A 72,089-nucleotide genomic window follows, 5' to 3' on the forward strand; every position below is an offset into this window, starting at 1 on the left:
ACTGTTTAATACTAATTATATGTTATTTATTATCTTAAATGTCCCTATTGATATAAGGTATTGCTTTTAATTAATATGTATATATATGCAATACAATATAATGTGTATAGATAACATTATTACTTTAACATGCAATACCTAGTTTTAAATACAAATTTTTATAGTAATTATTTTTTATTTTGAGAAGAGCTATGAATATATTGGTTTTACATTTTTAAATAGTTTGTGTATGAAGACACTTTTTATATCGTAGAAGCAAAAATGTTCTGATCTTCGATTTTATTGGAAGGTTTTGGTAACAAATTCGAATTTAAATTAGAATAAACTTTAAATTTATGGAAATCAAAAGTAAAAAATTTTCAGTATCTAATTTATAAAAAAATCAGGGAAAACTGAAAAAATAAAATACGAAATGGTAATATTTACACAACACCAAATTTCAACAAAATAATTTTGTTTATTTGTAGTAATTCAAAAGTTAATATCCATAAAAACTTGACTATTGCAAACAATATTTATATTAGCGTTTTCTAAACATTATGAAATCAAAAATATTTTAATACTTTTTGAATTATTTGTAGACATTTTAAATTATTGACGTTTTGTTCGATTTATACATTTCTTCTGTGAATAAATTAACTAAACAATTTAATATGATTTTATCACAAGTTTTTTCTTACACCAATTAAAACGCTAACATCACGTAAAATAATATTAATCCTGGAAAGTTAATAATCAATAGACAAATTACAGTACTAAGAATAGTATATAATATTATAACCAGTAATTATATAATACTATACAGTACATAATTTTAATGGGAAGTTTTAATACTTCATTTAAAAAAATGAAAATATCAACAAAATAAACAAAATATCAACCACAATATCAATATTAACACCAAGCAGTCAAACCAATCAAGTTTTAATAATAAAGTAATAATCCACTTAAAACAATATCCATATTATTTCAATATTCAAACTATCAAGTAAAAACCTGCGGTACGTTACAGGTTCTCAAAAAATAACAATTCAAATAGGCGGCCTATCGGAGCTCGATTATTCACTATTTTAACTATATTATACTAAAATATATGCACATATTTATGCATAACCAATTACCAATCTGAGCATAGATTTAGTGATTTCTATTAAATTTTATTAGTTAAAAATATCGAGTGACGTTCAGTTATCAGCTGTAAGTTTGCAGGTGACAACGCACTACACGGTTCAATAGTCTGTGATATCTGTCACATTGAATTGAACTCGATGCGTCACTATTTAAGTGAACCCACTCAACCTATTCATTCACATACGTCTTCAAATCTTTAACAAAAATATCGTACTATTAATTCACTATTATGAGGTAAAATTCATCAATATTCCATATAAGCCAACCATAAATATATGATATATAAAAATCTTAGAAGAAAATTTCGAAATCGTATAAAATATATTTTATAATTTAGTTCTATCTACCTTCACTTATGTACAATTTACAGTTTTTTTTTGCCATAATTACTGTCATGTTATACCTACAATATTTCTTTTTTATAGTTTTTTTAAATAAAATAATTGACATAAACACTTTTTTTAAATTATCTTTACTCAGAATGTTATTTCGAACGTGATAATAATTTTATATAAAATATTTTATGTTGTTATATTACATATTATAATTGCAGGTACAAGAATAATAATATAAAGTTCTTAGTACACTATAATATTATAAGGTTATATTAGATAAATCTATTATTATTATTAATAATAATAATATTAAATTAAAATTATTTAAATTTTAATATAATTCGATTTAACATGAAGACATGATGAAAGAAGCCAATACTCCTGGATTAAAGTTAGATGGGTTTTTATATATTTTTTTAAAGGTTAGATTAGATTAACAGATCGTGACAATATTCTCTATTAAATTTTTTGAGTAGGTTACCAGAAGTATTTTTGGTTAGATTATTTAGTATGGAAAACTTCATAAAGTTGGTTTAATACCGTTAAATTAACACGTTTTTAATTAAAGGTATTATTTTTTTTTTTTTTTTTTTGTTAATCCACGAGTCAACAATATTAATATAATGACATTCACACATTATTTATCGATGTACAGCAACAGACGTTCGGTATGAATTATAATTTACTATAACAATATACAAAATATAAATTTAAAGTGCGAATATTATAGGTTTTAAAAGTTTAAAAAGTAATATTATTATCATGAAATAACACGACATAACGAATGTTTTGATTGTTACTGAGGAGATGAAAAATAAATTAATCAATCGTGTATTTTATAATCCACTATGATATTATTAATAAAACGAAAGGGTAGTCGATCGTAGTACTATATACACTGCGTGGGACGACGATACCAAAACCCTGTTAGTTCTGCGCTTCACTAAACTAAATTAATAAACAAAATATAGGCATAACTACCTATAAAACGGAAAACAAGCACAACGAGAGAGGCTTAATCGGATTATTGGATGGCAATAAATTAAACGCTGATTTCAAAAAGTAATATATATAATATACGCACACGCATTTTTCGAGCATTTGTTTATTATTTAGGAAGTAGTTCTATCTATGCAATTTTATAATTAACAACAAATTACATTACAATAATAATTTTATTTATGCTTTTCATAATTGTTTCCAATTGGTTCCTACAAGGTTTAAAACCCCTTGCAGATTTTTGTAAATATGTTTTATTATATTAAATGATCGCATATAGGTATTTTGTTATTTTTGCATTTAACGTCATGTCCCTGCTTGAGTTAAACATTAAATTAAATCTCGAGAATAATGTACATGATATAAGTACCTCATGTATATTATGCACAATATTATTTATATTCTGGTGCACCTGTGTATTGCATCTTGTACACATATATTTATAGATACGAATTTTTCTACGCGCTACTGCATAAAATCGTGAACTATGAAAAATGTTCGAAATTAAGCTACCGCCTGTGCATTTTGGATTTATTTCGCCTGTAAATACAAAGTGTGCACTATACAATCTTGGAAAACGACCAAGAAATAAAGGGTAAAATAGGAACACTGCCATGAAGAAAATTACAATATGTTACTATGTTAGTATCTAAGCAGCATATTGACAAAAAGTGAAAATTTAAAGATTACTATGGGTAATAATCATTTTATGACAGTTATAACTTTAATTATAATTTATAGTATAATTTAAACCATTTATTCAATACAATAAAATATTTATATTATTTTTGAACATGAATAAATATTTGATAGATTTATCACTATATGTCGTAAATGTGGTGTAAATATGTCATAGATTTGTTTATCATTATATGAGCAGTTTTCTCATTTTAAATTTTTATACGACGTAAAAATTATTATTTTTTCAATTAACTAGACATATAATATTGATAAACTCAAAATATGTTATTATATTTTAATAACCAATTAACAATATGAAAAGTTTTCAAAACAATTATCAGTGAAAGCTGCAGCTGCGTTTTACCATCTTAAAAGATTAAAAACTTTTTTAAGAATTTTGCTGAACCTGACTCTTTAAATATTAATAACAATAATTATTTATATTTTACAATCAAAAACTGACTAGATAATTGACGTTTTATACAAACTTGAAATAACACTAATTGTTTATATTATACAGTTTATTAGACACAATATTGTCTATTCGATTAATATTTATGAGTTATATTACTCGCATATTTATCCATTTTAGAAAATATAAATTGATTTCCATTCGAAACGTTTATTATTATTTTTTTTAAAGTCTTTACTCTTTTATACATGATAATATGCGTTATAAAGCTAAAAAATACGCAGTTAAATTTTTAAAATTTACAGTAAATTATATCACATTTTATTTTATAATTATATTACATATAACATCATAATACGTGGTTATAAAGTGTTACATACCATTGTTATAATAATATTAATAATAATCTAATTGTTTTTCTTGACGTTCCTGATTGTTAGAGTACATACGCATACAAAACCAGGGAATGTGTGCAATAATAACCTTATAACATGTATTAATAATATATTATGTTACATATTTTCGCATTCTGCGACGAATAATAATTACTGTAATTTCGGGAATTATAAATCACAAGAACTCTTCCACTGCTCGCATTTAGAATTTGTTTACTGACCTAAATATTTAAAAGTTTAAATTTAATTTTTGTTTATGTATTTTTTTCAAATTTTGGTTCTCAACTTATAATAGTATACGTATAATAATTTTTATATATTTATCTTATCATACGTGTTTTATTATTATAATTTTTTATAATTTTTTTTTTTTTTTTTGTACACTTTAAATAATGTATAACATTAATTGTCTTTACAATTTTTTAAGTCTTTAACAATTTTTTAAAACTATAATTACCTATATTATAATTAATATTTGTGAATATTCAATAAATTCTTAATAGTGAATATTAATAATTCAATAACTTATAATTATATTTCATAAATTTGTTAATTTGAAAACAATAACTCAATTACTGCGTCGACCGAAATAACGTATTCATCACTATAAACATTGTGCCAGACCTCAGTAATTCGTGTTAGCTTTAGTTTATACGATCTAGCTTTTAAAAAATAGTTTTTTGTGATGATGGTTAGTCCACATAACAAAGATTTATTTATATTGTTTATATAAAACGTAATGATGATAATAATTTATGTTGAAAAAACACAGTGAAATCTATAAAATAAAATATATTCATAATATTGTATTATTATAGCTTTATAGTGTAATTGTATAAACTTAAAAATTAGTTTATAAATTAAAATACACTTTAATTAGTAATTGCGTGTATAAGGTTTAATTTAGTAAATTTTCTTGACTCTTAAATATGTAAAATATTAACATTTTGGGTATTTATGCTTTTTACTGGTAATGATGAAAAATCTGAGCGATAACCTATTTAACAGATTCCAAGACCATTTACAAGGAATCATATTAGTTTTATTTTAATATTTAAATAATAGGTAGGTACATAAAGACCACGCATTTTACTATGTATCGTTTGATAAAAAGGTAATAGAACATTTCCTACTTTAATAAACAGTTTAATGGTTCTATTGAATTGTTATAAGGCTCAGAAACAACGTTTGCATTGACTTAAAATAATAGGTAATAAAAATGATGACGCTATAATATTATACGTATATTGTATTATTATAAATGAATATTATACACGTTTTAGAAAATAATTCAATTGAATTAATTTAAGTAGGGCAAAATTAAACGATTAAAGTCATTATGATATATTAATTTATTTATTCTCTATACTTTATGAAATGGATGTTTCACAATTTCATATAATTTTTATGTACAGGTCGTACGATAGATCATATATGTATATATTTTTTTTTTCATTTAATTCTTAACTATTTAATTAATTTCTGTATCTTATTGTAACATAGTTGCAGAGATGAAAAATGTCATAGAATTTACACTATAATAGTGCAAATGCCAAATATACCGATATTTTGAGGCAGATTAGATTCTATTTCCTTTAACCCATTGCCCGTCATAATATTGCGCAATCGAACGACCTCGTCAAGAACAGCTACTGTAACTGCACAGTCTCCTGTGTATAAGTAATGATTTAGTTAGGTAATAATATTATTGAAACTACAATCGTCCTCGCGCACTTATACGGTTAACGTATTCGACTTGGAACAATTTTCATTTTTTTTTTTTTTTTGTAATCTGGTTTATAGCTATGTAAATTACAAAATTATACGACTCACCACTATATGCCTATACACAGAATGGTTCAGGAAGTATACTCATTTTTTTTCTTCAATAATGCAATTATTCAAAATTTCATTTCTAAGATTTTTAAATATACTTAAAGATCATAATATTTTCCAATTTTTGAAAATTGTTGTACTATTTAAAAATTTTTTTATAGGTACAAACTTTTGTCTTTTAAATGAAAACTTTCATTTTTACTATAAAATATTTAATAGATTATTTTCTAAAAGTTTTTTTTTATTAAAATTAAAATTCAGACAAGCAGATTTTAAGTTCAGACTTTATGTAATAAGGATAATATGTTCACAATAATGGATTTGGAAAATATGGGATTTATGATGCTGTGAACACTTTAATAATTAATACAAATTTTATAATATTTATGATTCATAAAAACGGTCCAAGTATTATAATAATACTTAATGAATGTTAAATATATTTTATACTTGTGTAAAAATGTTTTTAAAGACTGTGATCCTTAATATAAACCTTTTGATAACTATAAGTACATATTCGAATTTAAATTAAGTGAATTTAATATATTAAAATTTTCTAAAAAAATTATACTCTCAATAATTTATAGTAAAAAAAAAAAAAGAAGAATTTTAATTTAAAAAATAAAAGTTTATATTATCACAAAACGCTTCTAATTAGTACAAAAAAATTCAAAAATTTGAAAATATGATCTAAGTAAACTTCAAAAATTAGATAAATGAATCAAAGTTTGACATGATTAAATGAAAAATAAGGATGAACATACTTAGAGAATCCCACCATATAATATTTAAAAATATTTTATAAATAGGATGACGTAGTGTAATATTTAATAATTTTGTGTGAACCAAAAACGTTTCAGCTTAATCGCGGTAAACACGATTACGCGTACACCATACCATTATATTATATATAGGCGATGAAATCTAAACGGAAAATCTCTATCTAACCCGAACTTGTGTAATTCTCGGTATACTGTAATATGTACGCCCTACATACATACGCGTATACTATATGTATGTATATATATATAATACTCGTACACACGCGAAAATTACGTAGCTTGGTAAAGTACAAACGAAGTATTTCGAGTGTGTAGGCGTCTATGCGTATATATATATATATATTATATATTATATACCAAGGGATATATGTGTGAAATATATACGTGTTCAAGAACGGTCATGTATGAGAACACTTGTCAGACTAGATTTACAGCACTCACACGTGAAGTAAGGGTGAGCTTGAAAATGCGATGATGACGATTCTGCGGTGGCTGAATACATATACACAATATATACTCGTTCCTATATATATGTTGTATAGTCTTTCGGCTCAGTCACGGAAGTCCGCGTATCAAACCCTCGACCCCTTCCTCCTCTCATCCATCGTCACCCGTAAATCCAAACTCGCGTTAAGTCTATAATAACGCCAGTTACGCAACCCATTTGAGCGTCGTCCTCGCTGCATTTACATTATTCAAATTCGACCCTGCTATGCATTTGTATAGGTACGTATACGTATTCGCATTTACAACGACCGCTCGCGACACTGTACGTATATTATATAATAATACGATAAACGTACATGATGTGAGTGTGTGTATAGTGAAACAATAGGGATGAGACGGTTTTGGCTCGGTGGCGGGCGGGTAGGACGATTAGTCGGTCGACGGAAAAAGGTGCCGGAATGTCGTCGTGTTTTCTTCTAAAAAATATTACGTGTCGTTTTTCGCAAACGCTCGCGTTTATTATTATAGTATGATATGATGTAGTTTAATATATATTGTATTGCCGTGTATAAATGTATAATAATATGTAGAACGACCGACCTTGAAAATTCTCTTTGGCCGATGCATGATTTTTTTTTTATTTTGGTTTTTATAATTACCTCATGAATTTACAGGGACGGTCGACTGGTTTTAGGCGAAATAATTAACATAATATATAATTTTTCTCCCAAAATCCCAGAAATCTCGTGCGTTGAGCAAAACGGTTCGAAACCACCTTTATTGATGCACTGCTGCAGGCAAGGAGGATCCGAACATTAAAAACGTTCACTACTATAATATTCTTTATCTGTTTTGACCCGAAAAGAGAAACCCGCTTTATCTGCTGCACAAATAAGAAACGAAAAAGGTAAATTTGCTGGCCGAAACGCCCGAAAACGATTACGATTACCGTAAAGTTTCCATCCGCTACATTATATTGTAGGTAATGCAATAACATGTATTATTACATGTAAATATAATGTATATCATTATACATTATCACATGGAGCTGATAACGCTTTTAATGAATGTTATATTTAAAAACTGACTATAATATTGTCAATTTAATCGTAAGTATTACGTGACAGTAAAATCCGAGTGACCAATTAAAATTAATTACACGCCGTCATCGTATAATATTATATCACATAGACGCACAGTCATAGTATACTGAGCTACTGTATTACCAATCTAGTTGTCCGTAAATTTTTATACGTAATACACACTGCTTTGTCATATTCGTTGGGTTTGCCCTCCCTCCTCTCCATTCAATACGTCATAAAACTACAAAAACGTTACTTTGTCTTGTAAATTTAATAAAAATAAATAATTATTGATAAATTGCCAAATGCAATAAAATACTTTATCATTCAACCTATTAATAGGAATATTAAAAAATATATGTAAAACTATGCATTTTAATTTTCGTTATTAACCTTTTTTTTAAAAAAAAAACTTAATTTATTTTTGCAGAACTATAGAACTATGAGTAAATATGATAAGCTCTCCCCTATGTCCCTATAGTTAACCAGAAGCATCCAGCGACGCTTATAATATACGAGTAGATGACGTGGAACAAATAATGATATAATATAATATTATAGTATTATATATTATTATATACCTAAATATAAGAATCGATTTTTCGCCCCATTTTTTTTGTAATAAATCTTGTTCGCCAATCACATTCTTATAAACTTATCGATGTGTTTATTATAACGCACGTGACAATCGATATTACACACATATAAAATTATGAAATGTGATATGATTACAGAAAACTTTTGCTCGCGATATTTTTTTCTATTTTTGCACTATATATGGATGGACGATGGATCTACCGGTTAACCTGCAACTTTACTTGTAATTACTTAAACTATATGTCTATATCCAAATACTATCGAAAACCTTACTCGACTATAAAATCAATTCTGTAATACATTTTTTTCGTCTTAAAATGAATACTTACATCATGTGCACACACACTTCAAGTAAAATGTACCTAAATAATGACCAAGTATTATCCTATGCCATACGTAAAAAGTAAAACAATACATAATTATTGTGAAATTTTAAGTGGGTACCTACGTTTATTTTGATTTCATTTTTGCAGGAACTCTCGACAACCCCACAGGCTTTGATTAAACGACTCACTAGTTCGTGTATTTGTTAAGCGGATCGCGAATGTAATAATAATATATAAGTACACGCTGCAGCAGAATTTGCGAGGAAATATGAAATCAAACAGACCGTAAAACTAGACGTATATTAAAATTATAATTTGTTCGTCACAGGGTGTTGCGTTCATGAATTTTACATGATACAATAATATATAGTACATATATATAGGTATTCTACGATTAGTTGCTCTAATCACGCTGTTTACTTTATGTTGATTATATGTATAAGTACACATTATACATAATGTCATATTATTACTCTGAATTATAATATATATATATTCAGGGTCAAACAACAAACACGCTCATCCCCATTTTTTCCTCAAATAGTAAATAAATATTCAAATTATAATTTTTAATATTTTTATACTATTTAAAGGAATATCCTGTAATAGTAAAAGCTTCATTTTTCAAATCTTTGTAACTTTTTCTAAAGTGAATTATTATACAATCATTTTATTATTAAGAAGTAAGGATAAATATTGTAAGCATTCATAGTGAATCATCTTGTAAAAATCCATCAGGTAAATTAATAATTTATCAAATGTTTACGTATTTAATGTTTAGAATTTATTTCGAATAATATTTCATAATTGTACGAGTAATAACGCATAATAAGTAATTACTAATTACCATTTTCATGTATCAATATCTATTATATGTTTTGTGTGTATTATTTTATAGATTTGCAGTATTTTCATCGCATATATACAGTATACACGTTAGTGAAAAGTTATGCCAGAGGCAATTATACTTCTTCGTATTTCAACGATTTTTTAGATAAAAAAATTGTTTTTATCTTATTACAATGGATCATAACTGACTATAATATTATGACGTTTATTAATCAAATGTTACTCTTCGAATTGAAGAATAAATTTGATAGGTACATTTATGTCGGTATAGTGTTTTTTTACACAGATGTGTATATATTGTAGAATAACGTTATCATATTATTATACAATGCAATAAATAATAATAATACAATGTTTAAACAGGAGTATTACGCATGTTTTTGTTCCGTAGCCAAATATTCAAAACTAGAACGTATTTCAATATACATTCTATGCGCGCGCCTACACTTTGTCGTATCCTATAGCTGATATATAGTTATAATATAGTCTATACTTAATCGTCTTAAGTGTATTTTAATCCCGCGAACCTAACCTTATAGATTTATCGTTCATGTCTCCAATTTTATTATAAACATTTATGTACAATATATAATGTACGTATGTCGTATATACTATGTACACATATCACATGCGCCTGTATGGTTTCGATTTCGTATATTATCCATTAATAGTGAATATAACCAAAGTCGTTAAAGTCACGTAAGTCCATAAAACCACCATATATTATATCATAGTTATTGATGTGATCAAATGTTGAGCCCTATATATTGAACTTTAATTATTTTTGCGTTTGCACGTTTTTATTTTTATTTTTTTTATTCGATTTACCATTATATTATTATTTATTACCTATAAATTAGTTTCACAAACTTAAGATTATCTTTGATTTTTCAAGTTAATTGTGTTATCAAAAATAAATGTTTATTGACAAGTCAATCTTTTTTTTTTTAATTTTAAGAGTTATGTGTGAACTAAATGGCAATAAATTGTGGTCCAATATTATTACACTTGTCCAAATATTGAACGCTTATTAATAAAAAAATCAACTATTATTAATTCAATATTTGATGACATTTATTAGTCGATGATTTTGTTTAATTTAAAAGTATTCTACTCCTAATTATAAAATTAAAAACTACTCTGAATATTTTTCATGTATTGTATAGGCCAGTGGTTCTCAACCTTTTTTATATGACGATACTCTTGTTTAAATTCATAAAAAGGAGACACACTTACAACAAGAAATGGATTTATTATTAGATGTATTCAAAAAAGTATTGTAAAAAACAGTATTAGTTTATAAAGAAAATTAGTGCGATACTTGTAATTGACGAACTTCGATTCGTGGGTGAATAGTTAACAAACTTATGCGTAATTCAGTTTCAATATCTTTAAGCGTAGACCTTTTTTTGGTTTTTGTTATTTCTAATGTCAAAAATGCTGATTCACACATGTATGATTTGGAAAAGAAAGTAAAAATAACAATGCTTTTTACTCACTCTCACGTATTCGTTTTTCAAAGAAATCCAAAATGAATCTTTTTCAAACATATAAAATTTAGATTTTAACGTTGCAATTAATGGTATTTTTGATAAATGTTCTTTTTCCGTAGAAATTAGGTTTACATTTTTGATATTTTCTTCTCCACGTGAATCATATTATAATATGATTATTATTAATATTTTACATTATTTATACTTTAAAACGTACAGTTTAAACTAGTAATGTCTTAGTGACACACACCACGGTAATACGTGACACAATAGTGTGTCGTGACATACTGGTTGAGAACCATGGGTATAGGCAGTTAAATGAATCATTTTGTATAGTACGTAGATGGAATAATATATATCTACAGTTGATACATTAACGAGTAACATATATATTATTATTTCAAATTTCTCTGCAGTGCAGATTCCTCCGAGTGGTAGGAAAAATTACCATTGGGCATTTTTTGAAAAATACACTCACTGCTGCTGCAATCGCATTCAGAGCCAACAATATTTTGATCGTTTAAATGCTTGTTCTAACGATCGATGAAGGTTTATCATAAATTAATAACATAATGTAACCTAATATTATTGTTTTTATATTAATTTATTACATAACCAACCACAGCGGTGAAACCGTTTGACTTTGGACATCAATTAAGTATAATAAGAAATAATTTATTAAATAATATCATATTAATAAACGATAAAAATAAAAAATCGTATTTTAGTCACAAAAATCTAAAAATCACAATACAGCGCTAAAATCGTCAAAGCGGAAAGTACGAAAAAATGACACGCGTTAAGGATAAAATATATCAAATGGAACATACTATATTGATATTATTCTATTTTCTGTTTATTTGACGCCTACTGTCGCAATATTTCATACATGCGAACATTAAGCATCCTCATCGGTTTTCTACTTCTTATTTTCGCCAATACCGTAATGTGTAATGGCAATAATGATAAAAATATTTTAATTATAATGTATGACGTTGAATAGAACAGCGACGATTGTAAAACCCGAACAGTCGTGTTTTCGAAAAGACAGAGATTAATGGTGCAAGTGAAAAGTTGTTACATATTATAATTATTATTATTTTCTCACACGAGTGAAACATGTTCACGCTCCTGTACATTTATGTAGGTATAATACGCTCGCTCATAATATTTATTTATGATCTAAAAAGGAATTTGTATTATGTTGCTCATTTAGTATTATCATATAGAGCTGCAACGACGGAAAACTGAAATTTTACACCTATTCGTCAAATGAATATAATAATAATATTGATATATTATGAAACGATTGCAGTGCGAACCAATAGTAATTATTTAAAATATTTTGTCGATAGCTTGTATTATATATAGAGCTACCAACTTGTCAACAAATAAAAATGTCCTATACTCCTAGGAAATATTTTGTCCAAAAACAGAAACGTCCGATAAAAAGAAAACCGACAAATGAATTTTATAGCTTGTATATTTGTATAGTTGATAATTAATACCACTAATATTACATTTCATAATGAGATTTGTATATTTTAAAATTTTTACGTTTACCAAAAAATAATTTAATATATTTAATTAATATTTATAGGTATTATTTTTTGTTAGTATATATTTTACTCAACTTAATTATTTTATTTAATAATACATTTTCATACATTATTTTCTAATTAATATATTTTTATGTTTTTGTACGTCATTGACATTCATTATATAATAATTTAACTAATACATACTCGAATATTATTTTAGAATTTAATGATTTTCAAATATCATACATCAACGGTCAACGTAGTCATAAAGATAATATTATTATAGTTGTGTAAGATTAAAATAAATAGTATTAAAATCGATTAAAATAAGATGGTGGCAACTTAACGTATTATTTTACCATGACGTACGATGTTATATATAATATATTATTGTATCGGTCGATTGTCGTTTTTACATTCGCTCAACTTAATTTTTCATTGTGTCCAGTGTATATAATATATTATATCTACGTAAAAACACTGATTATCTTTAAAACCTCTATCTACCGTATTATAATATTAATATTAATATTAATACATTGTCATAATACGAGTATAAGGCATAACAGATACACACAGTTCGCTAAAGCATTTATTCAACTACAGTACACTTATCGATTTTTATATAAAAGTAAAATAATAAATTGTTCTTCTTCAGAAAATTAAGTAAAAAGTATAAAATATTGCTGACAAAAAAATATAAAGTTTTATTAGAGGTGTAATCAGTAATCAGTGTTAAGGAATAAAATTATTTAAAAATTATTTTTTTCATTTTATTTTTGAAAATAAAATAAATCGAAACGGACAATATTATATAATATACCATGGTCGAAAGTTATCAAGTCTATCGAGTATATTTGACGTATTTAATCAATAGCAATAAATCTATTTTTGTTAATAATTTCAGTTATCTACATCTAAGATTATCAGATAAATACTAGAGTTAATATAGGATCTTTATACAGGATTTTTTTAATTCTATGACACAATTGGTAGGATAATGGGTCGTTTTTAATACTTCAATCCTAAATTCTGTGTATATATATTTTTGTTATATTTATTAATATTCTCTATTTTAAGTTAATTTAAAATCTTAACTATTTAAAATTACTGATTTGCAACAAATATAGTTGTGCAACCTACGATTTGGATTAAGTAAATAATCGATTTAACGAAATCCGATTTTTGAACTATTGGTGGATATAAATGATAAACTATGTTATGAAATATAAATCTGGGGAGCTCTATAAACTTTAGAGACTGTTTCAAGGATATATATATACACATTTTTAATTCATAAGTTAATCTATAAAAAAAATATTTGTATAATATACTTATTACTTATTGTTATAATCTATCAATATCTATAACAATATCTAATACAACACCTATAATATATTATGTGTTTTAAATATTTTAATATTATATTGCTTATCACTTCTTATTATGACTTTTATTTAATTTTTGTTTTTATACCTATGAATATATTTATATAGATATTAGCTAAACACAGAATGTTTAACTCTTTTTTTTTAATTTCTAAATTTATTCTGTACTTGGACAGGATTTATAGTGATATAGATATATCAGTTAGGAAGTTTATCGATAGGTATATATATTATATAGTTAACATAAATTCGATTAAATATATTTTGTACTTTACATATTATATAATATATATACATGCTACAAATCCCAACAATGTGATGATTGTTATGTATTATTATTAGTATCATCATTATATTATTCCCTTATTCGTAGTTAAAATGGCGGGGTAAAAAGGATATTTGTCTCACCGAACGACGACGCGGACTTTTCGCCCGCGTACGTATTATTGATTAAAGTTTTAATGAAAAGAAATCAGTGGATAAGTGGATCTTATACGATTAGCCACTAGACATAAACTATATGACATAGGCCATGTTGTTATTACATCGGAAACGTAACTTAAAAAATATTATATTATTATAGATATTGGTTTTGTATTAGGTTAGGTAGTTATAATATACGAGGTAATCCGTAAGACTATCTAGATTCTATGCTGGTCCTTAAGCTTTTTATTGTATTTTTGAAAAATATCCATTATATATTTGTGTAGCTATAACTATCTTAAATATTTATAACATTAAATTTTCACTAAAAAATTCAATTTTATATCGTAATTATTTTTCATTATTTTAAAAACTACATACATTTTTAATTTAACGACCATAATAATAGAATACTTTTCTAAAATTTGAGTTTGTATATACATATAGAATTTTGAATTAATTTTTTTTGTTAATTATAAGTATTTAACGTTTATAGAAGTTGGTAACACAAAAATATTGGTCTATTATTTTACTCGACTAAATTTTAAATGATAATCAATAATAAAAAAAAAAAATATTTTTTCTAAATTAAATCATAATAAATTGAAATTATAAACTGCAATAGAAAAATTAAAAACAAAAAGAAAGCATTTAAAATAAAAAAAAATATATAGTTTTTTTTTTATGTGGTATTAATACTTCTATCTATATACAATTATGTAGATACCTATGTATAAATATAAAATAAAATAATCGACTTTTAATTTATAAAATGTATCGTATTTATATAGTTAAATAGATTGCACTGTAGTCTGTAAGACTGCTATAACGCATTATATACCTATACAGTTGAATGCAGTTATTGAACATTGCTGCAGTATACCAGGGGAGACCAAAATTTTTACAGTGAATATCGACCGAGAGTATAATATTTTTTTTTCCTGAGCAGATCGACAAACATTAAGAATGATAAAAATGATAGCGTATTAACGTCTTATAATATGTTGATATGCCCTCGTATATAATTAAATGTTGAAAATCCAACAAATCTATGCAGTAATAATATAGATTTCTGAACAATTTCGTAATTATCAATTATCAGTAATGTAATTTTGAAGTAGGTATATCTATATACTTTACATATCGTATCTCTTTGAGAAACCAAATATTCCCAGCAAACATGTTTAAAGTAGTATTTTATAATTTTAAGCATTGAATATAATATTATTCAATCACATTTATCAGACTGTATTTTTCTTTGGTTTACTTTAATTATAATTATAATTTGTGAAACACTTTGAAAAGGTTATTGTCTAAATCAATATTAGGATACTTTAAGACTCAGCTTAATTACTCGATTACAGATATTAGCCAACAAAATATTTAATGAATTATTACGTCTCTTAAACTTTTTAATTATTATTTAAAATATATATATTATTAATCTATTATCTATTGACTTTCTATACAATATTGATTTTGACATTTAATGTCTCTCTACGTTTTTTAAATATACAAAATTGTAATTTTTCGTTTACCAAAATAAATTTTATGTTAGACTGAACTTTATGATAGGTTTTATAACCAAACTTAAAAGCAAAATACTATATATGTTTTCATGTTGACTGTTAATGGTATTTTAATTTTTAAATGAATAACTCACGGAATGTTCATTTTTAATTTGTGATAATCCACATAATCATAACTTGGTTAAAATTAATAAAATTTAAAACATCGTGAAGACCAACCTACAAACACAGATAATATTGTTCTTACCTTAAAGTTTAACTATAGCATATAGGGTAATTTTATTCACTCTAATGGACTAATAATCAATAAAACGAATTAAGTGCTACAGAACAATAATACATAACACTTTGATGGCGTGATAATCCTTGTATAAAAAAATACAAAACATTATTTAACGAAAAATTTTCTGTACAATATAAGATTAATATTTTATGCAATATAATATAAATAAATATATTACACGCCTAACTTCTTCGTTGAACAATATTTTACTAACATGATCCAACAATGATATTATCTCAAAGGATTCGAATGAGAACATAATATGTGAAACGTGGGTGTCACATCTTCTTAATATGTAAGGTATTCATAATTCCGCAGTAATTAATAATAATAAATCCTTTAGAAAGTTTAGACTATACGTTTTTATATGTTAATAAATCTATTTTAGTAACTTTACAAATAAAATTAATTTGTGTTGAGAATTTTATAATTTATTTATTGTGTTCATATACCATGTCCTTACCATAGAGGAGACGTAAATATTGATTAATATTTTTTATTTTTACATAATTTATATCATCTAGTATTCTATGTATTTTTTATTTTATTTTTTTTTTACAGTAAAGGCCAACGAGACTATTTTACTCGGAATTCTTAGGAATATTAATGTATTATAAGGTATGAAACAAAATCTTGATAACTAAAATTACAGGAATTGCATCATGATATATTTTTATAATATTATAATATATTCGTATATTACAGATCGAGTCAAAAACAAATAATTTTTTAGATTCTGAGCGGAAAAATGAATGTTTTAATTTTAAAATAATATTTATTTTATTTTTTTTTTTATTATTATTTTTTTTTTTCGTAACTATTATCATCTTTTGGAATAATTAAAATGCTTAATCAATCTTTAACTTTATTGAAAGAGATTTTTAGCTGGTAAAAAATTAGTTCTAGTTAATAGCTATGGAGGTGAGCTGTCAAAAGTAAAAAATTAACAATACTTTTCAAATAATTGGGATTAAAACACAAAAAACAAATCGTAGTTCAAAACTGAATAAGCATAGAGTAACAAAATAGATGATGATTGATAAAATATTCACCAAATATATTTTATATTATCATTTTACAAACATGATTCCCACAATATTCAAAATATTTTGATTTTTTTATAGTATTTATATATATTTTTAAATTGTCTACGTTTTTCAGATTTATATATTATTATTATGACATTTTATTATTGTTATATTATATATTCAAAGAAAAAATCTATAATAATGTATATTGTATAATATATTATAAATATTTATAATGTATAATAGAATGGTAAAAAATGCCATCAAGAGATACTACATGGTATGCTGCAGAAATAAATTGTCACTGCGATTATATTACAAAAAAAAAAAAAAAAAAATAGAAAGAAAAATCGATATTTACAAAATACAATATCGAGCCAAACAAATTTTACAAAATACATCGAGCCAAACAAATAGCACCGGTAAACACGCTTTGTGTTCTAACATTGATAATATTATGTATAACACTGTACGCTGTATACCATTATGATATTCTCGGGAATCGGAACATCGCATAGGTAGGTACTTTGGGAAGGCGTATATGATTAAATCCCATGGTGGCAGTATACACACAGTTATACTAACAATTGACGTGTTATAATGCTGCCATTTACATAATATAATGTAATACATATTATTCGAGTCTTATTGCAATTAAAATTTCTCAATTACAGAAATTTTTGACACGAATTTTTGCATATTTATTGCACTAGTATGAGAAGTATAGTTGATAGTAAGTACTAACTACGAGTAGTAAATACCTGCGACCAATGCATCATGCTTTTCTGTATTATTTATTTTTTATTTTCAAAATTGGCCATTTTTTCATTTTTCACGTAATTACTGTATAGATACTGTATACAAATTTAGAGAAATAGATTGTACGAGGATTTTTAGCAGACTCGACCGGATAGGAAATCAAACAATTACAAGATTATTAATAATTCGAGAGAAAAGAGCAGTTTTAGATCTACCACACCAAAAATAAATAAATATAATGTCTACGGATAAACAACTATACCTAGACTAATTTGCAAACATCAATAACCAGTCAAGTGCCTATATAATAAATGGTGAAGCAAAAATGTAGTATCAGCTAAGCAATTATGGGCGAAATAAAATTGTGATTACAAGACGATACGGACAACAGTTACATATACACCCAACGGGCTTCTAGTAAATTACAATTAAACTTAAACGTTCAATCTTTATCTAGTACTATACAGATGCCGAAAAATTCTAACGATCAATCTGCATTTTACAGGACGATTTAGTCCAGCGGCAATGCTCCAACATCATTCGGCGACATCCTACCGTGATCACTTCCGGTTAACAATGCCTGTGTTCCTCGATGCTCCGGCGGCCCACTCATTATATACATTAGTGTAAACAGTAATTATAAGCAAATACATTTTAATATTTATTGCATAATTATCCATTTCTTAAAGCTTAAATTTCGATTATTTTTGGTACTTATGATTTATTATAAGTTGATGTTTAACTTATAATGTATGTACGTTTAAAATTATATGCACGCACTAAAATTATTTATACAGAATATGAAGGTACTTTTTTCAAAATTTACACTTTAAATCGAAGAAACCTATGTTCCATCGCAGAACAATATTAAGTAAATTACCTACTTATTTCCAGCAATATGTTTATACAGAGTAATTTTTTTTTTCTAGTGACTTGGACTTTTTTCGTTATTTTTTAAAATAAACGTATTCAAGTTCTGAGACAATAAATAAACAATATTAATAGACTATAAGCTTTGAATTAAAATGCAGTTACATTCGTATGTGTATATGTGTATGTGTGTGTTTTTTTTTTCAGTACAATAATTAACAAATTTTGATCAATTTTTAAATCTATTTCAAAAGATTTCTGAAAACATGAGCTTACTTTTACATTACTCATGTTTCATTTTATAATCATATTTTTATTCATAAATCATTACTTTTCTCAATACATTAAATTTGCATATATTGTATTCGTTTTAAAATATTTAATACTATACAAGCAGTCAAATATCATAATAAATTTCACAAGCTATTAATGTATTTTATCCAACGATGAACACTTAACATGTATTGCAGATACGCTTTATCATATTGCAAAAACTATAAAAATTTTGTTCAAGTATAGAAATATTGACCGTTGAAGCAAAAAAATCATTTTTCACAAAGAAAATTTAAAATTAAATTATTAAATTATAATTAAATAAAAAGTTCTGCAACAAAATACTATTTATTTGAATATTTAAAAAATAAAAGAGGTAGTGTGAATGCAATTTTGACCCTATACTTAAACAGTTTCTAATCAAAAATCGAATTAACTATAATAAGTTAAAATTAGATTTTTAGAGCATAGAATTTACAACAATACAACGTCTTGAGTTGTGAGATCCTAATTTCAAACACACAATATTCCTAGTTCAGCGATTTCTGGTATGCGACGATTTAATGTTTGTACAACCAAAGCTAGTGTATAGTATCTACAATGAAACGGCAGGATATAATCATTTTTACTATAAATTGCTCGCGGTCTAACGAATAAGTGGTTTAGAGTAAACTAAACATTATACTCTATTCTCTTTTAAAATAAGATGTTTTTCAACAAAAAATAATCATGCGTCAATGATTTGAATCAAAACAATTCTAATAGCTAAGCAATCTTAACTATACGCAAGTCAAAAGTTTATCCAGTTATTCAGCGATGAGATATAGGAATAGTAATTACATATTATACTACTTCAAACATAGAATAATTAATATTTTAATCTATTAATTGTTTTGTTATTAAATTTAAAAAATAATTATAAAATACTCCCTATAATGTTGTATTATACATCTGTATAGATGATTTTTATATAGCCTAAAAAATCACTCCATACGTTTATATGTCCGTTTGTTTAATTTATAACGTATTATTTAACTAGATTAGTACAAATATGATCATTTATCTTATGTAAATAGTAATGAAGACTGCACAAGAAATCCGATAAAATACAACGTCTTTTATGCTGAAATCGATGACAGTTCATTATTATGTTCGTATATTATGTACCTACACACACTAATTTCCGCATTGTAATGAATAATGTTGTCCCTAGCGAATGGTCAGTTTTAAATCCTGCTGTGCCGATCAATGGTCATGAAAACCTGCTAGACTTTGTCATCAATACGACCGACGTAGAGTATAATATATGACCGATTCACGCCGAAGGAATTCGCATCCTACGTGGACAATAACATTATGTCATTTAATTTGTGATTGTGATATACTGCAGATACATATTATGACAATAATCGATTTTAGTCTGAACTACTAGGTTATAGTTATTATGTTAGCAAACGTAGATCCAGTATATAATAATATTATTGTTTTACGGTTATAGGTTATGTTAACTGCGTTTTAGAAAATGTCGAAAAGAACGACGCACGAACACTATATTATTATTTCTCTCGCAGCGTTTTAGGAAAAAAATAAATAAATAAAGGTTAATCGAATAAAACACGACGACGATGACGACGGTTCGTAAATAAAACAACTACCTACATTATATTATATGTGTATGTGTGTGTGTGTGTGTGTGTACGCGCGTGTGTAATACTATAATGCTTACTCGTATACGCCACCGGTCCGATAAAAAAATCGACGCACGTTTACTCCGATGGTATTAATAATACATATACATACCTTCCATACGATATAGTACTGAGCTGCACTACACCTACACTATATATCGGTACGAGTGAATGGTGAAAAATCTATAAAAGAGACTTTATATAACTAATATATGATATGTAGGTATATCTCTATACCTATATTATTATTCTAACCGGCGGTGAAAGATAATTCGATATAAACATATATTTTTTTCTTTTTACAAAAATATACGACGAGCGGTGGTTGCTGCAAATACGAAACGAAAGGGGGTGCGTTCTCATTAGGCGATGTACGTAATGGATAAATTTATCTTCTTTTTGTTCATTATCTTAATAAACTCGTCGTCTATCAGTTGATTGCGGTTTCGTTTTGTCTCATACACGACACGCGCGTGTTATTCACCGACGAAAACGAGACTTTTATTTTCGAAAAAGGCCGTAACTGGGGGAAGGATTCAAAACCCTCTCCAACATTTTCTCGCATTATGCAAACTTATAAATAATTTAATAAGATTATTAATATAAACTTATAAATTCAACATCTTTTTTTTTTTATTTATTGTTAGTATAATATTAATAATAAAGCATTATAGATTTTTAGCTTAAATAATTGCAATATGACATGGTGTGGCATGGTATTTAGATACAGTCAACTTAATGTGCTAATTACCATAATTGCCAAAACATAATTAAAAAAAAATATTAATACTGTGTAGATTAAATTTTCAAATTAAAATTTATCTTTTATAACTAAATGTAAATAGGGATCATATTAAAGGGGCTTTAACAATAATAATCTTGATAATCTTTATTACCCGCATTCTGAAATATCTAATCATTCTAATCTAATCATATAGGTTATTATAAGGATATTTTCTTCTTTAAAAAGAATCAAGAACTATTTGCGAAACACTACCATTGAAGATAGACAACCGGCTTAGCATTTAGTACACGTAGGTAGTCGGTATATAAAAATATTAATGTCGATTTTAAGGAAGTAATCAACCGTTTTTCTAAAAAAAATAAAAATTTGGAATTTGTACTGTAAAACTGAATTTTATTTTATATTATGTATTATGCACAAGGCTTGTATTTGAAAAAAATATTTTGTTATACGTTATTTACAATTAAAACGTTATACAAATTTTGAATTTATCGTTATTCAGAATTAAAACGTTATTCAACTTTTGGGTTTAACGTTATTACTTATTCAGGGTTAAAATTTTTAATATATTTTATAATTTATAACTATTAAATAATTGGAAATTAACTATTTCTTTTTATGATATATCATTTATAACGTTTTGTGTTATGTTTTGTTTGATGATATATCATCATATATTTTGTTAATCGTTATGTTTTGTTTTGTGCTATTTAATTATTTATTTTAATAGTTTTTCGTTATAATTACGTTTATAAATTTCAATAGTTTTTTGTCAAATAACGTTATAATCATAATATTATTATAACGTTTGCAAGCCCTGATTATGCATAGTTAAATAACTATTAATAAACCTTATTACTTTATGCATGAGTGCTTAAAATATGTAATATGTTTAATAATTGCTTTAAAGCGTTTATAAATTGTTTGTTATTTTATACACTACTTACTAACATTTAGAATACTTTTACGTATTTATTTTTTTTATTTATATATATATCATAAATAAGATTAATATAATATGGGTATATTTTGTTTATTTAATATTAATTACAACAGTTATTTTATAATTATACAATTAATTAAATAAATTTTTCAAAGTTTGCTCCATTATTTTCGACGCATAATTGAAAACGTTGTAGACATCTTCTATATATTGGTTGCTGATATTATTTGATTTTCATTAAAGTTATTACATGCAACCACGATTTTATTTTTTAAATCTTATAGATTAACTGGTAAACAATTGTTTTTAAATAGCCCTATAAAAAAAAAGTACTTAAAAGTATTAAAAAAATATCCTATAATAAATAATTATAAATAGTTTTATGTACTAATGAATTGTAAAAATGTAATATTTATTAAAATTTAAATGGCTTTTATTCAGTCAATTTTTAATTTAGAACCGTAATTATTGATATATCAAATTATTATCTTAAAAAATTAGACCCATCAAAATAAGGTGTCCAAAATAGGTGTTGCTATTTAAAAAAACGTGTTTTATTGCGCATGCGCATACTGAAATGATAAAAACTTTGAAATGTATGTATAAATGTGTATTCATATACCACTAGCTTGTGAACAAAATTCGATTTATTTCAATATAACCCGGCCGAGAAATTCAATAGTCCTTAAATTGACAAACATACAATATATGAATGAAGAAATATATGGACACTAGCAAAGTTTTTGCAGGTTTTCAGTCTTGTAACTCTTTTAAAATCAACTTCACTATTATATGATACTGTAAATTTTTTTTTTAACAGTGAACACCGTGTAATAAACAACGCTAACAGCTGCTGAAATTCGATAAACACACAAAATAATAAATAAAGGATATTCTTTAAAAAAGTCAGTTATAAATAAGTAATACTAATACAACATTTTAAAGACAGTAGCACCTTTGTTATGTACACAGAAATCCGATGTGTTCAATTATCAATTATCAAATGGACATTTCCAATATGGCAATATGTAATAAAAAAACATATTTTCCAAGCTACCAACAATAAATCTACTTTTAATTCAGTAGTAATTGGCATTAACAAAAACCAATATGTGCAGAAAACCAACCTCATCTACATTGGAAAAAACCCAGTGCCAAATCCACACCATTGTATAGACGATATAACGTGTTAAGAGACAACTGAAATTACGTACGTATCATCGCCCCCTCTCACATATAGGAATTTTTTAATTTTTTTTTTTTTTTTTTGACATATTTTAAGCATACAATTAACATGCATTTACATTGCCGACGTTATACGTAAATCATAACCCCAGTTATTCATATTTGTATTTTTTTTGGTTGATTAGTAGGTATACAAGTGTACAACCAATAAAAATGTCTTAGGACATTTATATTCCTTTCACCAAATTAAATAAAAGAGACAAATATCCTATAAAACGTCTTTAACAGGAAAACCACATCCTCGCGCTCAGAGATACCTGCTATACACTGTGTATGTTGATAAATAATAGGTAAATCACGCTATTTTCTCCTCAAAAAATATTTGAATTCCATTGTGGAAAACTTAGGGCCTCGACGTACGTTGAAATTTGTACATTTTGAATTCACGTGCATTTTCATTCGTCAAACTATATGTGGTTTTTCGCAAGCAATAACAAACAACTAAGCGCAGGTTATTCGACAAGTTTATACCTAAAAGAGTAAAAACGTTTCTTCAAATCCAAAAGATCACCATCAGGCACCAATGACCAAAGAATACTCAAAAACCTACTATAAAAGAACTTATCTGTTTGTACGACAAAATAATAGTCAACAGCGCAGCAGACTCTTAGCAAGAATCAAGCGCTTTTCGAGACTACCGCGGAAAAAAAAATTTCCAATTAGTTTATATGCCTGTACAGCCATTTCGTTTAGATGAATCGTTTTTTTTCTTATTGAAATGTTATGACTGTTATTACTTATTAATTAGTAACAGGGGGTGAATATAATACAATTATATTTTGGGAACATTGTTTTAATAAGTAAGTACCTCTATACGCATAAACGAAAAAAGATACATAAAAATGATTATTGATATCAAGTGTCGTTGTAAGTACCACTTACATAATATTCAATTTTACTACGTTTGTTGGTTCAATTATTCAATTATTATATCATAATATCGTAATAAACTCTTGTCGACTTAAAGTGTACCTACTGAAGACCTGTTGTTCAACAACAATCGGATATACTGAATAATATTTATTTCGATAAAAGTATTCCATCATAACGCAATTAAATAAACCAACGAGTCTCTGTGGTCTATGCATCAACGTTGACGTTTTAAAACTAATCAGCGGTGTTATTATTTCAGAGACGTGACGCAACATTTATTTATTTATTAAATTAACGTCTAACAAGTCTCAATAGTACATATAGAATAATATGCGTATATCAATATCTTCTGCTGAGCACAAATCAATCTGAGTCGATTAACATCGACGCCATGCGGTTCGGTTGTCCAGATGTTTTGAATGGGAAAATCGTAGTTGCCCAACAAATCTATAATATATTACTATATTATACACGCACTACCTACCTATATATAAACAATATGTAAAATCTTTCCGACGTGTGATACATAATTCTCGTCCCTTGAACTCATAATGCATAAACTGTAATAACGTGCAATGTGTATGCTATAGCCAAAAAATGGATGTAGGTAGCACCTGCGGAAACATAAAAAAAATATGCCGTCTATATATAGAAATTAATAAAATATAAATCGCATGTTTTTAAAATGGTACCTTTAAGACAACAATTAAAGTGATAAAAAATAATACTGCATATTCAGCACGTAAATTTAAAACATCATAGTTCGGCGAGTTAATTAAAATGATGAAATTGAGTTAATTAAGTTAAGTGAACCTTGAGTACCTATGTTAACTATAAGTTAATAGTTTACATAAAATTTAATTAACAGTAAAAATATAAAAGCAGTTAAGATAATATTAATCTAAAAAAGCAGTTTGTCTATTTATTTATTTAATTTTTTGCCACTGGGGTCACGTCACGCCATAGGTAACCTACCTACATACAATAGTTGGTAAACTAAGCTTAATCAAATCAATACCATTTAACAGAATTGTACTTAGATATAATATTTTATTGAACATTTTTTCCAGCCACAATAAATCACAATAATCAGATTATTCAGATTGATCTCGACAATCGTTGAAAATCGTAAACCTATCTAATTTATGTAGGATCTAATAAGATGTGTTTATACATTTGTCGAAAAGTTCGAAAATAATTAGATCTGTTTGAATTAAATTTTTTAGTTAGTGTTCGAAATAAAACTATTTAACTTTGACTGGTTTAGGCGAAGGTGTAATACATAATTGAGGGTTAAATTATAAATCTTAATTTAAACTCAACACACATTTTCTTGTGCGGGGCAGACCTAAATATAAACATATGTTTATAATACGACAACACTGAAAATACTTGTTAATCATAAATTATAATGTATTGTATTATAATGTGTATTATATAATGTATATAGTAGGGTACGACTTTGCGTGTTGACGGTGATGCACAACGGTGGACGAAAATAATAACGACCGGAAACGGAAATATAACAACAATAAAAATAACGATAAAAATAATAACAATTATAATAACGGTAATTAGAATACCTAATAATCATTTAAATAATTAAAATTATCAATTATATATTGAATGGTAGTGCCGTTCGATCTGTCGAAAAAAAAAGAAAAAAAAACTCGCGTGTTAGCTAAGTTTAACGGAATAACGACAAAAATCCTGTACGAAAGGCGAGAATAATCTCGCTACGCGGCTTACACGTCATATACCTATTATACTCGTATAATAATTATAGTATTATAATTTTCGTTGGGATTATAAAACACTGTTTTGAGAATGCACACGAGTGCACGTCCGTGTATATCTATTACTTAAAATCGCGGTTTTATTTCGATACAGCTGCTCACTCCGAATCACGTGTATTGATAACAGTAATAAGAGTTCGCTGGGATATTGTATTACCGAGAAACTCTTTGTGGAGTACCGCCATTGCAACGATAATAATGATAATATTATTATTGTTATGTGTTATTAATTATTACAAACACCTAATTTACGACGTGTGTATGTGGTTACAGTGCTATAGTGGTATTGTGTATCACTTAAGCGTTTGTCTACAAAAAAAGTATATTAGTTGGGAATACACGCGATGTCCACAGCAGTGGCGTATATAGAAATTAATTTCCGGGGGGGTTAAAAAAAATTTATTTACCTAATCAATATTATAAACTAACTTTATTTTAATAATTATAGACATTTAATTCATTTAAATCAGTATTACTATCAATTTTGCTATTATTGATAGTAATGGATGAACAAGGATTATCATCATGTTTTTCAGGCTCAGTCACAGCTACTTTTTTATTAAAAAAATGTAATAATGAAGGTTGTGATGCCATATTTAATAATTAATATTTTGTTACACACGCGACACTTAACGAAACAACTGACATCCGAAAACAAACTAAATTTTGTTTGTCTGGTTCTTCATAATAATTAACAACCAAATAATAAGAAATAATAATATCGATAATTTCGTCTTTAGATTATCGTCGTATATTGAACACAGACTTCTATACTAACTATATATTATATGTATATAGACCGTCGACAACTCGCAGCGGTCCGTCACGACTTACGACGCGTCGTTATCTTGTAGTATTTCATAGAAATCCTGACATTATATTATAATAATAATAATAATATTAAATAATATGATATAATATTATAACAATCAAAATCAAGGCCAATACCAACCATACATTTCGGGGGGGGGGGGGTTGAACCCCTAAACCCCCCCCCATATATACGCCACTGGTCCACAGGCCAGGGGTCGAGAACTTGCGGCTCCTTAACACGCGATCTGTACCTCTACGGAAAATGCATCAATACCGAGACCCTTAAAATTTAAATTTAAATTCAATGATAATTTTATATATATATATAAAATAAATGTTGTTCTTATTTATATTCTATAGTGATAATATTTCTGAATTTCTTCTTAATAACAACATTTATTTTAGGTAAAAATAAAATAATACTTTATCTTTAATGGCTCAAAAAAAAAAAAAAGATAATTCAAATATGTGCGGCTCTCTGAACATCATAGTTTTGTAATTTAAAAAAAAAAAACAACTCTTTCCAATACGAAAAAGTTCTCGACCCCTGCAGCATAGGCATACATTGGCAATAGAGGTGATATTCCTGCGAAAGTAAGGGGGTAAGGGATGCATTTCAAACAACTAATTAGCACTCTGGCACCCGTACGCGTTTTGCAAACATTAATATTTTTTATTTTTCAGTTTTTAATCTAATTTGATAAAAAATTGGTTTTAAAACACATATATGGCTATATAGGATGTAAATCATTCGTTACAATATTAATTTTTTCGATATTGACAAAATAGTGGGGACCAGTGAAAAAAGGGTGTTGGAAGCATTTGCAGATCTTCGAGGGTTTAATAATTTGCACTCCCTGAATTCGAATTCTATCTGTGTTCGTGCACACACCATTTACGTATATTATTCGGGTTGACATTTTAAAAAGGTAGTCTAAAACTTTGGACATTTAACTTTTTATATACGTCTAATATGAATTATATTCATCCAACCATTTTTTTTATATTTTTTTATGAAAAATTATTGTATTTGATAAATATTATAAGTGAAAAATTGTTTACTATCGTGAGACTGATCAGTGATCAGTTACGTTCATGTCATGTGCATAAATACATTATTTGGCTTTAAAAAAAGAGCTTATCGCTTTTTTCTACGCCTTTTAATGAATTTTCTAAAACTTTGTACCCGGATCATCGCAACACACATCACGACACTTCTAGATAGTCTGGATAGTCGCTATCTGGTACAGACGTACAGTACTTAAAAGTTTAAAAGAATAAATATTTCATAAGAAATACACACTCTTTTTTAGTATATAAATTATTTATTTGTCTAAGTCGAGGACTACGACAAAGGTAGGTATTCTTGGGTAATGTGTAGTATCCAAATACTCATGAATTCCCGACTACAGATCGAAAGTTGTTGACTTTTAAAATCATTAAATAATGACTTAAACATTTTAAAGTTGTAAAAGTACCAATATATAGACAATATAATTATAAATTACCTATATTACATTATAGTTATATATCTGGAAAGGTACCTACATATTCTTTAAAAATTTAAATAACATTTTCCGCGTGTTAAGTTTCCTAGAATTATCAAAAATTTAATAACAATTTATTTTATTTTTAATAATTTACGTGGACACAATTATTACATACATTTTTTGATTTGTCTTCTCACATTCAACTAATTATTATTAATTAATAATTATTTATATTTTATGGGCAAGGATAAAATTATTTAATTTTATTTTGTTTGATAACAAATTTGTATTGATTTAAACTTGTCACAATAAGGAACTTTGTCTCCGTTCAAAATCATTCTTATTAAAATTGAACATACCAATAGCAATGACTTGCTCGATGCCGTACACTTGAAAGTTGAAACCTACAACACAATAAGACTTCACCAGGATTTTTAATAATCAGTTTGTCAAAATTAAATCAATTTTTAAAATGTTTTACATGTCTTAATGGTAATTAAGACTAATACCAATAAAGTAATAAAGAATACAATTTCTTTAAATATATGTAAACATACATTTAATAACTCAACAAAATCATTTTTTTCTACTATAAATATCATATTTTGATTAATAGTTGATAAACATATCTTTATTATGAGAATTTTCTAAATGTTTTTAAAACAAAAGTTTTTCTTTAAGTATTTAATACTTCTCATATTTTTTAATGGTATTAATTTACATAACACTGTTGATCATTTTTAACACTATTACAGAATGATATTAGTCATTAAAGAGGATACCTAACTTATATAATATAACTAAAACACTATTTTTTATGAAATAAATTAAGATCATAATATAAATAATAATAATGACAACATATCTAAACATTCTAAACACATAAGAAACAATAATCACATTATAATACAGTGTCACACAATTCTGTATAATTCAGTTTACTAGGTTAAAATTAATTTATTATATAACTATATAATTAGGGAAAATATTTAATAGTTAAGACTAGACTAAAAATGACTAGAATAAACATTGCAAGTCTAAAAAAATGTTTTTTTTTAGTAAAACAAATATTACATTCCAAACTGGGTATTGTTAGCTTGACTGCTATTGGGCATGAAATTGTTTTCAGCAGCTAAAAGCGCAGTAAGGGTGGAATGTGTGGTTGCCAATCCTGTATTATTTTTAGGCGATGAATGTGGAATTTCATTGTGTTGTGGTAATCTTTCACCATATTCAAGCATATTTAACGCTTCAGCTAGTGTTGTTGATGTCCCTAATTATTACAAACATAAAATAACATATTTGAAATAGTTAAATATAGTATTAATATTTTCTATAAAACTATAATTTACATCATTATTGTAATTTTATAAATTTACCATAGTAAAATTACATTCCATTTATTGCAATTAACTAAAATGTAATAGTATGAAGACACATTATAACAATATATTATATTTGTAGTATGGCACTATATATGCAAAAATCGAATATTAAATAAGGCATGGATAAATATATTTACATTTGAGGTAGAGTGAAGGAGAAGCAATGAATAATGTATATGAATGGTTATATGGAACGATAGACAAAAAAAATACTTAAAACAATTAGTATAAGATGATTGATACACATAAATCATATATATATGAACTAATTTGTAAAATAATAATAGCGAAAATTGATTGCAAAAGACAGAGAAAATATTTTATTAAACAAATAATATCCAAAGTAAGATCATCAAGTTTTACTGAGTTGAAAAGACTAGCAGGTAATATAAAAAAAAAGCGTAGAAAATATGGAAAATCCACTTTAGGGACTATAATATATATCAGGATGGATAAAAACAAAGTATATTTAAATATATTATTTATAAAATAATATCTAATATATTACAGGTATAATTATACATCACTCACTTGGCCATTTAGTCAGTGCATACCTAAGGTTTTAAATTTGAACCACCTAAAATTGGATGGGTAGGTCTTGGGTGAATAGGTAAAAATATTTAACCAAGATAGTTAATACTATTACTATAGTAAATATAGAGTAAGTACTAGGAACTTAAATAGTTACCAATTACATATTACCTAGGTAAACAGAACATCTAACCTAATGTTGGGTAAACTTCATTTTAACTGAAATAATGAATTAATAATATAAAATATCTCAAAATGTTTTCAAATTTATGTATTAACATTTTATTCTTGAATAAGTCAATTGATAAGAGTTAAAATAATTTTCATATTCTACAACTGTTTGCAAATATGCTATCAAAATGTTTGTGAATACTAAACAGTGACAATTATTGAAATAGATACATGTAATAAAATTAAAAATACAGTTATTTAACAAATTTGTTGTGAAAAGGCATGTGTGGTTTTGCATCTTAAATATTTTTTGAAGTTTTTGAATAATGAGCTATATAGGTGGGATTTGGTGAGAATTGAACCTTTTTAAATTGAACTCAAGCTAATGTATTTAGTCTATAATCTTTTTACTAAGATGTATTTATTTTTTTAGGTAATTTTTTTCGTGATTTTTTTTACTAACTAAGAATTTATGTTAAGTGATATTATTAATGAAATAATATGATCACATAAATACTACATAATTGGTGTATTATTATTTATTAGAGTTATTTCATAAGAAACACCTGCTATTAATGTTAATATTCAACTTTTTTTTTTTTGTTTTACAGAAAAAAAAGATTCTAAAATAATAATACCTGAGATTATGATACTACTAGATTCTGAATGAGACTGAGTAATTGAAGAATTTGTATTTTCATTCAAAGTTATACTGCACACCTACAAAATAATTATATGTTAAATAAGTACTTTATTATTAATCAATAATCATAAATTAGTATATATAAGTATAGATAGTTTTTTCTCATACAGGTTGCTCTTCAATTTCACCATTTTCAGTGATAATAATTTGTTGAGGGGACTGCATCTCTGGAGGTTTATTGAGAATCATTGTGGATCTTACTTTGTTCAATATAAACTCTGGTAATTCAAAACCTTTAAGTTCATGAGGATTATTTCTGAAAATAAAGTATAAAATAATTGAAATACTTAATAAACATTTTAAAAATTTAAAATAAAATAGATATGTAATGTGTTAGTAAGATATGTTAATAGTGACAATAGTGTAACTAGGTATAGTTAATAGTTGAAACTCAAACAAATCTGATAAAATTATATAAAATTACTATTAAATAAATATGATAATTGGAAAAAAATGTAAACAAAGCAAAAGTACATATTATACAGTCAACAGCAAAAAATAATGAAATTGGAACAAAATGAGTACATTTTTTTTGAAAAGTAAAATATTTTGAGTTTCTTACAGATAAAAACTAATAAAAGAAAACAAATATAGAGTTAAAAGAAAGACATATCAACCAACAGGTTTTAGTTTAAACTAATGCCCTTGTTTAATTGATAATTTTATAATTTTAAAATAAGAAACAATTAAGAATTAGAAAAGGTATATTATTGGAAACAGCATAGTAGATATTGCAAAAAATAGAAATTAAGTTGGATCAGGCACGAACAGAATTCATTGTAGAAAATAACAAGATTGAAACAGACTGAAAGAGACAAAGTGGTAGAATTTTTTGACGTTGTCTTCTGTCTTACAAACGTTCAACATAGTAAATTTGTGTTCAACAATTCTAATTCTATATAGTAAACTTCAATAATATAGTGAATTAACCTATCATTAATCTTAAATATTAGAATATTATCTGTTTTGTCTTGGAATTTTTATAATATTTTAATTTATACTTGAGTTAAAATAATTTTTTAATAGCAATATCTTCTATATTCATAACTTGCTTAAAAATTAAAATATTACAAAAAATTATTAATAATCATAGATACCATTCATACTTTTAAATTTAAAATAGGATAATTCACTCTATTATTAAAACTTACTACATAAAATTGAAACTGTTGAACACAAATTTAACAGATTTTATGTTTGTAATATAAAGACAACAAATCAATGGGAATGGTGGTATCCGTTTAATAAAAACTTTTTCCAAATAAAAATAGTTAAAAAATTATTTTAATTTAATTTATCTCAGATAAAATTTTAATTATTGCAAAAACTATTTTGATGAGACTTCAAGTTTTCTATATGAACTAAATAGAAATCTTATGAAAAATTTAATTAATTGTATACTAATATTTATTTATTTTGATAGGTTTATCAAAATTTCTTAAATATGTTGGGTATTTAATAAAATAATAATTAATAATTATATTCACTATTATTAAACATTTTTGAATAAAAATAAAAATTATTACTTCTGATTCACAGTGCTCAATATTGATTGCACATCATCCAATAATAGTATTGAAGTTGCATTTACAGATGTAGGTGGTGGTAAGACAAACATTTTTTGCTTCGTAAGCCAATCACGGTCTTCCATATCAATAGTATATTGAAATAGTTCTGGATGTTTATTTCCCATGCGACCTCTCTGTAAAAAAATACAAATAATTTAAATTGCTTGAATTGAAGATAATTAAATTAAACAGCATAAATAATAAATTTTGATAAAAAAAAAATAAAAAAATGTACCTTGTTAGCAGCTCTAGTAGCCAATACAAATAATGTTTGAGAATGAATTTTCACTGGGTCCCAAGTGGACTGAAATCTATGAAATTTTACCAACGGTGTCTGAGATGATATTTGTTCAATCGTAGGAGAGAGATTTTTTTCAGCATCTTGAACAGGTGGCTCTTTACGTTTCAGTAGAGATCTGTTCTGTAAATAAAAATTATAAAGTATCAATAATATTATATTACTTAATTTAGTCAATACCAAATATAAATTATTTAATTACTTTGGAATGTTGTTTAGCAAACCGTGATTCAATTAATGTATCTGTAGTTTGAGCAGTATTAAATGGTGAATTACTGCCTGACAACGGTGGATTTGAATACATTAACTTTGCCTCATCTAACATTGTTCGACATACTTCTCTAACATGATCTTCAGTAACACAATTTGAACCCAAATTATTTTTAACATTATCAATAGCCAAGCCAAAATATGACTGAAAAAATTATTTTTATAAGCATTGTTATGATGACCAATAAATATACAGTTAATATGCTTACAGTCAAGTATTTTTTAATAACGTTATCGATATCTTTATTAATGGAATTCTGTAAATTTTGTCGCAACAGATCTAAAGATTTTGCAGCGTTTACTAAATTCTTTGCACGCATTTTAGCCGCTTTTGTAGTAGCTTTATCGTTACCATTAGCTACATCAATTATATTAGCAAGTGTCACTTGGCGCATATTGAAAGTACTTTTCTACAAAATAAAATAAAAATTCATGAATTAGATCTAATAGTACAGAAAATTAATGACACATCAAATCAGTCAGATCGCTCAATAAAACCATTGGACACATACCCATGGGACAAAATTTTCGCTGGTAATCACTTCCAAATCAAATACTGGAGCTTGTCGGACAAGAGGTACAGGCTTTGATGACCTGTGAAAATTGGTTGGCTGTTGGGTCACCATTTGTTGCATTTGCTGATCATCGTTTAAGTGTTTTATGGGGACCTTATGGACTACCATTTTACAACAACGGAGTACACAGGACCGTTAAAACGCGTTAAATCTAAAAAAAAATCATCAATTCGACGTTATTATGACAAACGTATACCAAGCGTTAGAAATCGGAATTGAGAGTATATTACATTTAACAACAGCGTTAATTAATGATATTATTTTTATCAATGTTTTTGTGGGGAACTGGTTAACATCGAAAAATAGAAGATCGATAGTAAGTATTTTTAACCCGTAAACCATGTATAATAGATAATGATTTTAAAAATATTTTATAGCTTTATACTTTTTAATTGATAAAATTAATAATATACTGTATTAATTATTTTACTTTGATGCAGTACATAAACATTTTTAAAAATTCTCATAAATTGTCTACGGTTAACTATCGATAGTTACTATTATTTTTGGTGTCTTTTATTTTGTTAAAAAAAATTATTAGCAGCACAATCGCCACAATCAAACAACGACCTATAGCGGCTATAGCCATAGTTCCAAAAGTATTAAACAGAAGCAGCTAGTAGCAATTTAAGTTGTGAGTGGCTTGTAGTAGTCGTCTATTGTCTGGTTAAATTCGATTTTTTTAGGTAGTACACTACGTTATACACAGTTACTTCACTATATATTTAACAATTAACGATTTTTGACTATTGTTAATAATATCGAAATTGCTATCAAATGCACATGACCAACAATACCTGAAACCAATCAAAAACAGTTATTTTTCGTGGGAAATTTAACCACAGAATATAACAATTTAACTCTTGTCTTATAATAATTATTAGGTAAATCTTATAATTAAATATTTTAATGACTGGATGTTCTTTTTTTATTGTAATTATTATTTGTACATTACATTATTAATTTTTTATGTTGTTACTATTGTTTTTGTTTTACTATAAATTATAATACATTTTTATATGAATAAAATATTATTTTTTTTTAATAATTTTTCTTATTTACTTAGTATTGTACTACAAGTATTTATTTATAAAACAAATTCAATTATTTATTAAAACGTTGTATTGTTCTATTGATCGTCACATGATAAAATACATTACACAAATTACAGTAAATATAATATTATATATGTGCTTGTATATATATATATATATTATATATATGTTTACGTGTAGGTTTAACAAAACAAATAATAATACTATAAAAATCTAAGTTTTCTAAAGATAATGTGTTTGTAATTTCGTAAAAAATTATTGGAGACTAGTTTTAATTAAAATATAAAATTGAAAAGTGAAAACAAGACCAAAATACTTGTTTTTGCTGTACTTATAGTGAGTTTTTAGAAATTTTTTAAAAATGTAACTATTCAAAACACGAAATCATTAGCAAAAGTATTGTAGTAGTAACAAACCTATTGTGTTAACATTAAATTTAATTGTATAAAATATTTTTGAAAATTGAATATAAAATCTAGACTAATGCCGTCCTTAAATAAATATCATTTTTTTCTCATAAATTTAGTTTCCATTATAATGTCTTCCAGCTTTAAATTAAACTTTAAATTTCATAAGTACATAATAATTTAGAAAAAAAAAATACAAAGTCTTAGGTATTTTTTTAGATTTAAAAAAATTAATTTGACTCTGTAAACTAAGATTTAGGTAGGTACTATTTAATAAACAATTAATGACATATTTGCGGTTTAAATGTTTAAAAGGAAACGATTTTAATTTAATTACATCATTTTTTACTAATAGTCCTCAACAAATAAAACCTAAAGGTGTCCTGAGTGATGATAAAACAAATTATTTGTTAGTACTTGGCTCGATTTTATTTATAATTACATGAATAGACTTAAATTTAAGCTTTAATACAAATACTTCATAGGAGTAATTAAAAGGGACTGAGGAGTCCTCACAACCTTTAGGTTCTAGAAGAGCAGCAATGCGCTGTTTTTTTTTATGCCAGTATACAGACGAGATACATATTATCAATTATTATCCAATTTGTGTTTTCCCCTATTATCAATTGTTATCAATATTATCATTGGCGCGTGTGTGCTCTAATGCTCTGTTGTTCTGTCGTCACTCTTCACTCTTTAGTAATTCAGTGGTCTTTGTGTCTTCGTGTTAGAGTTTGAAAATTTAAATTTAAAAAAAGATATACCAATCCATTAGGAAAAATTCTTATTTTCCCTGTCACACCACTCATCGATTCCAAATGGATAGTGCAGTAACAACAGTGAGATATGAAGATTATGTTGAATATTTTTTGTTTGTCCGTTCGGACGATAGTGAGGAGGATGCTGAAGAACTGGTGAAACGCATTAACCACTTGAATACTAAAGCATTGGAGTTAGTTGATCGGTTGTCGGAAGAGTATATATGGCATAAGGACAGGTTCAATTTGATACCACGGTTTTGTCCTTCAGCGGAACTGCGACAATCATTCTCTGATACTTCAGATGGTAATGCCTAATATATTTTGATCAGAACTAGAACTTAATATTTTTCAATTTGTACCTACCTTTTTTTAACCCCTTGGCCAAACCTCAGACAACCTTCAAAATAAATAAAATATTATCTAGCTATTTCATGGCTGTAATATGGTTCTAAGACGTGTTTGCTTTTATTGTTTTATAGAAGTATTACCACCACACTTGTATGGTGTAACCCACTATGGTGATAATATTGAAGATGAATGGTTCATTGTATACTTGCTGAAAGAGATCACTAAAGAATATCCTGAACTGATTGCTCGGTATGTGCATTTTAATTTGTTGTTAATTTAATATTTTATATTCCGACATTTAGTGTCATAGATTCAGATGGAGAATTTCTATTAATAGAAGCTGCAGAGTGTTTGCCAAATTGGGCAAATCCTGATAACTGCGATCAGAGGGTAATTTTATTCAATTATTATTTATGATAAAATGTACATGATGTAATTTATATTATTTTATTAATTGTTTTAAAAGGTCTACATATGTAATGGTGATGTTCATATTATCCCATTAGTTAGTGCAAATAGAAAATCAATTACTGTCTCACAAGCATTGGAACAGATCACTAAGTTTCCTACTGCTACTATAGCTACACAAGAAGTAAATTCTGCGATATCATTGCGCTTGCACGGGTAAAAGTATACAAATTAAATTCAATATTCTTCAAATAATAGATATATTTTTTTTTTTAACGTACAGGTATCCAGATAAAATTAAAGAAAATCTCCATTGCTGCCATGCTTATTTACCTGTAGGTGTAGCATATTTATTAAAACATCAACCTAGTCTTATAGCACCAGCTGTTTTAGCATTTTGTCATAGAGATATGTTGGATATTAAAGCATGTCAAACAATGAAGTAATTAGATTTGTATTTAAATACTATAGCAATTATTGATAAATGTATTTGTTTTGTTTTTAGAAATTTTCCTCCCAAAGATAGAGTAATGTGCTCTGTGACCATGACTAAATGTTTATATGCTATGCTTATAAAACAAAAATGTGTTCCTGAAAAAAGAACTGGTTGGGATTTAGTTGAACCATCAGACTCGCGTTACAAAGCACAAATTACAGGAATAAGAATAGTAAGTATGATACATTTTATTTTTACTTTAAGTATAAAATTTAATTGAAAAATTTGAATATGTTTATATTAGATAATTTATACTGTACTTATTAATAAAATGTTAATAAAATGATATTTAAAAATTTAATTATTATTATGAATAATAATTGATAGGACAAAAATGATTGTTCCTGGTATTAATATAATAATATACAATACAAACAGTAAAATTTTATATATTTTATTTACTTTTTTTAAATTAAGAAAAAACATTTTTTTTTTTTTGTTAGTACATAAATAAACAAATTTTAAGTCTTATAATTTCTATACCATAGCTTGGTATTAGCTTTAATATTTTTAATTACATTAATGCATAATATAAAATATAATAAAATTTAAATAATGAATTTTTATAGTATTATTAATTGTAAGAAGGAATCATTCACACTTAGAAAAATATTTGGTTAAATTTTAAAACACCTTATGGAAAAACTAAAATGCCTATTTCTTACATATATAAGAAATATGTGTATATTTATACATGATAAATTGTGTATATTTATGTATAATTGTATGATTATTTTTTATTAAGGCTTGTGGATTTGAAATATTAGTCAGTCAAGCAAAATCAACTGTTAAAAATACACCTGTGGATTTAACCTATGACAAACGTTGGCATCATTACAAATCTTCTTTGGCAGACAAAGGATACTTTAAAGTAATATTTAATTTAAATTTATTAGTTTATTTGATTTATAGAAACAAGATATCAATATTTATGTTTTTAATTAACAATTTATTTTTAGTTGTTTCTTTAAAATAAAATTATTTGACTATCAATTCTAAGATATTTCCTCGTGTGTACAAATCTTTTTTATAATTTTATCTTATAAGATTTTACTTATAAATAATTAATATTATTACACTATCAAGCATAATAAATAATAAACTTTATTTTACAAAGAATCATCTTAAAAATACTTTGTTTAACAATTTATTTTGTCATTTTGTCTTGATTCCAATTTTTTTGTTTGAAATATATGTATATAAAATATAAAATATTGAATTAAATAACATAATTTAGTAATTCACATAATTCACTTTAGTTTTAGTGTTCAAAATGTTTGAGAATAACACAAAATTACCCATAATACAGTTATATTAAATAATTAAAATTTAAATATTACTATTTGTCATGTACATTATAAAATCATATTCATTTTTATGTTTGTTACAGAATTTATATGAAGGTTCAAATGGATACAAACTATTAGAAGATCAAGCTAAACAATATTATCTATCAAATGTAGATGAATATTTATCATCTCCATCAATTAGTCAAAGAATTAAAAATATTTTAGATGGTGTTACTGAACAAGAATTAACACAGTTGAAAAGCAGTACTTTAGATCTGAAACCAGCTGATGATGAAAAGTGGTTAGATGTATCACCATCCGATTTAGATCGTATTTTAGAACAAAAGTTTGGTTTAAAAAATTCAGAACAATCTTCTGCATCGGACTTTGCTTCGTCTTTTACTGATAAGATAAGAAGCTTTTTGAACCAAGCATCTGATATTAATGGAGCAGATTTTTCTAAAAATCATCTTAGGCAAGTGTAGATTATGAGAAAATAGAATATTCATTATTGCACATTAGCATTACTTTATTATTTAATTTCTAGCATCTAATAGCATATATTTTAACTCTTATATTTATGATATTTAATTTTAGAGACTAATATTGTCTAATTTATAATTTAATCTATTTAACAGTGATGATTCTAATGATTCTGATGACGAAGATAAACCTGATGATGATAAGCTTTCCAATTTACTAGTTTGTGGACTAGATGTAATGCGTCCAACAGATGATGATAAAGATGCAATAGCTGTTAGATACAAGAAAAAGAAAAAGAAAATAAATGAAAAAAGTAGTGTAAATTTTGAACCTGAAAAATATGAAGCTGCACTCAAAAGTATTTTAGGTATAATTTAATAAGTTCAATTAAATAGATTTTAGCTAATATTGTTTTTATAAATTTTAATGTTTTTAGATTTTAAAATTCCTGAAGATAATTGGGATGAGTCAAACAGTTCTGACATGGATTCATATGGCAGTGATTGTGATGACATAATGCCAGGTATTAATTAGTTATTAAAATAATTGGTATCGAAAAATATTTTCTTAACAGACATTTGCTATACTTCTATTAAATAGTATTACTTTATAATCATACATTTTAATTTAATTATTATACTAATTTTATTAAGAATGAGACTTATTTATTATTAGTTTCTTTTGTGTAAATATATAATGGATAATAATGGATAATTAAAAAATTGAAAATAATTTAAAAAAATATACCTTAAATTTTATAAAAATGTTAATTTTACACTATTAAAAGTACTTATGCAAGTTTAATGAGTAATATTATTTAAAATAAATATACAATATTTAATGTAATTGTTTTCGTATAACCCATTGGCTAATATCAATTGATGTCATAAAAATTCACAAGACTATCTGATCAGATATTCTTAACTGGAATTTGTTAATAAATCAATTTACTCCTTATTAAAATTGACTATGCAAAATGTATAATGCTAAACCCAAATTTGCTATATTATGCATATATGTCTGTGATACAAGGACAATGTAGGTAGTGTCCTTTTAAGTCAAATTACTTACAAATAATTGAACTGCTTTTTTCATAATATTTTTTTAGGAAGTCAAGCTGGTTCTAGTTTTTCTAGTTATATGGCTCAAATGGATAAAGAACTTGCATCTACATCTTTAGGAAGTAGTTTTGTAAAAAAACCCAAAAGTGACAACAGTAAACTAAAAGTATGTTATTGATATTAAGTTCACCAATATATTTTCTTTTAAATTTTCATTTTAATTTCTTTCTCACAGAAAAGTGTTAGAATAGACCCTACAGCCCAATGTCAAGATAGCGAAGAAGATAATTTCTCTGATGTGGAAGATTTTGAACCTGTCGACATAGACGTGAATGCTTTTCAACACATTCTCAAATCATATAAAGAACAGCTTGGTTTACCAGGACCTGCTGGCAATCTTTTAGGGCCAGCTGGTCTAAACTTAGGCCAAGATTCTTCCAAATGATTTTTTTTAAATTTTAAAGTACAAATTATATTCTTATCTTTTTATACATAACTTTTATTTTACATGCATACTCTCATATATATATAATTTACTGTCTAGTTTTTAAAAATTAAATAATTCCAAGTATTTTATATCTTTTAATTTTGATAAATGTTTTATCATAATTAAATTTTGAATTAAAAAAAAAAAAAAATCAACTTTTTAACATTATATAGGTAATGATTATCTTTTAAAAACATCCATGATAATGTTTATTTACTCTAGTCGTGATTTGTTTTGTCATATTGTGTATAAATACAATTTTAAACTGATTCTATATGACGTCTCTAATTTTTTCTATATTTAAATAAATCACCTATTGGATTTTTTTTGTTTGCATTTGATACAAATATTCACCAGCCTATTATAATAATATGTATATTTTTCTATCAGCCTTTAGCCTAAACTTTAAAAAAGTCTGAGTACTTTGTAAAAATCAATGATTAAGTTGAAAAAAATTGTATGATTTTTTTTGTGATTCCAATAACACAACAACAGAAGTTAAAAAAAAATATATATTGTTTTGGTTTTGATAATTAAATGATTTATTTTAAAGTAGGGTAATACAAAACAAATAAATATATTAATAATTTTCAAAAATATACAAACTTAAGCAAATCAAATAAATTAATTGACTGGCTAGACACTTTGTTATGATGTGTGTTATAACATCTATTGAAAAATAATTTTAAAAAAAATTTAATTCTTAATGAAAACAGGATACATGAGTAATAAATAAGGTAATAATGTAATAATTATTTGCATTGTGTGTCACACATATAATATGATATATGCCATGTATGACATATTATTACTAAGCCCATAAACTGTAAACTATAATCGATTTTATACCATCATAATATATATTAAACATTTTCGCTATGTACTGCAGTTCAAGATATACAAACGGCGAAAATTAAACTTTCTCATGATTTCATATAGGTTAGATAGTCGCTAATAATATTCTATTATTTTATTTGTGTCATTAAAATAAAATTATCGATCAATTACAGCATGTCATGTACAACATGTACAACACGATACTTAAGTCTAAGTTATGGGGACATTGGGGACGGGCATTAAATGGGATTTCGATAGAGCTCGATCAAAGCCAACCCATCAGAAACGAAATAGCAAGCATAAGACTCGTATGGAGTACAGACACGTAGATATAATATAATATTTAATACTAAATAAATATTAAAATATATATACCTATTTAAGTGCGCATGTGTGTGTGCCCAAGAGGCATCAAAAGTCGCTTCACTGTAGTTGTATCAGTGAACGCGGGCAAAGATCATCGGAAACAAAATATAACAATAATAGCTTAGGTATAGTATGCGTACTGATAAGCTTGATGGACCGACCAGCGCCGCGCGTGTGTGTGTGTATTTAATTGATTCGAATAAATAATATTAAAACCGATAATGTTCCAAATCGCGTCGAGAGGATGGGTGAATGGGCGGATATAAATTATTATTATTATTATTTCAATACAAGCGCACAACGATTAGTATATTATGTGGAGCAGTATACCTATTAAGTTTATAGTATTATAATCGCTGTTTCAGTTGGTCAGCAATTGTGCGTGCAAAAGGTTTAGAATATAATATATAACATTGGACATTGGTTTTCCGGGGCCTGCGAACGGTTTAGATTTTAAAATTTTAAATCGATTTTTTCGCGGTCCGGGTGCATGCGATCGAAGACAAAACGACAGCGACATAATAACTATTTGCCTGTCATGGACGTAATCAAAGTGGCACCAGATAACAACACTACATTGGATATGCAACTCGATTTGGAGGATGAGCCAGTGAATAAGGAACCCCTCGACGATTGTCTGGTATACAGTGTCAGCGGAAATCCACCATCGTACTTGACGCCGCTGCTGGCCATACAGGTAATGATTTTCACTAATATTATAAAATATAATTTACCATTTATTTTAATCGAATAAAATTTTGAAATTTAATTAATACATTTTGTCTAATTAATAATCATAATGGTACAGATTTTTTAACAGTTATCCAATATTTAACACATCTCCAATATGTAGTGACTCGATAACTAGGGTACCTAATTCGAAATGCCTAAAGATTGGTATTTATGCGTTATTCTTATATTATAATAAGTACATATTTATAATGTGTGAATATATAAACTAAACAAGGACACACAATAAATATGTATTTATCGCTATTGTTATAAACGTTTTACAGAACGTAGTGACCACTTTAAGCTGTTTGATCTTCGTGTATAATATTTTGGCCCCGAAATTGTGCATTTTACCAGAGGACCCGGCACGAGCGCACTTGCTGGCCACAGCTGTCATGGTGACCGGTATCAGCACCGCATTGCAGACAATTTTGGGTGTAAGGTGAGCATAAACATTAATTATTTTCATCGAATGACATCTTTATTTTCCTTTAATTTTTTTTTTTTTTACTGTGTGACGTTATCTGAAATATTATCTCTGATAAAATGCGGTTATTGGGCAGTTTGTTTAGCTATTATTTATGGTCATTTTTTTTTTTTTATTTATCTAAGTTAATTAAATATTGTGACTGGATAAATATTCAATTGTCTTACAACTATATACGCCTGTAAAAAAGTAATATGACCTATAATGTAAAATGAATTTCGTTCCTTATATTTATATTTAGTCATTTAACCATAAACTAAAATTTAATGAAAAAAGAAAACAAAAATTATAATAACTACATAGTTATTGTACTTTTATTAGAACATTCATAACTCTGTACTAACTCCTACTAAATTATAGTATATTGCATAAAATCATTTTTTTTTTTTTTTTACTCGATAAATTTGGTGTACCTACATTTTTAATAACGCTTCCTTGCCCCATTACCCTAAATGTATTTTGTATAGCTTCAGCACTGTAATTCCCTATACTTTATGCAGATTAAGTTAGATTATTTTATGAAATTTCGTATGTTCTGCGATAAAAAAAATAAAAATATTTCCGTTTATATTTCTATCATTATGAGTTATGACTAATATTATATTAAGTGTTTCGTGTTTTATTAATGCTTATGTGATATATTATTCTTGTGATACTATTTAAATATAATAAATATAACGTTAAATAGACTCCCGATTGTACAGTCCAGTGGATTCGTGTATTTGTCCTGCACGCTACCCATATTAGATCTACCGAAATGGCAATGTAGTAGTAACATTGATCTGTTCACGATGGGTCCCGAGGCCCGGACGCAAGTATGGAATCTCCGCGTTCAAAACATTCAAGGGGCTATGATCATCATCGGTATCATTCAAATGTTTTTGGGCTACTCTGGTAAGAATATAACCAAAAAAATTTTAATTATATTTAGGGGAGTTGAGCATGGTTGCTACTGTACCATTTATATAATATGATTGTTTTAAGATAAATACTCGTTTTTTCGTAATATATTTTAAAAATAGTTTTGTAATGACTTCAAATTACATAAAAAAAAAAAAATCAATAGCATTAAAATCTGTGTTTAGCTTTAAAAGACTTATCTATACACTATATGGTTTATATGTTGAAAATATGACGGAACATACAGAATAGTGCTTTATAGTAGTATTAATGTTAAGGTTTAAATGCCCATATTAAATTATGTATGTATAAATATTTTATAAAATCAAACTAGACTTATAATTATAAGAAAATGCAAAAATCCTCAATCTCAAAAAAATTCAATCGTTTAAAATAATTACCATAAGAAATACAATGAATTTCCTACCATACTTATATCTTATCTAATCACATTAATTATTCTAATTAATATCTCTTAACTGTACAGGAAGAAATAAAAAAAATCTGTAATAGCTTTTAAGTTTTTTTTGTTATCTTGGTTTCGTTCTCAATGTTTATCAACTAATGAAAATCCCAGTAATTCTCCAGTGTTTGAAGCATTGATTATGTAGAAACAAATTTCTAAATTAATATTTTTTAATTAATAAATAAAAAAGAAAACCTATTAGAAATTATCATCAATGAACAATTTCTTTCATAATTTTACTCAATTCATACTCTTATTTTTTCTTCAGACACAGATAATTGTGTGTATAAAATAAATAATAATAATAATAATAAAAAGAGTGTAAGTACACCATGTTTCTCCACCTCCCAAGTACGCGTTACAAGCAGCTTAGTACCTTTAAGTATACATCATAATTTAACATTTAATATGTACGCATAAATGCCAATAATTGTCTGGCTTAATTTGAAATATTCTGTAGGTACACAAAAATAAGCATCTTTATTTTAATCAAAGTTGTCTGGGTATGATGATTTATTTATCATTTTTATTATAAACTTAGTCTCATTGAATACACGAGCATTGTTTGTAAAAATAATATTGAATAAATAAACTTGAATATTTGATCAGTTTGTTTTACTTTTTACTTTTATTATAACCAAGTTTAATTATAAGTTTTCTCTAAACAATAATTTATTTATCATTTAAAATAAATATTAATTTGTTAGATTATTATTTTATTAATTGCTCTTTGGCCATTTTCGTCACATTTAATTATATAATTAATCGTTTGGTGTGATATTAGTAATCACTTATTTTTTATAATTATTATACACAGAACATATTAAATTATATTATTGAGATTTAATACCATTGATCGTCTTGACTGTTACATATATTGATTATTAATAGTATTAATACTAATATAAAATAACAGTGACCCAACTAGTGAATAAATTATTATTGTAAATCAGTTTTTTTCAAATTAATGAAATTTGTATTTAAACTGAGAAAAATCTTCAACTGTTCAAAATTAAAGGCGTAGCTCATATAAATAATGTATATTAAATATTATACTATACGAAATCTAGGTAAGTAATAATTGAAAAACGTAAAACATTAATATTTGTTTATCATCAATAATCTAATAAATATGTACATATTCTTACATATTATTCATAATACCATCTTACGATTCGTTTTTTATTTATTGATTTAGAAAATCGTCTTTTTACCTATAGACTATAGTCTATAGGTCATATATGTATAGGTTTAACTGATCGTTATATCATCATTATCGGCGACACATTGTTTTTTTCGCATGTTACACATTGTTATAGCAAACCACATTTTAATTGTGTGCTGTTGACAACCAATTTGCAGAAATCCAGACAGGTTTAAGTATGGCGTCAACGATAATATTAATAAAATGCTATACGACTTCAGCACTATGCGCGTACAATTTAATTTATTTATGTATCTTTATAAGTTGTATTCAATATTGAACCTCTTTCCGGTCATTTGGAGACCTCACTTGCTAATAACCTAACCTTCATCGTCAAACGAAATAATAATACGTATAGGTGAGACTATATATATAACATCCTAAGAAAATATTGATCTAAGTTTATATAGTGAAAAGTTGATAAATTATTATTTTCCCGAACGAATTATGAAAATATTTCTTTATTTCAGACATTGTCGAAATATTTCTGAATATTTCAATTAAAATATTTTAAACGTTAAACTTATAGAATGTTGTGAAAATTAATCTTGATTGGTATTAAAAGTGAAAATTATTGCAGGTCCTTTAGTAAAACACTGTTTAATTTAATTTACGACATTTATGGCATAAAAAAAGTAGTAATGCAATAGACGTATCGCGTAACTTTTCCCAAAAGTCTGCTTTTATATGTTATTTTTTACCATTAGATAATTATACATAAATGTACATAAATAATTTTAATTATTCAAAAACCAAACCTTCAAGTCTAATAAATCAAATTTATTTTAAAAAATGTCAGTAATGTTTTCAATATCAATATTATTCATTATATTTTCTTTATGGCCATAAGACGTATGAATGACTATAAATTATTATTATTTATATGAATAGCCCCCTAATTTATACCAGTCATGGTACACCAAAAAAAGTTTCGATATCTCCCCGGCCTTGATTATCACAACATATGTTTCAAGATTTCTCAGATTTAGAATAATATTTAAGATAAATTATAGCTAAATATGCACGCTCTATAAAGCAAGGGTTGGGAAAATAATTTCTATTTGAGTCTGAGAGATTAAAATAAAATGATAAATGGGGTGCAGAAATAAAATCTTTTATTATAATTTATAATAGTATTATTTTATCTTTTTTACCTAAAATTAAAAATTAAAAACAACTGTTTGTTATAATATTGAAATTTTAATGGCGCCAACTTGCGACCGTTATGGCTGCGTTTTTAGGTATAAAATTATTTATAAGAGTTTCATATAATTAATAAAATATACATTTATTATAATTAACAAGTATGAAAATAATTATAAATTAAAATAACGAGTTGGTGGTTTAATTGAATTATAATTTATTAATTATTGACTTATTTGATAATGCGTGATTGTCATTGATCAACTTTTTATCTCTCTCTCTTATGGTACATTTTTTTTTTTTACTAAAACAAAGCATATTTGTATATCTGTAACGGAGACGAGTTTAAATAATACCATTAATTATAATTGGTACTAATAAAATAATACGATACATATAATTTGTGTTATTATTATACAATCCAACGTGTCCTGGTTTTGAGAACGGACTTATTGTTTATACCCTATTAGTATACATAATATATGTAATATAAATCAAATAAATTATAATAATATTATACGTTGAATGTTATATTTTTTTGTCGTTTTAACTTTGCAGGATTTATTGGAAAATCGTTGAAGTACATCACGCCATTGACCGTAGTACCAACCATGTGCCTCATAGGACTGTCGATTATCGAAAAAGGAGTGATTCTAATGTCGGGAAACTGGATCACGGCCATAATGTAAAATTAATTTTAACGTAAAATATCAAATTATATATTACTATGTTTAGTTTTCTATTATACTTAAAGTTACTACGTTTGATGTCTATAGTAAGTTTACACGGTGTGACATTAAAAATCGAAAATAAGAAATCAGGTTACCGTCGACACATTGAGCGTTATGTTTTTGGTTGTATTTTATTGCTGAAAATACCGCGACGATATGACATCAAACATCCATTAAAAACCGTTTGGGTAGGATTGTAATATTATTCTTATTATAGTATATTGTAACCCGCAATAAAGTGATTAAATTCTGAGAAATGAGAATATTTTAATGGTAACAATAAAATTAAATATATAAATCGTTTCTATTAAAAACTGTTATGATTCTATTAGAATAGCTAATAAAGAATTATTAAAATCCTCGCTTAAAATGTATAAGTAAATTTAATAATACATTTTTTTTATGATTCTGTATCTAATAGCTCTACCTAATTTAAGACTAACGTTTGACATTTTAATAGATATAATTATAGCTATATTACGGCTTATGAGATTTATGCAAGTCGTGGATTTTGATATCGTGCAATACTTGACATTACTGTATAAAAATCAATATTAATCTCATTAAAGTAACTGTGGACAAAATTTCTGAATACCTATTTATTTTTTAATAGCAAAGAAAAAACGATAACGCTACACATAAGTTGCCTCCTATATCATATCAAAATAAAAATATAAATTACTGTTTCCTATGAAAAATTCAAGAATGAACCAGTGACAATTCGAATAGTCTAAATTAAAAATCTATTAATTGGACTTGATCATCTATTCTGATTTGCTTGTACGTGAAAACCTACCAGTATTACAATAACTGCGGTATACTTTACTAATAAACTTACCATACATTAAATTTCCAATAATTGTTTCAAAATTCTTATCGTTATTGGTATACTTACTCATTTTAAATTTTTAATTATTGATAAAATCATTTAAAAATATATGAGAAAAAAAATAATCATCTGATAAAACAATTATAAATACAAATCACATAGAAGATAATAATAATTTCATTATACAACATTTTAATATTATTAGAATAAAGAAATCGGTCAAATATTTTTTTATAGTCAACGTTGAACATTTTGTTTCTATTTTGTTATTGTGCATGATTGAAATGTAAATATTAATTTAAAGTATATTAATATTCTTGAATTTAAACAAGTAAAAATTAAAAAATTAAACTATCATATCATTATAGTATCAGTGTACCATGCACGCTATGCTCAGTTTACTTTGTTAAATAACGCTATTTGGGTAATGATGATAAATAATTAAGCATATTAAACCCAAAAATAATGTTTAATAATATTATATTAAGAGTGCAGTGTAACGTATCATTTATTCAGCACTAAAAATGAATAATTAGTTATTTTATTTTTAAGACTGATCGAAAAACTCATTTAACTATATATTCATATTAATTCATATATTATGTTTTATGTTTACAGAACGCTAATTTTATTAACATTATTTTCACAATATTTACGAAAAGTAGCCATTTCCTTGCCAGTCTACTCGTCTCAAGATGGATTGTTCAGAGTTCGGTTGAAAATTTTTGCATTGTTTTCGGTGAGATAAAAATAGTTTACCGCATATGATGAACTTTATCACTTATTATTTGTTGATTCTAAATGTTTAACTAGATATTACTCAGCATGAGCATTATGTGGATTGTATGTGCTTATCTGACTTCCTGGAATATTATATTGCCAACAGACCCGACAAACACGGAATCAAAGACTGGAGTATTACGCAACGCACCGATGTTCCGAATACCTTATCCTTGTAATAAAATATTATTGAGAATTCGTTTCAACATTTGAGAGTTCTCTGCAGAGCGCAAAACGTATTTCGTTTTTATAATACGAGGAGTACCTATTTTTTAAAATCTTAATTTATCTATTTTTTGAATTTGAACAGAAATTAGGTTTGGATCAAGAAATCTAAAATGGTGGGGTTTACATATTTTTCAGAAAAAAATACTTTTATAATGTTAATATAGGATAGATTATAGAAACATTATATAGATAAGATTTGATAAGATTTTTATTTAAGTTTTAAATTAATGGAGTGTAAGATATATACACTATTACTTTATTACTGATACAGGAATATAAATACACAATATATAGTATTTAGTATTTTTATATAGTATACAGAAGTCTATGTAATCTGGAAGGCCATCTTTATAATAGATCATTTGCAACTTTAGTAAGAACAATATATCACTACCCCACCAAACAGGAAAAAAGATAAACTCGTACTCTGTTTGTGCTCACAATTTGTTGATGCGAGTTTTACGAGTAACTAGTAACTACGTCTATATTATTTTACTTAAATTAATGATTATACCTGTGATGTGTTCTCTTAGTTCAATGGGGTTGGCCAACATTTAGCTTGACGTCGGTGTTGTTCATGCTACCCGCGCTTTTTGCTAACATCGTAGAGTCTGTCGCCAATTATTACACGTGTGCAAGATTTTCCAGTGAGTATTTGATGATATTATTGTAAAATACCGATATATACGACAATTTATAGCATACTCCGAGCTTATTTTACCAATATTAATGATAACTGCTGTTTTTTTCGAATTAATAATATAATCATTAATCAGTCACATAAAACAATGGTTTTTGCGGATGGTTGTTGACGAATTAAAATAATTCAGTTGTTCTTCATCCAATTTTTTCTTATCTGTTAATAATAGTTGTTTAAATCGTATTAAACCACTAAAATTAATATATTCAAGAAAAAATTTACTGAAATATTTTACTATAATTTATTTTTTTTCCAATTTTATAAATGATAGTTTACGATACTTGTCAATGATGTCTGAGATCTTTATATTAACTGATATAAATTACATGACTCTCATAACAAAAATTTTTCGTGTTTATAAAGTAATGTTATGTTATGTATAATAATTATGATTTAGTAGTTAGTACCTATAAAGATACTCACAATAAGTTTTCAATTATAATATAAATATACAAATATATAATACTCCATTTAATAATAAAAACCGATGGCTTATTGTTCCAGATTTAACAAAACCTCCGACGAATGCGATAAATCGGGGTATCGGCATTCAAGGTATTAGTACAATTTTTGCCGGTTTCCTGGGTACAGGTTCTGGCATCAACTCATCCAGTGAAAACGTGGGAAACATTGGTATCACCCGAGTATGTATACTAGTAATAATAATATCTCAAGCGTTATTTTATTATATTGTTTAAACTTTAAAGTTTAAAGTTTAAACTTAAAATACACTATAGTCATCTAAGCAAATAGGGGCATCTCCGCCCCTTCCCGGTGGTAATTAAGTTTCTCTTTCAACTAAAAATATAGATACTTGTATGTTTTTATACATTTTAATTAGTTTATATACGCAGAATAATATAATATTATGTATATTCATACTCAGAAAAAGTTGCTGTAAGATTTTGTTATTACTTATGGGTAAATGCGGTTAGTTTGTGGTGAAGGAGGGGCAAATAATGTTGTTATGTAGTAGTTATCTGTTAAAAAAATAATTATATCACATTAGTCACGTTAATTTAATTTGTGTTGTTGTGCCTATTCGATGGTCTCGATAGAAAATAAAGTTTTTGTATCGAGTTTCATTCTATACAGTTTATACTCGTATATTGATATTGGTTGTATACTGTGAGTATATAAAATATAAATGTCATCTTATATTACACGAAACTGTTCATTATTATCATTTAATAAACTTTTAAAATATGTAATTATAATGTATAATCTTATCATTATCCATGTCAATGGTTATCGCGATATTATGTTATTTTACTGTAGAATAACTGAATAACATAATAATTATTATTTATCGTAATGTGGAGTACAGTGTGGAGATCTCATGTTATATTTTGTATGTAGTAATTATGTGTCATATTTCAATAGCCAGAAATAAGACAACCGGTTTAATAATTATTTCAGTATTGATTTGTTTTATTTGTTTACTTTTAGGATGCTTGTTGAAATTATTATATTTATAATAAATTATAACTATACTCACGATTGTAATAAATAAGCAAACTTTTTTTTCTTTTAAAACGGATAGATCCATAGATTTTATTTCACTTATTTAAAAGTAATTTCAGTTAGCTAAAATTTTTTTAAACACTTCTATAATTGTTGTATAAATAAAATTGTCATTACTCAACAAACAACAACAAATATATATCTAGTCAAATAAATAATAACTTTAATTTCTTTAATATTGTGCAATGATATTTTAGCATCAAATAAGTTAATTTTTATCAAATTTGTTTATCTGTAAACTTGGCAAAAATAAAATATGGCATAGATAGGTATACGCAATAACAAACTGTAATTTATTACATTATTTCAATTCTTCAATATAGTTACTATAGTCTATTCGGAATGAGATCGTACTTCGGCAAAAAGTCACGCCCATGCGTAGAAATCGGCCGCCGAGGTACGATCTCATTCCGAATAGACTATAGACTGCTAAAAATATTAAAATACTTAAAAATTATAATCTCTTATAAAATATAAATAATTTTCAATCCTTTTATTGCATTGTCTTTATCTTGCTATAACTAAATTAATTTAAATCGTGTAATTAATTTATTGTAAAATAATAATTAAAAAAATAGATGCTTTAGTAGATAACCGACATCGTTAAAATAGAGTATATTTTATTTTATTCCTACTCCTTATATTTCAAAAATAAATAACAACTATTATAAATTAAATTGTACACGTGATGCTTTTATAAATAATATATATTTTTAAAATCGATAAGATAAACTATATAAATATGGACCCCGAGTACAAAAGTTATTTTATGAATGTTATATTATTGATATGTTTGCATACCTTATGCAAAACAAATAATTATTATTTTTTTAATTTATATATTTTAGTCTTTAACAAAACTAGTAATTAGCTTGTAGTTTTGGTTTTTACTATGGGGAAGGGTACGGTTTTTTGAACATGTATAATATATGTGACGAGGATTTGTCACTTAAAGCCCGGTTGATTATTCAACCGGGAACTAAGAGACACTGGTTGATGATTGATTTCAGAACACGTTAGTGACTGAGCCCAATCATTGTCCTACCCTAGGTCCAAGCAAATATTTATTTTATTTAATACAATTTCATTTTATATATTTACATAATCTAATAATAATGTAATATTATTAGTAAATTTATCATTTATGTGAAACTGAAGTATTTTCCTGCAATATTATCGTAAAACACTCGCATTTGTAGCGTAGATTAGTTTGCCTATATAAACGGCGCTCAATTATTAATTTATTTACACATAATATTATTTTATAATTAACTTACACCCACAAATAAATTGTTGATAGAATTTAAAAGACGTAAAATATAAGAAATAAATGTATAGCATTCTAACAATTAATTTAGATAATTTAATTCATCTGAAACTTTTTTACCGCGAATATTTACAAGTCATTTTTTTAGAGGATTATGTATATTTTAGCAAATTGCAATACATCTATAATATTTGAGCTTTTATAAATATTATACTATATATATAAAAACAATTATCAGTTTATAGTTTAAAAACATACTCCGATCATGTATCCTTAAATTTTTTTAAAATCAAACTATAGGATATAATATATAGGAGTTAGCTATAAAGTAACAACATTTTTGCTAGGCATTTAGGTCATTTTAATGAAAAATTTGTGAGGTTTGCATTGGTTACAACTCTCAAGTTATTTAAAATATATTATAAGTAGTAACATTAATCATTTAATAACCATTGGCGAAAATCGTGGTATTTTAGGTGTGCAGTAGAAAAGTGATCGGATTTGCAGCATGCATAATGATCTTCATGTCTACGCTTACCAAACTAATCGCACTATTGATTACTTTGCCGGATCCAGTATTAGGCGCAATGACGTCCGTGCTACTTGTGTTGATCGGAGCCATAGGCAAGTATATTTTATACGTTTTAAGCTTATAACTTAAGTTATATTTTGTGTATTGGGTTTGAAAAATGTATGGAAGTGTTAAATCCTATTTTATATACATTTTGGTAAATACCGATAAACAATTTTGACTAAATTGATGCCTAAAATAATCAAATTACAATTTCATATAATAATAACTCAAACTCATTTGATAATAAATATAATTTTTCAATTATTGAATTTAAATCATTAAAATATAAATCGTAAATTAAATTATAAATTGTTTTAACTGTAAGGTATGTTATTTGTATTTACTCATAAATCTAGATGTGATAGATTTTTAACCGATTTCGTAGCATTGCGTCTGATTCATATACTTATTTGCTTATTGCAGTTTTTTTGTTCTTCGGATGACAAAAAAGATATTTTATACCCTTTACTAGTGTGCCTGAGCTCTAAAATAATAGACTTAATTTCAATAAACTCATTCAATTATATGTTTAACTACAGATATGATTATCAAGTTTCTCTTTAATATTATTATATCTATTTTATTTATTATTGATCGATATTGTATTATTTTTATGGATTAGGTAAAAACACGATACCAAAAATTTAAGGATGCTCATTTTGTAACTAAGACTCAATAAAGAGTCTCCATAGTTTTTCATATTTATTATTTACCAATTGGTGTTTTATACTCCTATGTATAGAGGACTACACTTGGGAAAATTTTTTTCGTTTATCTCGTACGTGTACAATAGAACATGACGAAAATAAATCACACAGAGATAGATAAATCGTAAATTAACAAAGTTAGAACGATAATACCATATAATTTGATAAAAATGATTTCCTTATATCATTGTCAGTCAATATTTTTGTATAAGAGGTGATTCAGCTCAAAAATTATTTTTTAAACATTTACTGTGGATATTTATTTTCTTGATTTTTTTTTATGTTAGTATTAAGTTAGATATAAGTTTATCTTCCCACGTGTGAGAACTAATAAAATAAACCTTGGTGCATCTTATGTGGACTAGGTAATAAGCATTAATATAAATTATTTTTCCTTACGATGTTGGCGGACGCACGCAATGTTCAATTTCTAAGTTATCTGTAGATTTTCTATGATTTAATATTATTATTTATTAATGATTATAATAATGTTTTATAAATATATTTTTTACTAAATAAATTCACAATAATGGTCTTATGACCCATAGCTATATATACTATGTACCTATAATATGAATCTATGAAATAGGTATAAATGTACCTATAATTTAAACTTCTTGAGAATAAGTTATAAGTAAAATTTATTTGTTTTTCATTGCATCTGTTTAAAATTTAAATTTCGTGATAAAAATAATTTTAAAAAAACTTAAAAAAAAACAGAACCTGTTTTAAATTATTATTGGAAAGAAACAGATATTATAAAACCTATAACTACCGAGTCTCTTTGTTATTGAGTGATAAATATTTATTTTATTATTTTAAATTAATTGTCTTATTTATGTGTATTGTTTATACAGCGCTATCTAATTTACAGTTCATAAATCTCAACTCGTTAAGGAACATGTATATTCTCGGATTGTCAATATTTTTTGGATTGGTAATAATTATTATTATATAGTTTGTTTAACTTTAATAGTCATCTATTAAAATAGATAGACGGATGTTTAAACAATGAATTATTATTTATTTCAATTTTGTATTTTTTTTACTTGCAGGTGATTCCAAAGTACGTCTCATCAGTACAAGGTAATATCATCAACACCAAATATGAAACCGTCAATGATGTCGTTATTGCCTGTCTGTCCTCGGGCATATTTATCGCGGGATTTATTGGTTTTATTTTAGATAATACAATTCCAGGTAAATTTTTATTTTTAATAATCTTTTAATATTACCTAGAAGCTAGATAACACTCAAAAAAGTAGATGTTTTTTATTATCTTTCAAAAATATGTTATTTTATTCAATTGTAGTATTCCATTAATTTATAACTATATTCTTAGCTAGTCGAATTAGGCAATTAATTTATTAATTAAGTAACATTAAATTATACAATTATTTGTTTTTGAATAGTTTAATATAATAAACTACGTTAATTTTACTAAATCGCTTATTTATTAATTTCTATTTTTCTATTTTTGCGAAGTGTGATTTCCAATAATTTTCTACCTTGTAGACGATTAGAAATTATTATGATATATTATTTGTTGTCTCACTTATCTGTAGATAGTAGATAAAATATAGTTATATTCACTATATCTATGTAATCTTATCGATGAGAACTATCGGAGATGAATATTCATAACTATTGACCTTTTTATAACTTTCTATTGCCAAACCTATAGAGCTATTGAGTATTTACACATTCGCATAGGTGCCTGAGGTTAGGTTATTTGTTGTCCCTGTTATAATTGTTTAAATTTGATTTTTGCATAACAATAATAATTGTTATACATATTAATATTCCTCTGTTTCTATAATTTATAGATTATTTATGTGGCTTGTATATTACCGCTATATCATTTTAAATTGAAATTTAAGCACAATGGCCAGTATATGTAATATAATAATAATGTATGATTCAATGTTTATATAATAAAGAATTATTAGAATTTTTTTGTCTTAAAAATTTTTAAATAAAACTCAAACGCCTTAAAGAAAAAAAAATGTAGCCATTTTATTCGAAATTTGAATTATTCATAAGTGGAATGATCTTTTGATATTTGAATATAAAAATTATGGTTTAACGTTTAACGAATACATAACGATAAATATACTCGTATATTTAATTATATAATCGTATGGACACCAATACGCCGTAGAGTCTAATTTTATATATACATAATATATTACATTATAATTTAAATAACTATTTTAATCTATACATACGCATTATTTTTAGTGTTTATTTTATTTTTTAATTTACATTTTTTTTTCATGTTCCGTTTAACAGACGACGACAATGCAATGAACACTTACTACAATCCCGATAAACTACTTAAGAGTCCCAGTAATGACGCGAATGAACAAGTATACAAGATTTCAGATTATCTCTACGATAAAATTAATATTATTTTAACATTTTTCGTATAACACACGTAATATAAGTATTTAATAATATTATGCGAATATAATATAATATCTATGTTTCTCGATAAAGCATAATATATATTATGTATATTCGATTGACTGAACATTTTTATTTTTAACTGTATTTTATTTGTGTATTTATTTTATTTAATTTTATCACGTCGATGTATTAATTATCTATAATAATAGCATTGTAATTTGTAAAGTTCGACGACTGTGTGCGCTTGATTTGTTTCATGACATGACAGAACTATTAATTTCCTGTGTCTATTTTATTATATATATAATATATAAGTATATGTTTTGATGGTGATTGGTTTAATATATTATATAGGCTAAAACGTCATGGTTATTTGCAGGTTCAAGACGAAGTTTTGAATAAAACACGTCTAACACAATAATTCGGTAAAAATTCAACCATCGCGTATTAGCTTGTATATTTAAGTAGATGGAGAAAATATTGTTGAAGCAGTTTTCGTTATTATAAGTTAAGGATTTTATACTGTTTTCTTTATATCACAGTCAATTGTACTGGCAGTATAAAAATATGAATCATAGTAGTGATAATGACCATGGACATAATTTCACATGTTCGTAATATCTCTCGATATTTAGGAACAATATAGATATCTTAAAATTATCGAATTTATATGTTTTAACTATAGGTAAGTTGATAATTTTTAAAAACAAAAAAAAAAATGTCCATATTTTATTATTTTTGTATACTTAGTGGACACTTAATCTATTTTCCTTTATTTTACTTCAATTACGAGTATTATCATACTATTAATTTACTTTTAAGAAATTTTAAGATCCCAAATTTTTTTTGTTCGTAAATTAAAGTTTTGCGTTCATAGAATAAAAACTTTAGTAAGTACATAACTTGAATTTAATATGTACCTATAAATAATAACTAATTTAAATTAATATTGATAATTGGTATCGTTGGTCGTTACTAAAATATAATTCAATGTCCCATATAAATTAAGCAGTAAGACATCTCATAAAGGACACCTTTAAATAGAGGACTTTTTTTTTGGAATGAGGATATTTTAACTATTTTTCAATAAAAAATATCTCCAAATGGCGCGGACATTTTAATCTTAATTTAAAAATAATGAAAAACAACAGAAAAATGCATTTACACTAGGTAGTATAATAGTATAGCGATAATACAAATACGTTCAAAAACCGGTTCAAAAACACCAAATCGAATTATATTTAAGTATGTATGCATTCCTTTTTCCACATTTGTTTTCATTTATTTAAATATGCGTTGTTAAAAATGTTAAAATACTTAAATTATTATATCATTAAATCATTTAACAATAATATAATAATTTAATTTAATTTAATCTAGCACATAATTTTTCCTTTTATACGTTTACCCTTTATGAATTTAAAAAAATTGCTCTCTCTCTGAATAGCAGACACTCCTGATAGCAGATGAAATTTCGGTAACCAAGAGTGTTCGCTAATCAGAGGTTTCATTATACTTAAAAGTCGACAGCCAAGTATTGCTTAAAGCTTAAATAATAGCGTATTACATTTTCTAGAATAATTGCATCACAGATTATATTTATTTTTTTTTTGATAAATCTTGTTTACTTAAAAAAAAGGAAGAAAATATTTTTCAAAACTACATAGCAATAATATTGTTGACTTGCTCAACTCACCAATGACTAAAGTAGTACAAACGCTTTTGTATATTTACATACTTATTATAATTTATAATATTTGCATTAAGTAGTCTAGACAAGTTTTTAAAATTGTACAAAAACATCTGATTTAATTGCTTATATTTACCATAGAATATTATTGAATTTATAATATTATAAACGTTGGAAATATATCATAATATTATTAACATCAACATATGTTGATGTTTGTTGTGACATGGACGTACCTATATGTGTGTATATATATGTATATTATATTATTATTTATTATACGTATCGTATTGTATAATAAAGTGATTTTTTACATTATAGAACACTTGATATTTAGAAAGGATGGTTAAGCAATAACTGGTAGTCGGAAATTATTCACGATTTTATTTATCATCTATGATATTTACTTAAATTAACTTAAAGATTACTTAAATTATGTCTATTTAACATTTTTTAAATATGTATAGCGAATGTCCTTCGTTAAAATAATCGCTTTACGTTTATGATTACTAATTAGTGATATTATTGTGACTATTTTAATTTATTATTATTTTTTTTAATTTTTACAGTCATAATCGGAAATCCAATCACAAGTCAGAAAAAATGAAGAATAAAATGACTCACAAAACCCCGCCCCGCATGCTTTATGTATAAATGTATGGAAATATTGTAAATAATACATAATATTTAACGTTGTTTTATGTATACAGTATTACAGTATACACTTAATTGTATACAAATAATATAATTTAAAAATGCCCAAAAATATATTGATGTATTATTGCTTTGTTTAATATAGATTTTGATTTAATCGATACTTACAGTAAATCAATTTGTACAAAGACATTCAATTTTTTCATTCGTCTTTCCATGTAATAGTATTATAAAAGTTGGCGATAATTTCGTTATTTTGCTGTAGAGAATAACATATACATGACACAGTGGTTAGTCATCGCGCCGAGTTAATAATATATACGTTATTATTAATATTGTACTGTAATTTTTTTTTAGAATGTTTTCACACAAAAATGGTCATGTGTTTATATCCGTTTAAATAAATTATACAGTGTAACACATATCAAAAATTACATGATTATATACTATATTATAGGTATAAATGCTAATATTATTTTAAAAACATTTATATGATCATTCATAATTCATTTACTTTATAATCGTGTTGTTGGTGACAACATTTAATTTTTTAAAATTATGGATGGGCGATTTCACGTTTAATTTAAATGTTCAATAAGATCATCAATAAAGGAAGGATAATAATGTTGTATCCGTTTTACTAACGTATAAATGTATAATGTATAAAATTTACGTTCGGATTCTACAGTTTCAATTTTGTGTTTTTACTTTTTTAGCTTTAATATTATAGTGATTAATTCATTATTAAACTTAAAAGTTAGAAAATAATTTTTTTTCTTTTCGATGGTTTTAAAAAACAGAATAAAACTTTCAATAAAGCAATGGAAACCAATGCTTATTGTGTGAAGGTAGGTAATATTATATTAGTTATTAGTAATAACTTATTACAAAGCCACGCATAGGTTCGTGCTATTATATGACACATTATTAATGTAAATACGTTGATATGTCGAAAATACATATTTTATTTGTTGTTATTGTGATTTTTGATACTACAGAATTTTTATCATACATTAAAATGATTATCCTGCTGAGGACGGTGAAAATCTTTGTGTTATCGCTATTATGTAGTCACATCAACGAACAGCGGCGACCAGCACCATTATAGCTAGTACAATGACGTAGGTTTAAACACGTAGTTTGTCGAAGAATATTAGATATTAAAAATAGATGTCAAAATGCGTATAGCATCTAAAATAATATTTTAACAAGCGAACATATGGATAAATGATCGATTTTATCGGAAACGTAATATCGCTGGATGCATACAAAACGCGTAATAATCCCTATTATAATATAATGTACAATTTTACAACTTTGTATTATCTATAGTATATAAAATGATTCATCAAGAATTCTCATTCCCATTTTTCCTTTTGATAATTAACCTATTAAAATTTTTAAGTTTTTAGGTACCTATATAATAACCATATTCTCAAATACTTTAATATTTTTATAGTTTTTTACTATTCAAAAAGTGTTCTGTAGTAGTTCTAACTTTTTTTTTTTGTAACTTATTAAGGAAATGATTTTTTGAAAATTTTAATATTCCCAAATTGAAAATAAAATGAGTAATTTTTGAGTTATTTTATTGTAGGTCAATGAATTATGATTTTGGAAGGTATGGGTGGTACGATGATTTGAACATTTTAGTAATTAATATTAATCAATCAATATTTTATAATTTGTAAGAATTGTCCAAGTTAAATTATAATATTAAATTAAACATTAGATACATATATTTTATAGTTTTGAAAAATCATTTTAAATGATTTTAGTATATTTCTATAGATAATATTATCTTAAGTAATGTACATTTTAATAACTTATAGATACTAATCTTTAAAATTTTTATCTAAGTAAGCATATTAATAATTTCAAAAATTTATTGGCATAATAATTTATAGAAAAAAAAGTTAGTTTTAATTGATAAAAATTAGTTGTTATATCCCTAAAGGCTAAATGGCACTATTTAAATGGCATAATAAATTTTAGTATTTAAAAATAAGGTTACTATATTGTATATTAGGAAGTTAGAACTTGAATAATTTTATTATCAAAGGAAAAAAATTGGAGGTATGCATATTGTAGTTCACTCTGTATATGTATTTAATATAAAGTAGCCAACTCTCCCTCTTTTTTCCCAGCATATCACTATATTTTCGTGTGTATTTTATAATCCCGTAGGCGTCAACATACTATGTAGCATCCGCCCGCGGATATCATAATATTATAAATTTATACTATTCACTTTGTAATATAAAATTGTTTTCATTTCCTACTTATATATCGTATTATATATTATACAGGCATATTATAGAGTTTTATTCTTTTGCCCTTCATCGGCCCAATTTCAATATAAAATTTTCCAAAAATCATGAAAATAATGATCCATTTTAATAGCTATAAATTATAATACCTATATAAAACATGACAATTTAATGCAAGGTTTTTCATAAGTATACGCAATTTTATGTTTAAATATTCGAAGTTTAAAGTTTGATCAAACTTAAGTGAAAAATAAAAATTTTAATAAATTTGTTGAATCTAATTCGAAGAATATTATCTATAGGAGTCACTTTTTCTTATTATACTCGTATATTTTATATACCTATCAATATTATTTTTCTTCTATCAATGATAATAAAATAAAAGAAAAATTACGGTGGTAGTTATCGGTACTAAATTGAGTTTACTTATAGTACTTACCTCTAAATTTTTTTTCTCAAAATTAGTGCAACCTATAACCGACTATAATTGAAAAATATCCTTGGAAATTTACAATGACGGCCTGTCAGTATCTCTCCTCGGAATCATTTTTTGTTCACAACGGTTTTATAATTTAATTTAAATTTAACATGCATCTATTATAGTGACCTACTCAATAAAGAGATATGACCCACGAAATTTGTGGTCTACTTTAAATAAATGAAAAAAAAATTATGTTATTTAAGTTATCAACTATTTTAATGATTTCTCATCAATTGTTATTAATTAAATAATTACATAGAAATTGGAATACATTGATATAATATAATATCCATACAAATTATTTAAAATTCTAAATAATATACCATACATTATACATTCGTTAACAAATTAAAATTGGAAAACAATATTATACTTGGCATTGTATTTATAACATAATGTACTCACTTAGGTATCTACGTAGAGTTTAGTAGGATTAAACATAATTGCATTTTTACTATAATAAACAACAGTAATATTAATATTATTAAATGATAGTTGTTTAAAATAATTATTAATTACTTATTTATATTTAGTTATAAGAAAACATCTTCAATTATTATTTATTCATCATTATTGTAAAACATAGATATTATTAACGCATATGTAACAATGTTTAGTTAAATATATTCTTTTTAAATTTCTCATCTATATTTATATCATAATCATAAATACATTTTATATTATAATTAAGGTCTACCAATAATAAACTTTGCGCTAGTGTGCGGTTCAACGCAATTATTATGTAATTCTTATAATATTTTGAATTATATGATTAGATCCGTATTCTCGAAATGGTTATAATTTATAATAATAATTTTTGTATTTAATACGTATTTACTAATATGATATCCTATTTGTCTCGACGGCAATATAATATAATAAATTATTGTAATATCAAAATAATGAAAAATGTAATAAATAAAAATACAATGAAATTTGTTATTTGAAATATTGAAATTATTAATTATTGAAAAACACAGATATTAACGATATTATAAAAATTCATAGTTAATTATAAATTTAAGATATTTATAAAAAATAAAATTGTCAACGTTTAACCTTGGTAGATATATTAGATACTATAATATATCTTAAGATAAATATCTCTTAAAATAGTATTACATATTCGTTACTAGTTATAATATTATTGTATGTGTTAATGAAAATTCTAACGAATCAATGACCTATTTTATAGTGTATGATACTGCGATATCAATAATATGTAACATTATGGCAACAATACACAAACATAGATACATAGGCACATAGTTATAGATATTAGAGATTTACAAAATCATTTAATACAACAACAAAATATCCATAAAAAATGTGAAAATTGAATTTAAGTATAACAGTATAAAATATATCCAGTGTTTGAGAGTAATTTATTTAAGTTCTAAAAATTACTGTAATGCAATACGTATTTAAGTAATTTTATGGTAGGTAATTTAATTAGATATAATTTATTCTAAGTTGTTTATACGTACCTAATTTAAGTTACATCTTTGAAATTTAAATTACTCGTTTTTTTAACATACATTATTTTTAATAACAAATTAGTAATACACTGAAATGTCAATAAATTACTCATGTACAATTTTCTGATAGTAACAGTTATGTGATATCTATTTTTTATTTTTAATCAATATTAATTTGAAAAATGCATTGTTATTTAAAAAAAATTTAAAAAATGTGGATAAATGGTAACCGCTTTACTATATAGTAGATATCGAGTGAGTTACTAATCAGTAATCACCATAATTGATATGTTAAATTTGTATTCAATTATACCTATATCATTGTATACGAAAAACAATTCTGAGAGGAGACAGTCTAACAGCCTATGCACTGCACTAAGTACATTCCATGATACGTTTTTTGAAATTGATATTAAAGTTATTTATTTTATTATTAGTATTACGGTAGGTTCATTTAATTTTTTTAAACACATTTAATTTATTATATATTATTAATATTTAATTATTAAAATAATAGATAATTATACGTATACCTAATAATAAAATAATATAATTGTTATTATCTATGGTTGATCATTTTTTTTTTTTTTATTATTATAACAAAATAAAGAAATCAATTTTTTCTAAAACATGTTTAACGTAAAAACACCTATTTTTTAGTTATTATTTTTTACTTTGATTAAGAAAATTGACTGAATATTTTTATTTTTGACCTCCAAAAGTAATATACAGATCCAATGTTCTATCAGAAACCATCCCCAAAGTTAAAACATTTTTTTCCAAAAAGTGATGACAAACACAAACATTATTGTAAAATGAATATAATCATAGCTTCATTCAGAATCAAAATAGAGAATAAAATATGAAACAATTATTATCTACTTTGATTTTTAAATAAACATTTTTTATAATTTTATACTATTGATTGCCCTCGTGATTTAATATAAAAAGTAACTTAAATATTGTAATGAAGGTGCTTTTTTTAAATTAAAAGTAAAATTACTTAACAAAAAAATAAATAATAACTTGCCCAGCACTGGACCTAAATAATTGCATGATATTAATTTTCTAAACTACAATAAAAGTTTTTTTTATAAATTATATTAAATTATTACCAATAATGTTTGAAGGTTGCAACATAAATTATATACAAAAAGTAAAATATTTGTTACAACTCGTGGACCATAGTTCGAATATTATAATATTTTCAACTCTTTTTTTACTAAAAAAAAAAAATCTGTCAGGTTAGAATGAACATTTTATTATTTACACATTATACAATGTGATAGATACACATTGAACACTTATAATTTTGAAAAAATAGCTTCTCTGAATCAAACATTTTTTTTTGAAATCATCATTATCTATGCTATTGATTTTCAAATTACGGTCTTATAGATATAGACTATAGTTGAAAAAATAAGTATATAAAACATTTAAGTATCTGATTCATTTTATACTAAGGTTTGACGAGATTGATTTTGAAATACCTACACTATATTTATATATCTGTATACACTTGTATTAAAAGATAACATTTTATCATTTAAATGTAACAATTCATTGCATAACAACTTTTCGTCAATATATTATATATAATATGTGTTATAATATTATACAATATATAGGTCACAATAACGATATATACAGTATACACGTGAAAATATGTTATATAGGCATGTTAATGTTTATTTTACTATATATAAATATATATATTATATTGGTCATAAAAACTGTGTTTTTGCCATAGATAACTCGTCCATTTTGGTATAAATATTTTTTTTTAAATTATTAGGATTATTTATATGTTGTATTTAAAAACTGTAAACATAAAAGTATAGGTACATATTTACAATAATATGAATGAATTTCAGTGTGATATAATTGTAATAGTAGTAATAAAATAATACCTTGTTAAATACTATATTTTAATATCACACAAAACACATTTTTATTTTTTTAGATTGTAACAAAAATGTACATCCGTCAACAATTTATCTACAATATTTCACTGCTGTTTAATGTGATTTTTTGTCGGCAACCACGTGGCAATGGACAGAAAGCCAATTGTGTATATATAAGTACATAACTTACAGTTAGATACCTACGTTGTATTAGCACCGTCATATTTGAAAATTCTAAAATAAATGATATCAACGATTGTTATTCCATTTATACACATTTGTTTTAATGTAACGTACCTCTTATTTCATACCGAATATTTCCAACGATGCAGTAGCCAAAAGCCAATATTATATATTATGGTCTGTATTTTGTAATAGAAGATGGTATAAGAAATATTTTCATATAACATAATCTATTTAAACGATATAATCTATTGCCCGATTATATAAGCCATTTTTCTGTTGTTTTTTTAAGTATAAAACAAAAAACGCTTTTATAGTCAATGTCCGATTGTGGTGGGAGGGGTCCCCAAGACCTCTCCTTATTAAAGTTGCAAATATTTATTCAACGTCATATATTATTAGATGGTGGTCATCTGCAAGTATAATATTACAATATGCGTGTTCAAACATCGATATGTTATGCAGCGAGTATATAGTGATAATATTATAATATACATAATGAATGTATCTATATTTTAAGTAGGTGAGAAAACGTACCGTGAGATTAGCGGACTTTCACATGTAATGTATATTATTTTTATATTATATATATATATTTTATGAAATCGTAGCTACAATAGCTACATATATATTTATATAATAAACAAATATCAAATATATTTATATTTGTATTGTATATTATATGGTCAATATATAGCTATTATTTTTTACCTTTAAATGGTTATGTAGAGCGTGCTGCTAGTCACGTATCACGTATTAATAAAGTGCGTACGAGTGCGTGCGGCGCAGCAATATTTGTATATATATTTAATATATATATACATATTTGTAACTATAGTATGAATTAACATAATAATATCCAAATTTTGAATAATAATGCATAAGTGTAGCATAGCATACGGACTGTATGCTTATAAATTATACACATTTTCAGTATTATATTAATCGCGTAACAACACAGTAAAATACGGCTTTATGCACATAGATATATATCACACTTCTTTTTTAAAGATTAGATTATATTTAATCAATGGTCAATATTAATATTAAATTACTATTTATTTATAGGTATATGTAATATGTATGCCAATACCATGTACACAAATCGAGTATTACGCTCTATATGTATTAATTATCATGGTAACTCAAATAAGAAAAAAGAGTACTCATTGTTTATCACTAAATAAAATTATTTAAGATACATATTATAAAATGTTTTGGGCAGGAATGAAATATAAATTTTAAATACAAAATAATAGTTATTACTTATTACTTATTAGCCATGTAACGGTTTTCTTATCTGATTTAGGGATTCAATTAAAGAATTAATATCTTATTTACATAAGTCCAACTGTTGAACTGTCCAAACTCCAGAATGTTTAGGTACCAACTAAATAATAATATACGAATTTAATAATGATCTACTGCAATGCAAAATTTCCAAAAGTTTTAATTCATAAACTTAAAGCTATTATTATAACCATGTAAAATGATAGCAAAATTTTTATAGTCCATAATATGTACAGGGTGATGTACCAATAATGCTCAAACTCATTTTTCCCTTTAATTATATGTATTTTTTTAAATTCTAATTTTTTTATTAATATTATAAAAACATATAAAAGTTAATAATAATGCCAAATGACCTTGTGGTAAAACTTATTTTTTTAAATGCTAAATACCACCATTTTTTATGTAAATACTTAAGCAGGTTACTTTTTTGAAAATGTTATTTATAAAAAAATATTAACATTATGTAGGTACCATAGATATTAAAATATAAATCGTGATTTTAACGAGTGTGTAGTTTCTGAGCCATCAAATTTTGTATACTAGGAAACCTAGTCTATGATTGTATGATACTAATATACTTTTAATATAATAATAAATAGGCGTAGAAGTTATATGATAATTTGAAAAATACAACTTGTGAAAAACAAATATTTTTTTTATTATTTTTATATATCCGAGTATAATAAATACATAACTAGATATTTTACTTATAAATTATGCATTGATCTTATATTTAACTAGCTTTATAACCTGACTTTGTCCCGAAACAAATGAATACGGTGCTATACTATAGATGTATCTCGATTAAAATGTACCCTTGCAGTTCGTGGTTAATTTCTGATCGGTGTACGGTGTACTTACTTCACTTTGCGAACTAATTCGATCGATATGAGCAACTGTTTGTCATGGATAGATGTAACAATAATTGGTGTGTTTTTGAACATATTTCAAACTTCGTTTAAATGAATAATAGTTAAGTAAACTTAAAATTTAAAATTTATCAAAATTTGAATAAATCTATTATTAAAGGGTAATATGCAAGGGATAAATAATATGTTCACTGAATAAGCATGTATACATACATAATTTGCCTATGCCGCAATTTTGCAGAACACTGACCGCGAGAATAATTTGAAATCATATACAATCTGTTAGAATAATCAGCGGCATTACGGTAAATATCTATACTACATTTACATATTATATCATACATGTTGTATACTATAGTGTTAGATTATTAATTAATATCATCAAACCTATTATTTTTCCTTTGTAGACATATTTTATTGTAATATAGTTTATACAATAACATTCATTTTTATATTCTCGTAAAGTACCATAATATTATGTTCACATATTACATAATATTACTTTAAATATATACATGTAATGCAACGCACTTGAATCGTCATTTAATATATCTTTAGTTAGGTACAGGGTTTATATTTGAAAAAAAATTGTTTATACGTTATTTATAATTAAACCAGTAATGGCACGAAATTATGGAGGTTTTGAAGCATATTTTATATTTTAAATATTTTTACCACCATCCCTAATAAGTAGCAGTGGCTAGAGGGCTTTCAGACATGAAGCAATTGTTTCAAATAATCCTATACCTATCCCGCCACCGCTGAATCTAACGTTATATACATTTTGAGATTATCGTTATTTAGAATTTAAACGTTATTCAACTTTTGCATTTATCGTTATTCAAAATTAAAATTTTTAATATATTTTATAAATTATAAATTTATAACTATTAAAATATAATTGGAAATTAATTATTTTGTTTAATGATATACTATATATATAGTGTTTTGGTTATGTTTTGTTTTGTGTTACTTAATTATTTATGTTTATCGTTTTCCGTTAAAATTAAGTTTATACATTTTAATCGTTTTTGTCAAATATTACATTTGCAAGCCCTGGTTATATATTAAGTACATATAGGCATAACTGTATGTCTGCAGTATATGTACCTATTTAAAATGTTGTAAATTATGATGTTAAATTTATGATTTTTAATGTAATAATATGTAGCTATAGTCTATAGGATATAAAATGTGTTATATTTTATTCTTGGTCTTATATTTTGAACACGTGGTTCTTATTTATATTAACTTATACCAATAATATTATTAAAATTATGAGTCGTCCGTAATTCCTATGCAATCAATAATCGCCCAAATCGTCTGGTAGTAAAAGAAGATTAACTATCTATTAAGTTATTAAATTATTTTATATGATTAACAAAACATAAATCTTTATGTATAGGTATGTAGGTATTTTACACAGGGACACGGAGTGTCTACTTAGCTCTTTCATTCCATTATATTAAATATTAAAATATCAAATTATATATATAAAAAAAAAACACACTTAACTTTATTAAACGAGTAGTACTTTTATATACGTTTTGTGCAACTCGATGATATTTCAAATTATATATTAATTAAAATAATGAAATGTTATGTATATCGAACAGTTGTAGAAGAAATGAGAAATTGTTTATTACTGATGGCTGTATATAATATGTACCTATGTTACAATATAACGAACATAGTATACGTTATTACATAATCCTTTTGTTAAGTAAATAAGTAAAAAGTATTATTTCCGCGTGCGTAGAAGGGGATTTATACAAAGATGAGACAACAATCTTGCTAAAAATTGCTAGAGTCCTTCGAAATATTTCAATTTTTACACAGTGTTATTAACAATAAAATATTATGTGCGCCTGATGGGTGGTAGTCAATACAAATTGTGAGTTTATTAATATATATCTGCAAGCTTATGGCAAATTTGTATAATATGATGTGTTATACATATTACGTACGTATTATATATCCGCTGTTCATATACATGAATATGTGTATATACACATACATGATATATGTATCGTACATAAATATATAATAATATTACATATGATATACCTATATATATTATTATTACAGACTAAATATATAAATTTAGAATGTATGAAGTAATATTGTATAGTTAAAGTTTAATAATAATTGTCATTACAAAAAAAAGTCTGCAATTTGTTTATTGTACAATATAATATGTTACATATTGTAAATAATATTCTTTTAATAAAAATAAATAGTTACTGCAGTTATTATATTAAACACCCACATATGCACCTGTAGGATATGTATACCTATATACATTTCTTATGGCTGCAAACGGCAGGTCTGTATATACGATGTTTTGATGACAATAATATAGTAATCATCATTCATTTCCAGCGTCCATTTGAAATATGATTTATAATATTATTATTATTATTTGCAGCTGTCTGCACGCGGAAGTCATTTCGCATTTAAATGCTACTATTATATAATAGTATTATGTACCTACAGGTGCATGTATGTTAGTCAGACCGGATGAATCAAAGAATTTAAAATATATGATTTTATTTCGTACAGATTTTGTTAAATGGTATAAATAACAATATCACATATTATCTCTTAGAATATACTTTATTGGTTGATATAAGTGTAAATTTTCAATAAAACGTGCTTTAAATTAGTTTTATTATTAATTACTCATTATTATATATTATACCTACGTTTTATTTAAATATAAATGTATTAAAAGTTATTGCAAATTAATAGTTTTTAAAACACATTATTTATTTATATTTTAACGAAATAGTTGTTATAGCCAATACATATAATATTGTTATTTATATAAGACCCACAATCAAGGTTATATTTAATTGAAAACAAATTTAGGGTAGGGGTAACATTTTTTAGTACAGGTACTTGGGTACCTATTATAAATGTGCACAGATAAATAATTATTTTAAAATTATAGCTGTTAAAATTAAATGTAGTACTTATCATTATTTTTTAGTTACTTTAGTGATATATATATTACTACTCAAGTATCACAGTTAAAATATTATAGGTATCATTATTTATGTTTAAAATGTAAAAACTTATTGTTTTCTATTTTTAAAAAATTAACACGCCATAACAAGCATGAAATTTACGAAAGTCTAATATTTAAATATCTTCATCGTGAATATATATGTACATTGTATATTATGTCTAATCCATGGCTAAATAATAGCCATGGTCTAATCCTTATGTAAGCTTGGGTGGGTATTTTAAGGTACTTACCTACCTATTTTATAATAGATTTCAATAATTCTTTAAAATGTATAAAATAAAATAGGTGTTAAAAGAAGCTTTTTAAATGACCAATAATATTTTCATAGTTATATTAAATTTAAAAAATCAATCCAATAAAATATAGTAACATAGCAGTTTTTTTTTTTAGAAAGATCAAGGTAATCCGTGCGGATTGCGGACGGATCACGGATCACGGGTTAGCTGCTACCGCCATCGTCCGGAGCTCGCGGCATCTGGCGGCGGTTATCGACGACGGGTGGTGCCAACGCGAGAAACGAAAATCTCGTGGCGTTGATAACGCTACGACACGTTCGGTATCGCCACAGAATTATCGCGGCTGCTAAATGTACATCACTGTCACACTACCAGAATTATTTGACTATATACGATAGGTACTACAACTACACACGACGTGACCGCGAGAGACCGTACTTTTTTCGGGGCGGCGTTTTCCTCTCCGCGCCCGCACCCACACTCACAAGTAAAAGTCTGACCGTCGCCACCGCCGCCGACCGACGACGACGACTGCGGCCGCCACTCGTCGTGCAACCGTGTGTCGCGCGACTTCAGTTGCTTATCGGCTCGCGTGTTCGTTCCCGTCACGTTCGGTGTTTAAATTGATGTGGTGTGATGGTTTTAAATCGTCTTCTCTCAAGGTACTCGGTGTGACGGAGAAACGACGATAACAACGTTTTTCGTGGTCAGCGGTTGATAACGACGCTGTGGTGCATATATAATATTGTTGAACAAGCGCTTTTAGTC

General features: G+C 25.5%; 4 protein-coding genes across 6 annotated transcripts in view; 3 read left to right on the plus strand and 1 right to left on the minus strand.

Moving 5' to 3' along the window:
* Window positions 1–29,921: 29,921 nt before the first annotated feature.
* LOC112604201 (deoxynucleotidyltransferase terminal-interacting protein 1) lies at window positions 29,922–34,784 on the minus strand. Its single transcript, XM_025353129.1, has 8 exons — window positions 34,491–34,784; window positions 34,188–34,388; window positions 33,911–34,123; window positions 33,646–33,831; window positions 33,369–33,544; window positions 31,951–32,098; window positions 31,778–31,859; window positions 29,922–30,325 (listed from the first exon to the last, which is right to left on the minus strand). The coding sequence occupies exons 1-8, from the start codon at window positions 34,659–34,661 to the stop codon at window positions 30,123–30,125; spliced, it is 1,380 nt and encodes a 459-aa protein (XP_025208914.1). The 5' UTR covers window positions 34,662–34,784; the 3' UTR covers window positions 29,922–30,122.
* A 1,887-nt stretch (window positions 34,785–36,671) lies between these two features.
* Window positions 36,672–41,375, plus strand: LOC112604176 (protein ecdysoneless). Its single transcript, XM_025353084.1, has 12 exons — window positions 36,672–37,080; window positions 37,256–37,373; window positions 37,427–37,514; window positions 37,591–37,748; window positions 37,816–37,974; window positions 38,038–38,200; window positions 38,774–38,899; window positions 39,419–39,792; window positions 39,956–40,167; window positions 40,237–40,323; window positions 40,909–41,027; window positions 41,097–41,375. Exons 1-12 carry the CDS (start codon window positions 36,834–36,836, stop codon window positions 41,304–41,306), a joined length of 2,061 nt encoding a protein of 686 aa, XP_025208869.1. The 5' UTR covers window positions 36,672–36,833; the 3' UTR covers window positions 41,307–41,375.
* A 1,509-nt stretch (window positions 41,376–42,884) lies between these two features.
* Window positions 42,885–57,286, plus strand: LOC112604207 (solute carrier family 23 member 2-like). Its single transcript, XM_025353138.1, has 12 exons — window positions 42,885–43,248; window positions 43,568–43,725; window positions 44,459–44,664; window positions 48,042–48,168; window positions 49,662–49,782; window positions 49,857–49,998; window positions 50,585–50,698; window positions 51,256–51,395; window positions 54,019–54,166; window positions 55,681–55,760; window positions 55,879–56,023; window positions 57,116–57,286. Exons 1-12 carry the CDS (start codon window positions 43,042–43,044, stop codon window positions 57,253–57,255), a joined length of 1,728 nt encoding a protein of 575 aa, XP_025208923.1. The 5' UTR covers window positions 42,885–43,041; the 3' UTR covers window positions 57,256–57,286.
* A 14,439-nt stretch (window positions 57,287–71,725) lies between these two features.
* The window catches only part of LOC112604220 (lateral signaling target protein 2 homolog), a 20,252-nt gene continuing 19,888 nt past the window's right edge, over window positions 71,726–72,089 (plus strand). The window contains exon 1 of one of the 3 annotated variants that reach the window (XM_025353155.1): window positions 71,726–72,089. This exon is cut by the window's right edge and continues 288 nt beyond it. The gene's annotated coding sequence lies outside the window, so the exon portion shown is untranslated. The other 2 variants (XM_025353156.1, XM_025353154.1) reach the window with 2 other exon arrangements.

Source organism: Melanaphis sacchari, unplaced genomic scaffold (assembly GCF_002803265.2).
Source record: "Melanaphis sacchari strain LSU unplaced genomic scaffold, SCAv2.0 Contig11_pilon_pilon, whole genome shotgun sequence".
Lineage (NCBI taxonomy): Eukaryota > Metazoa > Arthropoda > Insecta > Hemiptera > Aphididae > Melanaphis > Melanaphis sacchari.

Coding starts and splice junctions, on each gene's coding strand:
- LOC112604201 (XM_025353129.1), bottom strand. CDS start 34,661: ATGGTAGTCCATAAGGTCCCCATAAAACACTTAAACGATGATCAGCAA. Junction 34,389..34,490: donor GCGAAAATTTTGTCCCATGG/GTATGTGTCCAA, acceptor TTTATTTTGTAG/AAAAGTACTTTCAATATGCG. Junction 33,545..33,645: donor CTACTAGAGCTGCTAACAAG/GTACATTTTTTT, acceptor ATTTTTTTACAG/AGAGGTCGCATGGGAAATAA.
- LOC112604176 (XM_025353084.1), top strand. CDS start 36,834: ATGGATAGTGCAGTAACAACAGTGAGATATGAAGATTATGTTGAATAT. Junction 37,374..37,426: donor TATCCTGAACTGATTGCTCG/GTATGTGCATTT, acceptor TCCGACATTTAG/TGTCATAGATTCAGATGGAG. Junction 37,749..37,815: donor ATATCATTGCGCTTGCACGG/GTAAAAGTATAC, acceptor TTTAACGTACAG/GTATCCAGATAAAATTAAAG.
- LOC112604207 (XM_025353138.1), top strand. CDS start 43,042: ATGCGATCGAAGACAAAACGACAGCGACATAATAACTATTTGCCTGTC. Junction 48,169..49,661: donor AACTGGATCACGGCCATAAT/GTAAAATTAATT, acceptor TTATGTTTACAG/AACGCTAATTTTATTAACAT. Junction 51,396..54,018: donor GAAACATTGGTATCACCCGA/GTATGTATACTA, acceptor GTGGTATTTTAG/GTGTGCAGTAGAAAAGTGAT.